Genomic DNA, 72,089 nt, shown 5'->3' with positions numbered 1-72,089 from the left:
TCTGAGTTGTTGGACACTCAGGGACACCGATAGTGAATCGAGTCTGAAATCTGATTCATTAACTCTTAATTAATTTTCGTTGCTTATGATTTTAATAATCCTTTATGTCATTCCTAGCCCGATCGGCTATACCATTATTGGGCTAATTTTCAACTGTGCTACCTGGTCCTTCTTCACGGAGCACAAATTTTGACAGTGAGCTAACCTTACGTCGATCTTCCTTGTCATAACAATTGTCCTTGAATGACAAGCTTGATTTCAAGTTTGTGTCGTACCTATGGATTCAATAACTTCTCGCTTCATCATTCCGTTAACTTGATGTCATCGCCGATCGATTACATCTTCTTGAAACATCTCGACAAGTGTCGTGATCATCATCATCATTTTGACCCCTTCCAAGATATCAATTGAATTCATGATGAGAAGTACCCTCCTTGCCCTCGATGATTTGTGTTATCATCGACCACTTTATTGCCTTCCGTTCAACACAAACTTGTTCGTGTTTCTAGCAACCCTATTGCTTTCAAGTTAATGGTCGATATTTCATTCTTAGACTATTGCTTGTTGAATCACCTTTCTAACTTTGATCATGCTACCTAAGACCATATTTTGGGTCCACTTTTCAACCAATGCTTAATTGTGCATGTTTTCCTCGAGCATACATCCTTATATCATTTGATCCGACAAATGGTATCTCCTTGTTCACATAAGTGTGGAAATCCATCTTTTGAAAATCTCAATGAATTGTCGCTGAGTTCATCAGCCACCTCTTCATCCTCTCGTTGGTTTTAATGATGAACTCTTGTTTTGGAACTCGCTTCCATAGTACATTTCTCGAGAATCTTACAATGTCATCTCGTCAATTGTGTTGCACCTTTTCTTCTCAGGTGTCCTGAGTCTGAGGCATCCTGGCACCAGTCAGATCTGAATCTCGGTCAGATATGATGGTTGGAATATATTTCCAAGAGTTATTACGTTGTTCCTTATATATCGGTAAGGTGATGTCATGCCTATCACGCCTGGCCGGAGGACTTGTTGTTATAGATTCCTTTTCAGCAAGGTTATCCCTTCTTGCATGAGGGAATTTTAAGGTCTATTCTACAAGTTATTCCTGATGGATCCTTTGTGTCTCCAGAGTCTGATCTTCACCTGTTGACCATGTCAATGCTATCTCGAAGCATGTCTATGGTATTCCGATTTTCAACAAGAACACTGAAACTAATGCTAAATGTTCCTGCTCAATTATCCAAACACCGTTGTATGGGTAATATCATGAGCTTCCTCCCCCTTAAGTGGTTTTCTACCTTCTATCCGGTCTTGGATATCATACTCTGCTTGTTCTTGGGAAGGATATACCCCTGAAATATGTGTTTAAACACATTTTCCTTTCCATTGTTCTGTTTAATCTAATAATCACATTTCCCTTTCCATTGTTCTGTTTAACCTTCTTGAGGTTTATATGGTCTAAGCAGTAATACGTCACTGCTTTTATAAGCACCTCAGTGTACAACTCTGTCATTAAGACCCTTTTACTATTGTTGTTGACATTCTGGTAACCACCGATGGACAAGAACTTTGCTTATTGGTCTGCCTCGTTTCAACGAGCAGGAAAGTGGTTCTCTTTGTCCCTTGCCCTTGGTACCGATGTTGTTGCCGGCATAACAGATAGGCTATCCTCTGACATGCCTTGCTTACATGATCGTGCAAGACGTCATCACCCTTCCTACTTTTAACCACATGGTGGGCCCATAACCCACAGTTCCACATGATCGAAACCTGACTCTCCTATACACCCCCTATTCTTAAGGTTGTTCCTCTCACCTGGCCTCGTATGTAATTCATGAGCCACCTTCCATGTGATCCTCAATTCTGGTATTAAACACAATACTTGTTTCCATTGCTTTGAACCCCTTTCACACTCTGTTTCAAGCAACGAACGATTGCCTACCCGCTTGAAACTTCTCATGGTACCTCCTTACTTTACTCTCGATATTTTCTGAAGTTTTAGTTCGAGAGTTACTTTCCGCCACCTTCTCGATGTTAGCTACCAGATAGTCAACCTTGCAGAGGTCCGTTATCCCGGAATATACCCACCCCTTTATTCTTTCGTAAGTACGATGGAGTTCCCGAAGAAAGGATGCCGACTTCATCATGATGACCTGGAGCAGAGAAATAAAGACATCATGGTGTCCTCTTCAAGAAGAGCAACCAACACCGAGAAGACCCATTAGAATTTCATAACCAAATCCCTTTCCCCTTACTCCCGCTCCTAAATCTCGGGACGAGATTTATTGTAGTGGAGGAGAATTGTGATGCCCGGATAATCAAGCTACAGTAACATCTGGTAATGATGCCACGTCATCATGATTACTATCGCTAATCTCGCGTCAGTTTGAAACCCAGTTCAAATTTTTAAAATTAAAGTCAAACAATAAAAATTTCCAAACATTAAAACTAGAATGCTCTAGATGTGCCAAATAATTCATAGGTAATTATGGTTAAGAAACCCCATTTTTATAAAATGTTTAAATACCCTTAGGTGAATAAAACAGTAGCAAAAACCAATATATAAATGCTTTTATAATTAACAAAATACTAAACTAAATCGCTTTGGGGTAAAAAAATTTATAGTAGTGGATTGTTCTGAAACATTATTTTAGGGGCTAGTCATATTTTACTAAACTGAAATTAATGTGTAACTAAAATAAAATAGAAAAGAAAAATAACAAAAAGTAAAACTAATAATAAAACAAAAAGGGGAAGAACCCTCCCTGCGCAGTTTGGCCCACGTGGCCACTAGCAGGCCGGCCCACCCACTCCCCGGCCTACGTATCCCAGTCCAACCACCCCGCAAACCCTAAACGCTCCCACTCCTCCCGATCCCCTCATTCCTCTCTCCCCCACGATCCCCTTCTCCCCTCCCCGCTGGATCTGGATCAGGCCACGACGCCTCGACCCCGTCACCGCCCGCCGGCGCCAAGCGCCGCCCTCCGGCCTCCTCCTCGTGGCTCCCTTCCGCCGCACCTTCGTCCTCCTCCACGGCCTCGCCTCGCTGGACGCCCACCGCCAACCTCCGTCGTTGACCGCTGACGTCACCCCTACGTCATGTTGACGTCACCAGGCACTGTTCCGGATAATGCTAATTTAAAATAATTAAATAAATTCTAAAAATGATTTAAATCTTTTAAAATTAATATAAAATAAACTGTAGTTCGGATGGAAAAACTTTTACATGAAAGTTGCTCAAAACAATGAGACGAATCCAGATACGCAGCCCGTTCATCCGCCACGCATCCCTAGCATAGCAAACACGCAACTTTCCCCCTCCGGTTCATCTGACCGAAAATGCAAAACACCGGGAATACTTTCCCAGATGTTTTCCCCCTTCACCGGTACCACCTCGTACCGCGTTAGGGCACACCTAGCATCACGCTTTGACATGTCATGCATCATCATGCATTTGTTTGCATTATATTTATTGTTTCTCCCCCCTCTTCTCTCGCTAGACACCGAGACCGAAGCCGCTGCTACCCAGTACGACTACGGTGTTGACGACCCCTCTCTCTTGCCAGAGCAACCAGGCAAGCCCCCCCCCGATCACCAAATATCGCCTATTCTTCTCTATACTGCTTGCATTAGAGTAGTGTAGCATGTTACCGCTTTCAGTTAATCCTATACTGTTGCATAGCCTGTCCTTGCTACTACTGTTGTTACCTTTACCTGCTATCCTACTGCTTAGTATAGGATGCTAGTGTTCCATCAGTGGCCCTAGACTCTTGTCCGTCTGCCATGCTATACTACTGGGCCGTGATCACTTCGGGAGGTGATCACGGGCATATACTATATACTTTACACTGTTACATTACCGGTGATACTGTTTGGAGATGGGGGCTGAAGGGGCAGGTGGCTCCATCCAGGTAGTGGTGGGCCTGAGTTCCCGACGGCCCCCGACTATTACTTTGAGGCGGAGCGACAGGGCAGGTTGAGACCACCTAGGAGAGAGGTGGGCCTGGCCCTAGTCGGTGTTCACGGTTACTTCAAAATAACACGCTTAACGAGATCTGGGTATTTGATCTGAGTCTAGCTACTGGCCTATACGCACTAACCATCTACGTGGGGACAGTTATCGGCACTCGACGTCGTGGTATCAGCCGAAGCCTTCGTGACGTCAGCGACTGAGCGGCGCGCGCCGGATTGGAACGTAAGCCTGCTCTTGTATTAAGGGGGTTAGTTCTGTTTCCGGCCGCCCACGCAACGTGCAGGTGTGCAATGGGCGATGGGCCCAGACCCCTGCGCCATAGGATTTAGACCGGCGTGCTGACCTCTCTGTTGTGCCTAGGTAGGGCTGCGACGTGTTGATCTTCCGAGGCCGGGCATGACCCAGAAAAGTGTGTCCGGACAAAGGGGATCGAGCGTGTTGGGAAATGTGGTGCACCCCTGCAGGGAAGTTGATCTATTCGACTAGCTGTGTCCCTCGGTAAAAGGACAACCCGGAGTTGTACCTTGACCTTATGACAACTAGAACCGGATACTTAATAAAACGCACCCTTCAAGTGCCAGATACAACCGATGATCGCTCTCTCATAGGGCGACGAAGGGACTATCATCGGTTAGGATTATGCTATGCGATGCTACTTGGTGAACTTACCATCTACTCTCTTCTCCTGCTGCAAGATGGAGGTTACCAGAAGCGTAGTCTTCGATAGGACTAGCTATCCCCCTCTCATTCCGGCATTCTGCAGTTCAGTCCACATATGATACCCCTTTTTCCATTTGATACCAATGCATACATATGTAGTGTAGCTCCTTGCTTGCGAGTACTTTGGATGAGTACTCATGGTTGCTTTGCTCCCCCTTTCCCCCTTTCTGTACTCGGTTGTTGCGACCAGATGATGGAGTCCAGGAGCCAGAGGATCCCGAGGATGATTCTACGTGGAGTTCGACTTCGAGGAGTAGTTAGGAGGTCCCAGGCAGGAGGCCTCGCCTTTTCAATCGTTCCTACTTTTATGCTAGCCTTATTAAGGCAAACTTGTTTAACTTATGTCTGTACTAAGATATTTTTGCTTCCGCTGACTCGTCTATGATCGAGCTCTTGTATTCGAGCCCTCGAGGCCCCTGGCTTGTAATATGATGCTTGTATGACTTACTTTATTTGTAGAGTTGTGTTGTGATATCTTCCCGTGAGTCCCTGATCTTGATCGTACACGTTTGCGTGTATGATTAGTGTACGATTGAATCGGGGGCGTCACAGCTGGGCACCGCGGTACTACCGTTGGGGCCAAAGACAGCCCAAACAGCAGAGAATCAAACCTCCAATGACGCGGGAAGGCCCAGAGGGTGTGAAACGAAAGTGTACGTGATGATTCCACCCTAGCCTTACCAAAGCGGACCCCCTCCTTATAGTACGGTGACTCCTACGAAACTAGACCACCAACAAGAAACGAAAGAGCTACACCGTCTTGAAAAACACTCCGAGGGGAAAGAAAACGTCTCGAGCCAAAGGATGAATCTCTGAAATGCTCAAAGCACAAGGTTAGTCCGCAAATATGTTGTCATCAATCACCAAAACTACATCGAGAGAGATATGCCTTAACAATGATGGCGACGGATTCCCCACTCCGGAGCCCTGAACGGACTCCAGATATGCCCTCCCGATGAAGAACATGGCTTGGTGGCGGCTCCGTATTGTAAAACGCGATGAATCCTTCTCTCTAATTTTTTTCTCCCCGAAAGAGAATATATATATAGTTGGAGTTGAGGTCTATGGAGGTCCAGGGGGCCCACAAGGTCAGGTGGCACGCCCCAGGGGGGTGGGCGCGCCCCTAGCCTTGTGGGCAGGGTGTGGGCCCCCTTCACTTGATTCTTTCGCCAGTATTTTTTTATTAATTCCAAAACTTATCTCCGTGAATTTTCAGGTCATTCCGAGAACTTTTTATTCTGCACAAAAATAACACCATGGCAATTCTGCTGAAAGCAGCGTCAGTCCGGGTTAGTTCCATGCAAATTAGAGTCCAAAACAAGGGCAAAAGAGTTTGGAAAAGTAGATACGACAGAGACATATCATCCCCCTCCACCAGAGTACTGGAAAAGGCCTCCGGGTGGGATCGCGGAAGAACAAAAGCTTGCGGTGGTGGAAAAAGTGTTTTGGGTGGCTCTCTGGTGTATTGGGAATATTTGGGAATTTATGCAGGCGGAATTAGGTAGAGGTGCCACGAGGGGCCCACAAGCTCAGGGGGCGCCCCCCTAGGGCGCGTCCTATCAGCTTGTCACTCCCTCGTGACTCTTCTGGTCTTCTCCCGAACCGTCATGGGTCCCTTCTGGTCTAGAAAAAATTAATACAAAGATTTTTCTCCGTTTGGACTTCATTTGATATTGATTTTCTGAAAAGCAAAAAAATAGCAACGGGCACTGGGCACTAGGTTAATAGGTTAGTCCCAAAAAATGATATAAAATAGCATATAAATGCATATAAAATGTCCAAGATTGATACTATAATAGCATGGAACAATCAAAAATTGTAGATACGTTGGAGACGTATTAGCATCCCCAAGCTTAATTCCTGCTCCTCCTTGAGTAGGTAAATGACAAAAACAGGATCTTTGATGTGGAATGCTACCTAACATGTTTATCATGTAATCTCTTTTTACGGTATGAATATTAAGATCCTAATGATTCAAAGCAATAGTCTATAATTTGATATAAAGACATCAAAACTCACGCATACCAACAAACAATCATGTCATTCAAAATAAAAATGCTAAAGAACGCTATCCGTACAAAATCATATAGTCTTGTCATGCTCGATCTTCCTAACATGAAGTATTAATCATGAACTACCCCGATGACAAGCCGAGCAATTGGTTAATACTTTTTAACGCTGCTACTTGTGAGCTGCATTGGGATTTCCTCGAAGAGGAGAGGATGATGTAGTACAGTAGAGATAAGTATTTCCCTCGGTTAAGAACCAAGGTTATCAATCCATTAGGAGAACCACGCAACACCTCGTTAGCAGTACCTACACACAAAATAACAAATACTTGCACCCAACGCAAACAAGGGGTTGTCAATTCCTCGACGGTTAATTGCAAGGATTAAATCTCGTAGTGATAGATAGATAAATAAAATAACATAAATAAAATTACAGCAAGGTATTTTTGGATTTTAATATATGATAAAATTAGACCTGAGGGCCATAGTTTTCACTAGATGCTTCTCTCTTGAAAATAGCATACGGTGGGTACACAAATTACTGTTGGGCAATTAACAGAAAAGCGAATAATTATGACGATATCCAAGGTAATGATCATGTATATTGGCATCAAGTCCGAGACAAGTAGACCGAATCCTACCTGCATCTACTACTATTATTCCACACATCGACCGCTACCCAACATGCATCTAGAGTATTAAGTTCATAAAGAACGGAGTAATGCCTTAAGGAAGATGACATGATGTAGACAAAGTAAACTCACTCATGAATAAACCCCATTGTTTTATCCTTAATAGCAACAATACAAATACGTGTCTTGTCCCTTTCTATCACTGGGATATAGATCACCGCAAGATTGAACCCATCACAAAGCACCTCTCCCATTGCAAGAAAAATCAATCTAGTTGGCCAAATCAAATCAATAGATCAGAGAGAAATACAAAGCCATAATAGTCATGCATAAAAGAGTTAAGAGAAGACTCAAATAATATTCATGGATAATCTGATCATAAACTCACAATTCATCAGATCCCAAGAAACACACCATGAAAAGTGGTTACATCGAATAGATCTCCAAGAACATCGAGGAGAACATTGTATTGAAGATCAGAGAGAGAGAGAGAGATAGAAGCCATCTAGCTACTATCTATGAACCCGCAGGCATGTGGTAACTACTCACACATCATCGAAAGGGCAGAAAGGTTGATGTAGAGCCCCTCCATGGTCGATTCCCCGTCCGACAGAGTATCGAAGAAGGCCTCCAGATGGGATCTCTCGAGAATAGAAACTTGCGGGAGTGGAAGAATTATTTCAGGTGACTCTTTGATGTCATGGGAATATTTGAGAACTTATAGAGGTGCCACGAGGAGCCCACAAGCCTGTGGCGCCCCCCTAGGGCGCCCCTCCCGACCTTGTCGCTCCCTGTGGCTCATCGGGTCTTCTCCCAAACCTTCCAGGGTCTCTTCTGGTCCAGAAAAAATTAATCAAAAGTTTTTTCTCTGTTTGGACTCTATTTGATATTGATTTCCTAAAAAGCCAAAAACAAGCAAAAATAGCAACTGGCAGTAGGCCCTAGGTTAATAGATTAGTCCCCAGAAATGATATATAATTGCATATAAAACATCCAAGATTGATACAATAATAACATGGAACATTAAAAAATTATAGATACGTTGGAGACGTATCAAACGTGTTTCAGCTTTTTTAACTCCCACGCAATACATGAGCGTGAGCCATGGATATAGCAATATGGGTGGAATATAATGCGGTAATAGAGATCAATAGGGTGAAGTCAAAAAAGGAAGATAGTCTCACATCGACATGGCTAATCAACGGGCTATGGAGATGCCCATCAATTGATATCAATGCGAGGAGTAGGGATTGCCATGCAATAGATGCACTAAGAGCTATAAGTGTATGAAATCAAAACATGAAAACTAAGTGGGTATGCATCCAACTTGCTTGCTCATGAAGACCTAGGGTATTTGAGGAAGCCCATCATCGGAATATACAAGCCAAGTTCTATAATGAAAAATTCCCACTAGTATATGAAAGTGACAACATATGAGACTCTCTATATGAAAAACATGGTGCTACTCTGAAGCTCAAGTGTGGAAAAAGGATAGTAACATTGCCCCTTCTCTCTTTTTCTCTCTTTTTCTCTTTTTTTGTTTGGCTCTTTTTGGCCTCTTTTTATCTTATTTTTATTTATTTATTGTCCGGTTCGTAATCCCGACTTGTGTGGGAATCATCGTCCCCATCATCCTTTTCTCACTGGTACAATGCTCTAATAATTATGATAATCACACTTTTAGTTACTTACAACTAAATATTAGAACTTGATACTAGAACAATATGACTCTATATGAATGCCTCTAGCAATGTACCAGGATCTGCAATGATGCTAGCATAACATGTATGATAATGATGAACGGTGACTGAGCCACAAATACTATATCAGCTATATGGTCATGCAAAGCAATATGACAATGAAGGTGTATGTCATAATAACGAAACGGACGGAATCGCTATGGAAATGCCATGATAGGTAGGTATGGTGGCTGTTTTCAGGAAGATATAAGGAGGCCTATGTGTGATGGAGCGTATCATATCACGGGGTTTGGATGCATCGGATAAGTTTGCACCAACTCTCGAGGTGAGAAAGGACAATGCATGGTATCGAAGAGTCTAGCAAATTGCGAAAAGTTAAGAGTGCGTATAATCCATGGACTCACGTTAGTCATAAAGAACTCACATATTTATTGCGGAAGTTTATTAGCCCTCAAAGCAAAGTACTACTATGCATGCCACTAGGGGGATATATTGGTAGGAAAAAGACCATCGCTCATCCCCGACCGCCACTCATAAGGTAGACACTCAATAATAAATCATGCTCCAACTTCATAGCATAATCGGAGACTATACATGCATGCTTCGGGAATCACAAACCTTAACACCAATATTCTTACTAAACCACAATCATTCACTAGTACATCCCACATATTACCATCTTAATATCGCAAAACTATTACAAGGAATCAAACTTATCATATTCAGTCATCTACATGATTTTTTTGTTATATCCCTCTTGAATACCTATCATATCATGACCAATTTCATAACATGTGCATATTGCCATTGCTATTTATTAGACTCATAGAAATATATAAGTGAAGCATGAGAGTGCAACTATTTCTTTAAAATATAACCACTGTCGTGCTCTAAAAGATATAAGTGAAGCACTAGAGCAACTGCCTAGCTCAAAAGATATAAGTGAAGCACATAGAGTATTCTAAAAAATTGTGAGTAAATGTGTGTCCCTCTCCAAAGGGGTGTGCAACAAACAATGATTGTGGAAAAATAAATAGATTAAAAAACAACTATAATACAAGATGCTCCAAGCAAAACTCATATCATGTGATGAATAAAAATATAGCTCCAAGCAGCATACCAATGGTTTGTAGATGAAAGAGGGGATGCCATCCGGGCCATCCCCAAGCTTAGACGATTGGGTATTCCTTAAATTTTACCTTGGGGTGCCTTGGTCATCCCCAAGCTTACGGTCTTGCCTCTCCTTATTCCTTCATCGATCGTGATCTCACCCAAAACTTGAAAACTTCGGCACACAAAACTCAACAGAAACCTCGTGAGATCCGTCAGTATAACAAGAAATCATAAACATTAGGTACTGTTATGAACCCATTCATATTTTATAATTTCATAATAACTACTTTATTATAACTTCTCCATGACTTATACCCCCCGATATAATCCATAGCATCATTAAAACAAGCAAAATATGCAAAAAAAATAGAATCTGTCTAAAACAGAACAATCTATAATGATCTGAGCAAACGCCATACTTCTATAACTCCAAAATATCTGAAAAATAGGACAACGTGGGAAATTTGTATATCAATCATCTGTACAAAATTCATACTTTTATCAGGTCCCGGTGAATTTCCAAAATTCCAGTACTGGGCGCAAAAGTTTCTGTTTTTTCACATAATCAAGTCAACTATCAACCAAATCATCCCAAAGGCTTTACTTGCACAAACACTAATTAAAACATAAAAAAATCATTAAAGTGGCATAATTGTGTGAACACTCAAGAAAAATATAAATTATAACTATTGGTTGTCTCCCAACAAGCTCTTCCTTTATAGCCATTAAGATATGCTTTGAGATTTCAATGATGCTCACATGAAAGACAAGAAATGAAGCACAAAGAGAGAATCATAATACATGTTACAAAAATATTTAAGTCTAACATACTTCCTATGCATAGGAATTTTATAAGTAAACAAATTATCAAGACAAGAAATATCTAGCATATGCAAGGAAGAAGAATAAATCATTGACAATCTCAACATGACGATAGGTAATTTAGTAACATGGAAATTTCTACAACCATATTTTCCTCTCTCATAATAATTGCATGTAGGATCATAATAAAATTCAACAATATAGCTATAATATAAAATTTTCTCTTCATGATCCACATGCATAAAAGTTTTATAATCATCCAAGATAGTGGGATTAACATCAACTAAAGTCATGACATCTCCAAACCCACTTTTATCAAAAAATTCATAATATTGAAAACTCTCTGAATATGTGGGATTCTTATTTCCTAAAGTTGACACTATTATAAACCCACCTTAAAAATTATTGCAAACATTATGATCAATATCATATTCATCAGGAGGCTTAAATATATTTTCAAGATCATAAGAAGCATCATAATTATCACCCCAATCATGATCATTGGCATAATTGACAATCATAGAATTTACACTAACACGATAGCGATCATGCTTTTCATTTAATAGATGTATCCCAATAGCATTTTATTTTATCAATTCTTCATTTTTAGCTATTGGTTTACAACATGTATCAAGTTTGAAAATATTAGCAAGTGGATTTGGATCCATATATCTTTGCTTTTACTTTCTGTTTTTGAGTGTTCACATGAAGGCAATTAAAAGTAATAAAACGAGCAAAGGATTTTTCTTGTGTTTTTGATTTTTATGAGAAGTGGGGAGATGAAAACGAGAGGCAAAGGCAAATAAAAGTAGAGCAAGTAGAAGATAGTTTGTGTATATGTACTTGATAGGTTTTGATGATGTCTTCCCGGCAACGGTGCCATAAATTCTTCCTACTACTTGTGAGTTGTGTTCGGATTTTCCCCGAAGAGGAGAGGAGATGCAACACAGTAGAGATACGTATTTACCTCAGTGAGAACCAAGGTATCAATCCACTACGAGAATCAGTCATAGCCTCGTGAATAGCACCTACACACAAAAAGGAAAATACTTGCACCCAACACAGGCAAGATGGTTGTCAATCCCCTTGAACTTGTTACTTGCAAGGATTAAATCTCATAGTAGTAGATAGATGAAGTAAATTACAAAACAAAATAAAAGAAATAAAATTGCAGCAAGGTATTTTGGGATTTTATATATGATAAAAGTGGACCCGGGGACATAGTTTTCACTAGAGGCTTCTCTCTCGAACACATAGAATACAGTGGGTGAACAAATTATTGTTGGGCAATTGATAGAAAAGCACATAGTTATGACGATATCCAAGGCAATGATCATGTATATAGGCATCATGTCCAAGACAAGTAGACTGACTCCTGCCTGCATCTACTACTATTACTCCACCCATCGACCGCTATCCAGCATGCATCTAGGGTATTAAGTTAATAAAAACAGAGTAATGCCTTAAGCAAGATGACATGATGTAGACAAAGTAAACTCAACTAATATGAATAGACCCCACCGTTTTACCCTTAATGACAGCAATACAAATATGTGTCTTGTCCCTTTCTGTCACTGCGATAGAGCACCGCAAGATTGAACCCATCACAAAGCACCTCTCTCACTGAAGATAAATCAATCTAGTTGGCCAAACCAAATGGATAGACCAAAGAGAAATACAAAGCTATAACAATCATGCATAATGAAGTTCGGAAAAGACTCAATTACGTCTCATGAATATTCATATCATAAACCACAATTCACCGGATCCCAACAAACACACCGCAAAAGAACATTACATCTAATAGAACTCCAAGAACATCGATGAGAACAATGTGTTGAAGATCAAAGAGAGAGAAAGGGCCATCTAGCTACTAGCTATGGACCCGTAGGTCTGTGGTGAACTACTCACGCATCATTGAAAGGCAACAAGGATGATGTAGAAGCCCTTCGTGGTCAATTCCCCCTCTGGCATAGTATGGGGAAAGGCGTCCAGATGGGATCGCAGAAGAACAGAAGCTTGCGGCAGCGAAAAAAGTGTTTCGGGTGGCTTGCTGGTATATTAGGAATATTTGGGAATTTATAGAGGCGGAATTAGGTCAAGAGGTGCCACGAGGGGCCCACAAGCTCAGCCCCCCCCCCCCGGGCGCTCCCTATGAGCTTGTCACTCCCTCGTGACTCTTCTGATCTTCTCCCGGACCATCGTGGGTCCCTTCTAGTCCAGAAAAATTAATCCAGAGATTTTTATCCGTTTGGCCTTCGTTTGATATTGATTTTCTGAAAAGCCAAAAACAAGCAAAAAGCAGCAACTAACACTGGACTAGGTTAATATGTTAGTCCCAAAAATGATATAAAATAGCATATAAATGCATATAAAACATCCAAGGTTGATACTATAATAGCATGGAACAATAAAAATTATAGATACATTGGAGACATGTCACCCAGGCAAGCTCATCTCCTATCCTTTCTCCTCTGAAGATCTCATATTCATCTCCTCCAGATGGCTCCTCCTGTTGAACCTTGTGATGTACCTACGAATCTAAGGGCACCATTGTGGAGTCATGTTGATGTAGGGTGGAACCCTAATGGTCGATATTTTCACACTTGGAGGGGGAAAAGAGGGCAAATCAAAGAAGAACACAAGAAGAACTCTTAGATAGACAAGATTCAATCACACCTATGCTAAATCCACATACACATAAGGAGATACAAAGATCCAAAATCAACACAATAGGGTACAAAGGGTAGCTTGTTCATCCCCATCCTTGAAGGAGAGAGGTCTTGAATCCTAGAAGGATCTTCCCATGAAGGGGTCTTGAATCCACTTGGGGGATCTTCTCGCATGGAGGTCTTGAACTCCATGGGAGTGGTAAGTGGATGAGCAAAGCTCTATCTCAAATGAGCTCTAACCTTTGCTAACCCTATCTCAAGGTGGGAGAAGATTATATATAGTCTAGGTGGGAGAGAGGGGTACATGGGCCTCGGCCTGAGTCTCTACGCGGAGGCAGGTATTGGACGCCCGATGGGTTATACTTATCCGGTGGATCAGGGGCGTCCGGACGTTCGGAAGTCATTAGACTTCCAACATTTTCTTGTTTGGACATGTGGCATCGGATATCAGGATGCTCCACATCATATCCCCTCCCCCTTGGGAAAGATCCGACTTGTCATTGGGCATCGTGTATGTCATGGCACAATGAAAGTACTCCAAGATGTTTCCGGAAAGGTATACATGCAAAAAGAGCAAACACAAGGGACACTTGGAAATACAATGGTTAGCGCACACAAGGTGTCCATCAAGGAAGCATGAGTCCATCCAACAAGATTGTTCGTGACAAGGCGCAGGAAGCTTAACAAAATGATATGTAAAGCATTCATGGGAGCAAATCCATTTGTTGTGCACACAAAGGTGTGGTATTGTCATGGTGCACAAAGCTACAAATTCTACCATTGTGCAAAATGATGTGATAGTGTGACGGTTTATCAAGAGCATGAACATGGCAATTGGTGCTCAATGTGATTATGTAATCATGCAGTTGATGGTGCGAAATGTGATCATTATGTATGAATATGCCATCAAGGTAGATCACAACAAATTTGCTAAGAAAGTGCACAAGCTCATATATCATGGATGACATGGAAATACAAGATGCAACAAGGCAATCATAATGTGAGTCAATACATCAATAAGGTGCAAATTTGTTATGGGTGGGATGTGTCCAACTAGCATGCTCATTAGCAAATATGGAGGTTTTGGTGCAGTATGGAAAAAGTTCCTTGGCATACCGTTGCGTGATATCGTGGCATGAGTGGTGATCCAGTGGTGCTTTGATAGTAGGCACATCTACTAAATTCAAGCGCTCCTCAACTTGAAGGTCTAGGTCCATCTCCAATGTCGGTCCTCCATCCAATAGATGTATCATGTATACAAGAAGGAGACAAAAATGAATGTTTGGACAATATGCCTATTTGAAGATGGCTCGAAGGGAAGGAGTTCACCTTATGAATGTTCCCGAAGATGCTGGTGTCGCACATCATGTACGCCTTCACATGACCAAGTTGTCTCATGACGGTACTGCCTTGTGAATCCTCCAAAACGGAAGAACATGACAAACACTCGGAAAAACAAATGAGGTTAGCAGAAATGCAAAACCTATCATTCGTGTGGTGAGATACCCAACAAGTGTCGTCGTCATTCTTATCATAAGAAGGGACAAGGGTGTATGGCATGGTATGTACGCACAAGATGCTAGCACAACGAAAGACGTTAGGCTCAATCAAACAAGCATGCGTCACAGGTAAGATGTCCAAGTCTCCAAGATCAATAAGTATAGCATGGTTGCACTCACTACAAGTGAATATGATAGAGGAAACTAATGGTGACAAGGTACAATGATCTAGACAAATCATGTGAGAGGCATGAACATATATGCCATCAACCTAATGAAACGAGCAAGAATGGATCATGGGTGTTGCAACAAAACAAGCAATCATAGTCATCAAGTCATGTAAGCTAGTAGTGCGAAGATGCAGCATACTAGAAGTATTCATGGCAATCATGTCATGGCAATTAATAGTGGGAATACATAATGCACATGACATATCAAAAGCATGAAAACAAGATATGAGCAAAGTATCGTCATTGTATTGGTTAGAGGTCCTATGTAGATGTTGGGGAACGTAGTAATTTCAAAAAAATTCCTACACACACGCAAGATCATGGTGATGCATAGCAACGAGAGGAGAGAGTGTGATCTACGTACCCTTGTAGATCGACAACGGAAGCATTAGCACAACGTGGTTGATGTAGTCGTACGTCTTCACGGTCCAACCGATCCAAGCACCGTTACTCTGGCACCTCCGAGTTCTTGGCACACGTTCAGCTCGATGACGCTCCCCGGGCTCCGATCCAGCAAAGCTTCGGGGAGGAGTTCCGTCAGCACGACGGTGTGGTGACGATCTTGATGTTCAACCGTCGCAGGGCTTCGCTTAAGCACCGCTACAATATGACCAAGGTGGAATATGGTGGAGGGGGGCACCGCACACGGCTAAGGAACGATCACGAAGATCAACTTGTGTGTCTATGGGGTGCCCCCTGCCCCCGTATATAAAGGAGTGGAGGAGGGGAGGGCCGGCCCTCTCTATGGCGCGCCCTAGGGGAGTCCTACTCCCACCGGGAGTAGGATTCCCCCTTTCCTAGTCCAACTAGGAGTCCTTCCATGTAGTAGGAGTAGGAGACAAGGAAGGGGAAGGGAGAAGGGAAGGAAGGAGGGGGCGTAGCCCCTCCCCCTAGTCCAATTCGGACTAGGCCCCAATAAGGCCCAATACTTCTCCCCCGTATTCCCGTAACTCCCCGGTACTCCGAAAAATACCCAAACCACTCGGAACCTTTCTGATGTCCGAATATAGTCGTCCAATATATCGATCTTTACGTTTCGACCATTTCGAGACTCCTCGTCATGTCCCCGATCTAATCCGGGTACATCAAAACTCATAAACTCATTATATAACTGTCATCGAAACCTTAAGCGTGCGGACCCTACGGTTCGAGAACAATGTAGACATGACCGAGACACGCCTCCGATCAATAACCAATAGCGGGACCTGGATGCCCATATTGGCTCCTACATATTCTACGAAGATCTTTATCGGTCAGACCGCATAACAACATACGTTGTTCCCTTTGTCATCGGTATGTTACTTGCCGAGATTCGATCGTCGGTATCTCAATACCTAGTTCAATCTCGTTACCGGCAAGTCTCTTTACTTGTTCCGTAATACATCATCTCACAACTAACTCATTAGTTGCAATGCTTGCAAGGCTTATGTGATGTGCATTACCGAGAGGGCCCAGAGATACCTCTCCGACAATCGGAGTGACAAATCCTAATCTCGAAATACACCAACCCAACATGTACCTTTGGAGACACCTATAGAGCACCTTTATAATCACCCAGTTACGTTGTGACGTTTGGTAGCACACAAAGTGTTCCTCCGGCAAACGGGAGTTGCATAATCTCATAGTCATAGGAACATGTATAAGTCATGAAGAAAGCAATAGCAACATACTAAATGATCGGGTGCTAAGCTAATGGAATGGGTCATGTCAATCAGATCATTCACCTAATGATGTGATCCAGTTAATCAAATAACAACTCTTTTGTTTATGGTTAGGAAACATAACCATCTTCGATTGACGAGCTAGTCAAGTAGAGGCATACTAGTGACACTCTGTTTGTCTATGTATTCACACATGTATTATGTTTCCGGTTAATACAATTCTAGCATGAATAATAAACATTTATCATGATATAAGGAAATAAATAATAACTTTATTATTGCCTCTAGGGCATATTTCCTTCAGTCTCCCACTTGCACTAGAGTCAATAATCTAGTTCACATCGCCATGTGATTCAACACTAAGAGTTCACATCACCATGTGATTAACACCCATAGTTCACATCGTCATGTGACCTATACCCAAAGGGTTTACTAGAGTCAATAATCTAGTTCACATCATTTATGTGATTAACACCCAAAGAATACTAAGGTGTGATCATGTTTTGCTTGTGAGATAATTTTAGTCAACGGGTCTGTCACATACAGATCCGTAAGTATTTTGCGAATTCTATGTCTACAATGCTCTGCACGGAGCTACTCTAGCTAATTGCTCCCACTTTCAATATATATCTAGATCGAGACTTAGAGTCATCCAGATCTGTGTCAAAACTTGCATCGACGTAACCTTTTACGACGAACCTTTTGTCACCTCCATAATCGAGAAATATTTCCTTATTCCACTAAGGATAATTTTGACCAATGTCCAGTGATCTACTCTTAGATCACTATTGTACTCCCTTGCTTAACACAGTGTAGGGTATACAATAGATCTGGTACACATCATAGCATACTTTATAGAACCTATGGCTGAGGCATAGGGAATGACTTTCATCCTCTTTCTATCTTCTGCCATGGTCGGGCTTTTGAGTCTTACTCAATTTCATACCTTGTAACACAGCCAATAACTCTTTCTTTGACTGTTCCATTTTTGAACTACTTCAAAATATTGTCAAGGTATGTACTCATTGAAAAAACTTGTCAAGCGTCTTGATCTATCTCTATAGATTTTGATGCTTAATATGTAAGCAGCTTCACCGAGGTCTTTCTTTGAAAAACTTCTTTAAAAACACTCCTTTATGCTTTGCAGAATAATTCTACATTATTTCCGATCAACAATATGTCATTCACATATACTTATCAGAAATGTTGTAGTGCTCCCACTCACTTTCTTGTAAATACAGGCTTCACCGCAAGTCTGTATAAAACTATATGCTTTGATCATACTATCAAAGCGTTTATTCCAACTCCGAGAGGCTTGCACCAGTCCATGAATGGATCGCTGGAGCTTGCACACTTTGTTAGCTCCTTTTGGATCGACAAAACCTTCCGGCTGCATCATATACAACTCTTCTTCCAGAAATCCATTCAGGAATGCAGTTTTGACATCCATTTGCTGGATTTCATAAAATGCGGCAATTGCTAACATGATTCGGACAGACTTAAGCATCGCTACGGGTGAGAAGGTCTCATCGTAGTCAATCCCTTGAACTTGCCGAAAACCTTTTGCGACAAGTCGAGCTTTGTAGATAGTAACACTACTATCAGCGTCCGTCTTCCTCTTGAAGATCCATTTATTTTCTATGGCTTGCCGATCATCGGGCAAATCCATCAAAATCCATCATATCTCAGATTTCATGGCTTCAAGCCATTTCATAGAATCTGGGCTCACCATCGCTTCTTCATAGTTCATAGGCTCATCATGATCTAGTAGCATGACTTCCAGAACAGGATTACCGTACCACTCTGGCGCGGATCTCACTCTGGTTGATCTACGAGGTTCAGTAGTATCTTGTTCTGAAGTTTCATGATCATTATCATTAGCTTCCTCACTAATTGGTGTAGGTGTCGCAGAAACAGGTTTCTGTGATGTACTACTTTCCAATAAGGGAGTAGGTACAGTTACCTCGTCAAGTTCTACTTTCCTCCCACTCACTTCTTTCGAGAGAAACTCCTTCTCTAGAAGGGATCCATACTCAGCAACGAATATCTTGCCTTCGGATCTGTGATAGAAGGTGTACCCAACATTTTCTTTTGGGTATCCTATGAAGACGCACTTCTCCGATTTGGGTTTGAGCTTATCAGGTTGAAACTTTTTCACATAAGCATTGCAACCTCAAACTTTAAGAAACGACAGCTTAGGTTTCTTGCCAAACCATAGTTCATACGGTGTCGTTTCAACGGATTTAGATGGTGCCCTATTTAACGTGAATCCAGTTGTCTCTAATGCATAATCCCAAAATGATAGTGGTAGATTGGTAAGAGACATCATAGTTCGCACCATATCTAATAAAGTACGATTATGACGTTCGGACACACCATTATGCTGTGGTGCTCCAGGTGGCGTGAGTAGTGAAACTATTTCACATTGTTTTTAACTGAAGGCCAAACTCGTAACTCAAATATTTGTCTCCGCGATCAGATCGTAGAAACTTTATTTTCTTGTCACGATGATTTCCACTTCACTCTGAAATTCTTTGAACTTTTCAAATGTTTCAGACTTATGTTCCATCAAGTAGATATACCCATATCTGCTCAAATCATCTGTGAAGTTCAGAAAATAACGATACTTGCCGTGAGCCTTAACACTCATCGGACCGCATACATCAGTATGTATTATTTCCAATAAGTCAGTTGCTCGCTCCGGAGAACGGAGTCTTAGTCATCTTGCCCATGAGGCATGGTACGCAAGCATCAAGTGATTCATAATCAAGTGATTCCAAAATCCCATCAGCATGGAGTTTCTTCATGCGCTTTACACCAATATGACCTAAACGGCAGTGCTACAAATAAGTTGCACTATCATTATTAACTTTGCATCTTTTGGCTTCAATATTATGAATATGTGTATCACTACAATCGACATCCAACAAACCATTTTCGTTGGTGTGTATGACCATAGAGGGTTTTATTCATGTAAACAGAACAACAATTGTTCTCTAACTTAAATGAATAACCTATTGCAATAAACATGATCAAATCATATTCATGCTCAACGCAAACACCAAATAACACTTATTTAGGTTCAACACTAATCTCGAAAGTACAGGGAGTCTGCGATGATGATCATATCAATCTTGGAACCACTTCCAACACACATCGTCACTTCACCCTTAACCAGTCTCTGTTTATTCTGCAACTCCGTTTCGAGTTACTAATCTTAGCAACTGAACTAGTATCAAATACTGAGGGGTTGCTATAAACACTAGTAAAGTACACATCAATAACATGTATATCAAATATACTTATGTTCACTTTGCCATCCTTCTTATCCGCCAATCACTTGGGGTAGTTCCGCTTCCAGTGACCAGTCCCTTTGCAGTAGAAGCACTTAGTCTCAGGCTTAGGACCAGACTTGGGTTTCTTCACTTGAGCAGCAACTTGCTTGCTGTTCTTCTTGAAGTTCCCCTTCTTCCCTCTGCCCTTTTCTTGAAACTAGTGGTCTTGTCTACCATCAACAGTTGATGTTTCTCTCGATTTCTACCTTCGTCAATTTCCGCATTACGAAGAGCTTGGGAATCGTTTCCGTTATCCCTTGCATATCATAGTTCATCACGAAGTTGTACTAACTTGATGATGGTGACTAGAGAATTCTGTCAATCACTATCTTATCTGGAAGATTAACTCCCACTTGATTCAAGCGATTGTAGTACTCAGACAATCTGAGCACATGCTCACTAGTTGAGCGATTCTCCTCCATCTTTCAGCTATAGAACTCGTTGGGTACTTCATATCTCTCAACTCGGGTATTTGCTTGAAATATTAACTTCAACTCCTGGAACATCTCATATGCTCCATGACGTTCAAAACGTCTTTGAAGTCCCGATTCTAAGCCATTAAGCATGGTGCACTAAACTATCAAGTAGTCATCATATTGAGCTAGCCAAACGTTCATAACGTCTGCATCTGCTCCTGCAATAGGTCCGTCACCTAGCGGTGCATCAAGGACATAATTATTCTGTGCAGCAATGAGGATAAACCTCAGATCACGGATCCAATCCGCATCATTGCTACTAACATCTTTCAACACAATTTTCTCTAGGAACATATCAAAATAAACACATGGAAGCAACAACGCGAGCTATTGATCTACAACATAATTTGCAAAATACTACCAGGACTAAGTTTCATGATAAATTTAAGTTCAATTAATCATATTACTTCAGAACTCCCACTTAGATAGACATCCCTCTAATCCTCTAAGTGATTACGTGATCCAAATCAACTAAACCATGTCCGATCATCACGTGAGATGGAGTAGTTTCATTGGTGAACATCACTATGTTGATCATATCTACTATATGATTCACGCTCGACCTTTCGGTCTCCGTGTTCCGAGGCCATATCTGTATATGCTTGGCTCGTCAAGTATAACATGAGTATTCCGCATGTGCAACTATTTTGCACCCGTTGTATTTGAACGTAGATCCTATCACACCTGATCATCATGTGGTGTCTCAGCATGAAGAACTTTCGCAACGGTGCATACTCAGGGAGAACACTTCTTGATAATTATTGAGAGATCATCTTAAAATGCTACCGTCAATCAAAGCAAGATAAGATGCATAAAAGATAAACATCACATGCAATCAATATAAGTGATATGATATGGCCATCATCATCTTGTGCTTATGATCTCCATCTTCGAAGCACTGTCGTGATCACCATCATCACCGGCGCGACACCTTGATCACCACCGTAGCATCGTTGTCGTCTCGCCAATCTTATGCTTCCACGACTATCGCTACCGCTTAGTGATAAAGTAAAGCATTACAGCGCAATTGCATTGCATACAATAAAGCGACAACCATATGGCTCCTGCCAGTTGCCGATAACTTGGTTACAAAACATGATCATCTCATACAATAAAATTTAGCATCATGTCTTGACCATATCACATAACAACATGCCCTGCAAAAACAAGTTAGACGTCCTCTACTTCGTTGTTGCAAGTTTTACGTGGCTGCTACGGGCTTAAGCAAGAACCAATCTTACCTACGCATCAAAACCACAACGATAGTTTGTCAAGTTGGTGCTGTTTTAACCTTCGCAAGGACCGGGCGTAGCCACACTCGGTTCAACTAAAGTTGGAGAAACTGTCATCCGCTAGCCACCTTTGTGCAAAGCACGTCGGGAGAACCGGTCTCGCGTAAGCGTACGCGTAATGTCGGTCCGGGCCGCTTCATCCAACAATACCGCCGAACCAAAGTATGACATGCTGGTAAGCAGTATGACTTATATCGCCCACAACTCACTTGTGTTCTACTCGTGCATATAACATCAACACATAAAACCTAGGCTCGGATGCCACTGTTGGGGAACGTAGTAATTTCAAAAAAATTCCTATGCACACGCAAGATCATGGTGATGCATAGCAACAAGAGGAGAGAGTGTGATCTACGTACCCTTGTAGATCGACAACGGAAGCGTTAGCACAACGTGGTTGATGTAGTCGTATGTCTTCACGGTCCAACCGATCCAAGCACCATTACTCCGGCACCTCCGAGTTCTTGGCACACGTTCAGCTCGATGACGCTCCCCGGGCTCCGATCCAGCAAAGCTTCGGGGAGGAGTTCCGTCAGCACGACGGCATGGTGACGATCTTGATGTTCAACCATCGCAGGGCTTCGCCTAAGCACCGCTACAATATGATTGAGGTGGAATATGGTGGAGGGGGCACCGCACACGGCTAAGGAACGATCACGAAGATCAACTTGTGTGTCTATGGGGTGCCCCTGCCCCCGTATATAAAGGAGTGGAGGAGGGGAGGGCCGGCCCTCTCTATGGCGCGCCCTAGGGGAGTCCTACTCCCACCGGGAGTAGGATTCCCCCTTTCCTAGTCCAACTAGGAGTCCTTCCATGTAGTAGGAGTAGGAGACAAGGAAGGGGAAGGGAGAAGGGAAGGAAGGAGGGGGCGCAGCCCCTCCCCCTAGTCCAATTCGGACTAGGCCTTGGGGGGGCGCGCGGCCTGCCCTAGGCAGCCCCTCTCTCTTTCCCGTATGGCCCAATAAGGCCCAATACTTCTCCCCCGTATTCCCGTAACTCCCCGGTACTCCGAAAAATACCCGAACCACTCGGAACCTTTCCGATGTCCGAATATTGTCGTCCAATATATCGATCTTTACGTCTCGACCATTTCGAGACTCCTCGTCATGTCCCCGATGTCATCCGGGACTCCGAACTCCTTCGGTACATTAAAACTCATAAACTCATTATATAACTGTCATTGAAACCTTAAGCGTGCAGACCCTACGGTTCGAGAACAATGTAGACATGACCGAGACACGTCTCCGGTCAATAACCAATAGCGGGACCTGGATGCCCATATTGGCTCCTACATATTCTACGAAGATCTTTATCGGTCAGACCGCATAACAACATACGTTGTTCCCTTTGTCATCAGTATGTTACTTGCCCGAGATTCGATCGTCGGTATCTCAATACCTAGTTCAATCTCGTTACCGGCAAGTCTCTTTACTCGTTCCGTAATACATCATCTCACAACTAACTCATTAGTTGCAATGCTTGCAAGGCTTGTGTGATGTGCATTACCGAGAGGGCCCAGAGATACCTCTCCGACAATCGGAGTGACAAATCCTAATCTCAAAATACGCCAACCCAACATGTACCTTTGGAGACACCTGTAGAGTACCTTTATAACCACCCAGTTACGTTGTGACGTTTGGTAGCACACAAAGTGTTCCTCCGGCAAACGGGAGTTGCATAATCTCATAGTCATAGGAACATGTATAAGTCATGAAGAAAGCAATAGCACATACTAAACGATCGGGTGCTAAGCTAATGGAATGGGTCATGTCAATCATATCATTCATCTAATGATGTGATCCCGTTAATCAAATAACAACTCTTTTGTTTATGGTTAGGAAACATAACCATCTTCGATTAACGAGCTAGTCAAGTAGAGGCATACTAGTGACACTCTGTTTGTCTATGTATTCACACATGTATTATGTTTCCGGTTAATACAATTCTAGCATGAATAATAAACATTTATCATGATATAAGGAAATAAATAATAACTTTATTATTGCCTCTAGGGCATATTTCCTTCAGTAGATAGCAATGGCACATCATGACTCTCCCAACACAATATTCAGCAATAGCATGCGGTACGAGGTAATCATGACAATAGCAACAAGGATCTCCACCAAGCGTGAAAATACACTAGTGGAGCATGGGTAAATGCAAATAAGGGTCACAATTGCATGGCAAAGGCATGAAAGAGGCATAACATGCAAAGTGAACATGGTAAAATGGGCATAAGGTGACAAGTGATATATAGCCCATAGATGTGTAAGAGCCAAGAAGAAGATACGAGCGTATTCCTTGCGCGAGGGAATCCCAAAGCATCATTGCTCTCAAGAGCTTGTTTCTTCAACTCATGGGATTGTGAAGTTGACGAGTATGCATAAGTACCTACACAAAACAAAGGCAAAGGAAAAATTACGTGTGTGTGTGTGGTATATGTACACATCATCCATTATGATGCATACGTGCACATGTTGGTTAGCACAAATTATGCAATGCTCAAATAAATGAGATGCATGACATAGAAACATGTCATCCATCACGAAAGGTTTGTTGCTATGTATAGCATAATGGATACTCAAAGTGTGTAATGCATCACTCGCAATATCTCGAGCATTGTCATGAATGGTATGCATATCGTGCACACAATGGATGCATTCATGCAATCTATAACCGATCTCATGGCATGGAATTTGGAATTTATCACCATATTCATGTGTAGCAATTTTATTCATTGGATGATGCACACAATGTATGGAATCATGCGATGCACAGTCATTTCTATGGCATAGCATACGGGATGAATTGCACAAATTTTGCAAAGGGAGTTTAGCAATATCATCGTAAGAGAAGAAAATACCAATAACCAGGATCTCGTCATCTATGACATAAGTGCAAATGAGATTTATTTTAATTGGTTATGCATAGTTACTATGTTGAGTTTGTAATGATGCAATAGGGGAAATCCCACTCATAGCATATGACAAATTTAGCAGGTTGTCGAACATGATGTGACCAATAGAATTTTCTCATGATATCCTATGGGACATAGCATCACAAGTAGGAAATTTGACATGCTCGTCATCATAATCATCATAAATGGGTGGCACATCTAAGCATGTAGAAGATATAGTATGTGGTGAATCCATAAGGTGATCAACATCATGCAATCAATCATTTTCAAGATAGTCCACTAGGGGGACAAGCGAAGTACCATCACTTATGTTACCTTTAGAGCTCCGCTCATGTGTTGTAGGTGAGGTTGCAAAAATTGACACTTGGTCAATATCTTCGCCGACTTCATGGAACCATGTGGGGGGGGTGCATCATCGTCCACCATGGCCATCATTTTGCCCATTGGAGGTATGGGCTCATCGAGGATTGGCGCTTCATGTTGTAGGAGATCTAGCACCAAAGAGAACACAGTTGGAGTAGAAGTTAAGTTGTTAAAAATCATAGTGACCTCATGTGCCCTCTCAACTACCTCACTCACTAAGTGTTGTGGCTCACTCACTCCCACTACGATGCACTCACTCGTATGGTTTCTCGAGTCACTTAAATGGTGGTGATGGCTCTCAACCTCACATAGGATGTGTGGCATGTTCTTGTGTGTGGGGCTCGTGGTGGTCACACTCATCCTCTCATAGGAAATGCACTCAATGTCACATATGGTGGAGTCAACATATCACTCATGGGGTGGTGGCTCTCCTCACATGGGAATTGGGGCATCTCGTCATATGTGGGTGTCAGATAGATGTATGTGCAAATGTCTCCATACTCAACTCCGTTCGTCGCCTTGGTTGAAGGGATAGTCCCATGCTCAACCTACACATTTGTAACGCCTCCAAAGATGAATGACGTAGGATGTGGCAAATCATCACTCTCCTCCGATACCAAACAGAGTGTCTCATGTGCGATCTCGTAGCTTGACTCCAAGTAGGAATCCCATGTGGGCGTCATCTTCATGTTATCGAAGAGGTTAGTGCTACTCGATGTGGTCGAAAGGATGACCCATGCTCAACCGTCTTGTCACTGTGTTGTTGTAGGAGGCCTGTATAACGTGGCACCTTGTAGCTCGCCGCTATGGCCGAAGGGAATTTCCCATGCTCGACTATCTCCCCTGAGGGGCTTCCGAAGATTGAAGTGTCGCCCTCGCTTGTAGTCGTTCGCCTTGGTGTTGGCGCCAAAGCTTCTTCTTGGTAGTGCTCGCCTCGTAGTCTTCCCTTGTGTTCATAAAGAACACAAGAAGAACTCTCAAGAAGACAAGATCCAATCACACATACGCTAAATCCACATACACATAAGGAGATACAAAGATTCAAAGTCAACACAAGAGGGTACAAAGGGTAGCTAGTTCATCCCAATCCATGAAGGAGAGAGGTCTTGAATCCTAGAAGGATCTTCCCATGAAAGGGGTCTTGAATCCACTTGGGGGATCTTCTCACATGAAGGTCTTAAACTCCATGGGAGTGGTAGGTGGATGAGCAAAACTCTTATCTTAAATGAGCTCTAAACTTTGCTAACCCTAACTCGAGGTGGGAGAAGAGTATATTAGTCTGGTGGGAGAGAGGGGTACATGGGCCTCGACCCGAGTCTCTGCGCGCAGGCAGGTACCGGACGTCTGGTGGGTTCCGGTTGTCCGGTGGCTCGCGGGCGCCCGGACGTCTGGAAGTCGTCAGATTTTCGACGTTTCTTCGATGGACATGTGGGACCGGATATTCGGACAGGGTCGGTGGTCTGGTGGCTGACGAGTGTCGGACATCCGATGTTCGCCGGTTGTCCGGGCGCTGTGGTGTGCCACAGCTGTGGTTCTTCTAGCTGGCGGGTCTGCATCGTGTCGGACGTCTGGTGCCTGTAGCATGCCGACACTTCTCTTGCTCCTCGTGTTCCGCCTTCTCGTCCAATGCTCCTAGCTGTTCCATGGTTTTTCTCTTGGTTCCTGATCATGCATAGCATATACATTTGAGGTAGTAGACATATCTCACATGCGGAAAGTGAAGGTCCAAAGAGGAGCGAGTTAACCTTGGATTCGATTGCTCTTGCACGAGCTCTTGTCATCGGTCCACTCGTGCCTCGGATGACGATGACATGTCCATGGGGATGACCCTAGGATGCTTCACATCACATGTGTTATAGAGAAATCACATGGAGGGGAGAACACTAAATGAAAATGTAACTAATGTGATCATGTTGCTTTGAGTAGTTACTTTAGAGGTTCTACTGATTTGCTGAAGGAGGTAGGGAGCCATGGAATCCACACATGTACAAAGATGACAATTGACATTCTGAATTCAACTCTATACTCTATGTTTTGCAAGTTAGGAGGAGAGGGACTGTGTCCATCGATAATTTCCATTGATCGTGCACTAGGCACATATATAGATCAGTTTTGTTAAAGCACATCTAGATGTGTCATAAGTATTGCACATCTAAGTCATATGTCATTGATTTTACATTGAGATTCGTGTGAATATCTTCTTTTTTTTCTTTTTCTCTTTATGCTTGATTCACTCACTTAGAGGGTGCGTTTAGTGTCTTGTCTCCCAAGATACAACAAGTTACAGAGGAGAAAGAGACATGACAGGTGCAATGTACATAACCCAGACCTATATATGATTATTATTTTTGCGAGAAGACCTATATACGTATATGCAAAGAGTGCATGTTCAACATGTTGATTGAATTAAAAAATAGTAAAACGTATCACCGTGTCGACACTTTTTCAAAATGGCAAATTTACATATCCGTATCGCCCTATACCGATACTCGTATCGGTGGGATTTATGTGTTCGCGTTACTGAGCGACAAGCCACGGTGTTGCGACCACGGGTGGTGCTGTTGCGATGACAAATCATGGGCAACGTAACAATTGATGGAGGAGCACCGTCGAAAATGTCAAAGAAGCAAGCGCGGAGCTCTGCTGAGAGCGGCAAGCCTTGCGACTGCGGATGGTGCTGCTGCGATGGGCGACATAACAGCTGGAGGTTTTTTTTTTCGCGGCGACGGGCGGGACCTACGATCCTGAGCATACACGCAGCTGCCATCGACGGCTGGGGAGACCGATCGATCAACCGACGCCAAGCGTCCTCCGTTTGCTCGGCACCATGTCTACTCTTTCTTCATCATGCAAAAGCAAAAGCGAAAAATAGCCAGATAGTCATTTTGCCCAGTACAGAATATTCAGTTTTCTACAGGGATTAGAGCCATCGCAAGGGATAGGTTCGGAGCAGCTACTGCAACTATTTAGTTCAACGCGGTAGATATCCAGCAACACACTCTGGGTGGAGTATCGAACTGACAAGTTAGTAAGAAGCAGTCTCATCATCTCGGATAGTCTCATCATCTCGGATAGGAGGTCGGTGAGTCAGGTACTATTACCTCCGCCCAAACTCAGTGAGACGATATAGATGCGTTAGGCCATTCCCAGAGAACTTCATAAGGTTGATGCGAATCATCCTCGTTCAGGGAAGATTCACCTTGATCTCTCGCCAATCTTCTGAAAACAGCAATCTGGGAAGCATAGCCAGGTTCGTCGCTCGAGCCGCCAACGCCACTGAACTCCACACAGTAGTTGTGGCTTGCAGCGAGGCCAGTAGCCCAGTGCTGGAACTGGGACCTCGTCCATTCAAACTTGTGGTCATGGTTGCGGAACTTGCAAGACCCAGCGTCTTGTTCCCGTTTCTCTTCCTTGTTTGGCAAAGCTGACCTCTGGAGGATAGGGTTGTATTCGTAGTTGGGTGTGGAAACAATGAGCACCGCCGGACAGAATGAACTCAATACAATGTTGCCAAATAAACTTGCTTGGTCCTCCTCCACATGCTCAATCACCTGCAGTTTACTTCGGTTAGTCGAAAAAAGTCCCTAAACAAAACCAACATACAAGATATGTAGAAGCATTTCCGGGTACATTTTATGTAGCATGGGTACTGGTTACAAACGTCCTTCAGGTATGTTGTCTTACACATAAAGGAACTAACTCCCGCGTTCACTCCTACAGTAATTCTAGATCAAATCCACATCAGGAACTAACAACCCATATGCCCAGATCAATTCTAGAACAAAACCAAGCATACCATTTTATATAACAAAACCAAACCAGAAGATACAAACAGTTCAAAAGGAGTACTCAGCTACCTCAAGACAGGTGCCAATATCAAACCCATATAAGCGAGAATCAAAATCTGTTACTGATCCATGATAGAGCACAGCTGTTGGAACACTACTTTGTAACAAGAGTTTCTTGCTAAGCTTCTGATGAAGGCTCTGCAATGTCAGATAGAGGTGAAACAAATCCAAATATAAATCATTGAAAAGGAAAAAAAATGGTTCAAAGAGTAAACAATTATTAGAACATGACTTTGAACCTTTGCCGCTCTCGTAAGACCCTTTCGAGAAATATCAACACCAACAATTTTTTCAAGGGTTGTTGGATGCTCTAACAGTGAGTCAAGAAGGCTACCAGATCCACAACCAAAATCAACCTGAAAAATTCAGCTTTAACAGTGACAAGCCAATACTTGTAAATAAGGAACTAGGATGAAAGTAACATTCACCAATGTTGTAGCATGCAGCTGGTTGATGTGCCGAACAGCAAATTCAACCCTCTGTTTAGATAAAGGGGGATTGAACAAGGCCTTCTCCATTCTATCTTCTAAAGGTTCAGTTACTTGTAACACCTTTACGGAGAACTCCAAGACGCAGCTGTCTGCAAAGATGTTCAAAATGTAGAAAGGATGTTGAAGCCCGATTCCAACAATCGTAGATAACTGTCAGATTGAGCTATTGATATAGGTAGCTCACCTCTACATATCTTGGAAAGGTCCAGTGACAACTCACAAGCTGCAGCCAGGCTCAAATCCCTATCAGACAGTTGATCTACAAAGCATGCACTTTGATTAACTGAGAGTTGAGTTGCACATGATTCAAGCTGATTCCTAACAGCTCCAGCCCCTATCTCAAACTCAAACTCATTATTGACTTCTAGGAGGTATCTCTTTCTGCTGTCCTTCATAAACAGGTGAGCACTGTAGCTTATGCAAGCCAACGATCCATGGGATGGAAAAACGCCAGAATCTTGACCATCAATGTCTGTTAAAAATGCACTGCTTTCAAGCTGCTGATATGATGTATCCATAGAAAAATATCCAACTGCGCTGCATGTTCTTGAATCACCACCACTTGTCTTGCCATAGACAGATAAGCACATTGCAAATTCTTGTAAAAATATATTCGGATATATCGTGAAGCCATCAGTGCTCTTAGGAAGATATAGCTTCTCCACAGGCGTGTTCAGCTGCTTAAAATAACGATTGAACCAAATCAAGACCTTCAACGCAGAATTCTGAATAGCATCAGTTTCCTTGCTCCAGCTATAATCTGTAGAATACTCTAGTAAAAGGTCCCTCTTCTTTGAATATATTTTGACAGAGCACTTGAACATGTCTGGGTTTTCCTTGGCAATCCTTCCATCATTTGCGCACTGATTTCCTGCGGTTGCTTTTAGTGACCCCATCTCTTCAGAGCCCACAGCTGATCCTAGGACATTACAGGATGCACTTACCCTATTGGCAGCGAAATAGGGTTCTGATAGCCTCTGGAGGCGACAGAAAGAACAAAGGAGATCTCGTGGAGAGGGGCCTTTCCAACTGGTACGAGTATAAACACACGGAAGCTCTGCCACAAGAATCGAGTCCTTGGAGATCTTGTAAATTCCATCAGGTAATTTTCTCAGAAGAATCCTGAGGATCCAAAAGCATGTTACCTAAACAAAATATAAAATAGAGCGAGAAAGGGTAGTTCCTAAAAGATAGAGAAAAGCAGTCTCAAAATGAAGATAAGTAGAACACAATGGAGAGAAACTGATGAATGACCGGCATCTACAGCTAGATTACGATTCCCTATAGATTGTTAGCTGGTGTATCACTTATTCATAACAGATTGCAGTCTTGCTGCAAACATATAGCATACAAGTGAAACCGTCAACAAGCTTGTACCTGTAATAGGTACATAGATTGACATGATCAGTTTGAAGTTCTGTATCTCTCCTTGTGTATCCCACATTTGCCAAAACTGCATCTCCATAAATTGTTTGGCCAGAAATATAGGAAGCTCGCTTATTTATTACACAGTTCATATTGCGATCTCCACGATCATCCACCAATTGTTTTGATAAATCAGAAACAAATTGTACATCCGGAGCTGGGAAATAAAACCTCATCTCAGAGGATGCTTTGTCAACTGTTCTGTAGTAAGAAAAATACTTTAAACTGTCAGCACAACCAATTCTCTGTAAAGGTTAAGAAGTCAAGACTTCACGAATCACTGACTCTGTACTGACCTTGAGACAAGGACATGAGATGAGTCGGTTGCAGAGAGCTTCAATGCTATATCACCCATGTAATGTTCATTCTCTGATATATTAAGGCTTACCATCTTAGGTTCATCCTCCATCGCACAAGGAATAAGAACTGCTTCTACTCTTATGGGATCTGAAATACCAGACCAGCACTGAAGTGCCAAATCAACAGCCTCAGAGGAATAAGGCCTTTGACTCTGAATCCAGAAGTTTCTGTTACTAACAGATACACCAGGAGATTGTTTGGCGGCATTATAGATCATCGAAAGAACCAAGAGAGGATCAAATTCTGCCTTAGGGTCAATAATTTTACACAATGTCTGGACCTTAACATCACAAGCAACAATAGCTGAAATAGGTATCTTTCCAAGGAAATCCCCAGTTCTTCTGAGTGTCACACTCAAGTGCCCAACAAGAGGATGAGATGATGTGGGGAAGTTCTGAAATGAAGCATAGAAGTATAGCCTTGTTAGGATAGGTATTGAATAATCAGAACTCAGAAGGATATCGTAGACAAATAAATGTGTGCTTCAATTAACATCGATAATTCATAGGGAAAATGATTGAGACTTCAAGACCTATATTTAGATAAACCATATAGAAACATGTGCTCGGACATGATAGAGAATTGTCAGAGAGTGTAAAAACATGAACACAAAAGTGCCCAAAGAAAAAATTGGCAGTATGTTCTATCAGTCTGTCGTTTACGGCAGATAACCATAAACAAGATATATCGCTTCAATAAAGATCCTCATTATCAAACTCTTATAAAAATATTAACAATAGTTATTAATTATGCACTACAAAAACAAGCTAGCCATCAAATGCAAGGATCCCAGTGCCAGGAGAGGAGAACATAGAGTTCCCCTGAAATGGGCAACACCAAGAAAATGCCAATCTACTCCCTCCGTAAAGAAATATAAGAGCGTTTAGATCACTACTTTAGTGATCTAAACGCTCTTATATTTCTTTACGGAGGGAGTACTTTTCTTCCTATGAACTTACATTTGTACATAACTTAAATCTTAAATTTGAAGATACAATACCAAGATCAGGCAAAAATACAGACCTCATCTGTAAAAAAGTAAGATATCCGACTAATAAGTTCCTCCCAAGCTTCTTCGGGTGTATTAGGGATATTTGATGTGGGCTGAATACCAAGCTACAATAGAAAAAACAAATGGTTATCAGAACTTGTCCATAGTATGAAGAACATTGTACATCATGGAACTATGTTATACATGCCAAATAGCTAGCTAGCTAACCTATCGCACAAAGGAACTAGGTAATTGCACACCTTCTTACTGAAGTACCTGATCATTGTTTATGAGAATTGTCAGTAGAAAGGGCGACGAAAGATGGGCTACAGTACACAACTCATTCACCAAGGATGGATTCTCCAAACTGGGTTACTGACCTCAGAAGCCAAATGTTCGTATCTAAGATACAAGATAACATTGCTGCCTAAACATAATGGGGCACTGCATGCCAGAAAGAAACAACTGAATCTAGAGAATTGCAACTAGTCCTTGTCCCCCTTTTCAGGTAAGCTGCAGGAGGGAGAGACGCAGTGCCCGGATCATACACTACAGACTGTTTATATTTATACAGTATAGAATCACAGCTTAATAATGTTACAAACACACCCTAAAGCCCCAGCCATAGAAAACTTGGCAACCTACATGCATAGGGAGGAAGCAGAATCCCACGCCGCCACCAGCCCTAACCGGTTTACCTTTTCGATGGCGATCTGCGCGGCGGCCTGCTCGGCGTCCTTCTTCCTGACGAAGGTCCCCGGGGTGGAGACGCTGAGCACCCCGGGGATGTCGAGCTGGCAGCGGTAGACGCACCTGGTGCTCTGCGGCAGCGCGAGGCCGGGGCAGACGCCGTCAACGGCCTCCCGCACCTCATCCACCCTGTAGACGGCCTTGGCGCCGTACCGCTGGTGGATCACCGCCTTGGGCGTCGCCGTCGCCGTCGCCGTCGGCATTGCGACTCGTCTCGGCTTCGATCGACCCCCGCCGCCTCACCACCGCCACAGGCAGCCGCGCCCAAATCCTCCAAATCCTCCACAGCCAGAATCGATCGATGGATGAGAGCGGAAAAGAATGAATTTGCGGCCGAGGGGTGGGAATGGAATCGGAGGGGAAAGGACGGGTCACGAATTAGTGGAGGAGTTAAACCCCAACCGTGAAGAGGAGTCGAGGCCTCGAGGGGGCGCTTCCGTCCGGTGGGGTTTTGGGCATGTCTAGCCGCGCCCCAAGAAGGCCTTTCCAGGCGATTTTTTCACGCCGGCGTTAAAAAAACGGTCCAGTCGCGCCTTTAGGAGTCCGATTTTTGCCGGCCTGGGCCGAAAACAGCGTCGGCGGACCCAGGCCGAACCCGGCGCGCTGGGGGCGCCCGGGGGCGCCGGGGCGAACTGTTTTGGAACGAAACAGCCGCGGGTCCGCCGCGTCAGCGACACGACGCCTCGTTTTCCCCCAACGGCCTCTTCCCGCGGGGAATCAATGCCAAGGCTGCCGCCGGTCAGCCTTGCCATTGATTCCTCACGGGCGGCGCGTCACGGGACGGTGCGCCGACGCCTCCCCTCCCTCGCACGCGTACACACGGGTGCGGCGCGGCTATATAGCCGGTGGCCTGCACTCGCCTGTGCCCACACCAGCCCCGCCCCTCGCCGCCGCCCAGCTCCTCCCTCTCCCTACCTCTCCCGAGCGCCGCCGCCCAGCCCCTCCCTCTATCTTTCTACCTCTCCCGAGCCCGTCGCCATGGCGGAACGCTACCCTGGAGACGAGGCGGCGGCCAACGGCTTCGACCGCTGTTCGCTCCGCGAACAGGAGTCCTGACTCCTGTTCCACGCGAACATCCCGGCGCCGCCGGACATGCGCGCCGGGCCGACGGGGTGGAGGCTCAGCGCCGGGGGAGTGCCCATTCTCCCGTTGCCCGACGCCGTGACGAAGCCGCAGTACTTCATCGAGGAAGTCGAGGTCGTGCGCGCCTCCCTCACCGACACCCAACTCTCCCTCCCCCAGTACGCCGCTGACAACCACGTGGCTTGGGCGGCGTATTTCGAGCGCCGCCAGCAGCAGCGCTTGGCGTCCATCAACGGCGCACCGATGGTTGGCGGCCGGCAGAACAGCGAGGGGGCCACCTGTGGTGGGGTGTCCCCGGCCGCACACTCGAGGGCGTGCTGACGTACCTCGAGGGCGGCAACGATCCGCCGTTGGCGTACCCGGCGAGGGCGGCCGCCCCGGCGCAGCACCGATGCGTCGGGCCATGGGCGCCAAGGAGGTTCGGGTCCTCCTCTTCTTCCTCCTCCCGATCTTCATCGCACTCCTCCGGCACTCCGGCCCTGCTCGGCGTCAAGGCCGAGCCTGCGACGGAGACGCCGCTCGGCCGGCGCACTCGCAGCGCCGGCATCGTCATCAACGAGGGCGGCCGGCGCGCCTGCTCGTCGGCTCCTCCTCCGCGCTTCGTCAAGCCAAAGACAAAGCCGGGGCTCGCGCCGGTGAAGAAGGAGCCGGCCGCGCCGGTGACGACGGAGCTCGACGACGACGACGTGGCCCTGGAATGGGCGCGCAGGGACTCCATAGCTATGGAGAAGGAGCGCCCGGAGAAGGCGAAGGAGCGCCAGCGCGCCGCCCTGCTTCGCTTCGCGGAGCGTTGACACGGCCGCGACGAAGGCGGAGTCGTCGTCATCTGCGACAGCGACGACGACGGCGACGATGCGCCGCCACCAGTCCGCCATGGCGACGCCGGGCAGGGGTCCAGCAGGGGTGCCCGCGTGAAGGAGGAGAAGGCCGACGACGACGATGGCGGCGACGGCGGCGACGACTTCAGCCCCTTTCTTTTTTAGATTAGGTTAATGTAATGAAAATGCGCGAATTTCGCCGAAATTTGCCATGTTTGACCGAAATTTAACTAGTTTTTATCATAACTTTGCCGAACGGTTCTTTTTTTTATTTTAATACGCGCCTGGGGATGGCCTGGGGGCCGACGGCTGGGGACCGACTCGCCCCCAGGGTCATTTTTTGCGCCGGCTCACCCCAGGCAGCGCTTTTAGACGCCCCCTGAGAGGCCAACGGCTGGAGATGCCCTTATGGCAGAGAAGATCACTAGTACTCCGTTCCTAGTGTGTTGAACACCTGAAGAATTTGTAAATTCCAAAATATTAGTCACATTTATAATTTATTTTGCTATAGCTAAGCTTTATTAATCATAGTTCACATGAAGTGGTATAAAAAGAATCATGGGAATGGATGGACCATAGATGTCGCCTCTTATCAAGAATGTTTGAAAACTTAGCTAACCTATTTGTACCAGTGTTTGATGTCCGACCTTCAAAAGTAAACTTACAATTAACTAAACTAGCTCGCTGCTTAATCTCGTCAATGATACAACCATAACTGTCGCTAGTCCCTCTTTTAGTGTCGTTTCACCACCTGCTTTGAGTCAGAGGCAATTATAATTTTTTGAATCATCAAGTCTTCTGCAAGATCCAAAACTTTTCTGCATGCCATTGCCTCGAGTGTAGCTACATCAATGATTCCCCGGACAACCAGAGAGGAGCTAGCCAAATATCGCCCAACATCATCTCGACACACTGCGGATGCTGCTCCTCTCAACTCGGACTTTGCCACGCTTGCATCAACATGGATTTTCGCATAACCCCGGGGTGGTGCTCTAGGCCTCGCCATTGTTCTTCTGATCTCAGTTGGCGCCCTTGTCTCCTTCTCTATTTTCATCTCCAATTTTGATATAAATCTTTTAATGAACTCATGAGTGGCAGGAGAGCTTTAAAAGACCACTTCGTGTATGACTTTCCTCCGTGCCCACCATAAGGTGACTGACGGCTTAATAAATGCCTCATGTGATAATGAATCAATCATCGCGAATAACCACTGCTTGGCACTTAGGTTCAGTTGTCTCGCATAAATGCTCCACCAACTCCCCATCAACAAGTGTCAGCACGCACCTTGCCATGTTGCACTCGAGCAACGAGTGTCTCCAGGAGTCAACCGCGCCACAAAGAGCGCAAGTACTGATGGTGGACATTTTCCTATGATCCCGTACATCCTTGGTTGGCAATGAATGCCTTGCTAGTTTCTAGAGAAACATATGTACTTTACCTGATATTCACAATAGTTTACATGAGGTTGCATCTCTTGATGAAGCCAAAGTAATTACACCACTCCTGAAAGGTGATGTTGAAATCTTCGTCCAGGAGACGGAAAGTGATCCTGATGTGGAGTGGAACTCCTAGGGCCAATCTTTCACGAATTGGAGGGGATCCCGAGAAGAACACAAAGAACACGAGAGGGAAATCACTCAATCAACAAGATCCAAATCATACATGTGATAAATCCACATACACAAGAGGAGATACAAAGATCTAAAGTCAACACAAGAGGATACATAAGGTAGCTAGTTCATCCCAATCCATGGAAGAGAGAGGTCTTGAATCCTAGGAGGATCTTCCCATGAAGGGGTCTTGAATCCACTTGGGGGATCTTCTCACATGGAGGCCTTGATCTCCACGGGAGTATGGGTAAGTGGATGAGAAAATCTCTATCTCTATCTTGAGCTATCACAATGCTAATCCTAAAACGTAGGTGGAGGAGGAGTATATATAGTCCAGGGGTAGATAAAGGTACATGGGCCTCGGCCCAAGTCATGCATGCAGGCACGGTCCGGATAATCTGGGAGGTGGTCCGGATGATCCGGGAGGTGGTTCAGATGATCCGGCGTTGGAGGTATGGATGATCTCGGCGTCGTCTGGATCGTCCGGCTGTGTCGTAGCAGCTGTCGTGGGTCCGGATGATCCGGGTTTTGGTCCGAATAATTCGGCTTTGCTCGGTGGGGTGTTGTGGCTTCGGGTGATGGGGAACATTGCATGAAAATTGAAAAAAAAATCTACGAAACACCCAAGATATAATCTAGGATATGTATAACAACGAGAGACAAGTGTGTCTACATACCCTTGTAGACCGAAAGTGTTAGCGTCATAACATGGTTGATGTAGTCGTACTCTTGACGATCCAATCACGATCCAATCCAATCTAATGCCGAACGAACAGCACATCCGAGTTTGGCACACGTATGGCTTGTCAACATCCTTTCCTTGATCCAGCAAATGAGCAAGAGGAGGTAGATGAGATCTGAACCAACACGACGGTGTGGTGGTGGAGGTGGTGGCGGCAACGAAATTCCGACAGGGCTTCACCAAGCGCTGACGGAACATGGGGGATGAGTAACATAAAGGAGACGGGGCAAGCCCGGAAGGGTTCGCTGCCCGCTGCGCCTCCCCACTATATATAGGGGTGAGGGAGGGTCGTGCCAGCACTAGCCCCCCTCCCACGGCAGGGGGCGACGCCCGGGGGGGAGGGGTGCCCTCCAAGCCAAGTGGAGGCCCCCCTTAGGGTTTCCCTTCCCCGGGCGCATGGGCCTTGTAGGGGTTGGTGCGCCTGACCCAATAAGGCCAGGGCGCCCCCTACAGCCCATTCTACCGTATGGGACATGGTGGAACCCTTTATAGACTTTTGGACCCCTCCAGAATCCATCGGAACCTTCTGGAAGCTTCCCGGTACAATAGCCAAAAAAACAAACTTTTTCCGAAACCCCGATAACAACTTTCCATATATGAATCTTTACCTTCGAACTATTTCGGAGCTCCTAGTGACGTCACAGGTCCCATCCTGGACTTTGAACAACCTTCGGACTTTCCACTATTTATATCTCAATACTACCCTAGCGCTATTGAACGTTAAGCGTGCGACCCTACGGGTTCAAGAATCATGTAGACATGATCTAGACTCCTCTCTGGTCAATAACCAATAGCAGGACCTAGATGCCCATATTAGTTCCCACATATTCCACGAAGATTTTTTATCGCTTGAACCACGATGTCAATGATTCAATTAATCATGTATACAATTCCCTTTGTCCGGCGATATGTTACTTGCCCGAGATTCGGTCGTCGGTATCTCCATACCTAGTTCAATCTCGTTGCCGGCAAGTCTCTTTACTCGTTCTGTAATACAAGATCCCATGACTAACTCATTAGCCACATTGCTTGCAAGCTCTTTATGATGTTGTATTACCAAGAGGGCCCAGGGATATCTCTCCGTTAAATGGAGTGACAAATCTCAGTCTCGATCCATGTGAACCCAACAAACACCTTCGGAGATACCTATAGAGCATCTTTATGATCACCCAGTTATGAAGTGAAGTTTGATAGCACACAAGGTATTCCTCCAGTATCCGGGACTTGCATGATCTCATGGTCTTAGGAATAGATACTTGACATGAAGAAAGTTGTAGCAAATAACTAAGTGATACGACCTATTGCTAAGCTTACGGTTGGGTTGGTCCATCACATCATTCTCCTAATGATGTGATCCTGTTATCAAATGACAACTCATGTCTATGGTTGGGAAACCTTAACCATCTTTGATCAACGAGCTAGTCTAGTAGAGGCTTACTAGGGACATGGTGTAGTTTATGTATTCACACATGTATTTAAGTTTCTGGTCAATACAATTCTAGCATGAATAATAAACATTTATCATGAACGGGAAATATGATAATAACCAATTTATTATTGCCTCTAGGGAATATTTCCAATAGTCTCCCACTTGCACTAGAGTCAATAATCTAGTTCACATCGCCATGTGATTAACACCTAATGAGTTTTGGGGTTTGATCATGTTTTGCTTGTGAGAGAGGTTTTAGGCAACGGGTGTGCAACATTCAGATCCATGTGTACTTTGCAAATATCTATGTCATGCTATAGATGCTGCTACCACGCTCCACTCGGAGCTATTCCAAATGACTGCTCCACTATACGTATGCGGTTCAAGACTCCGAGTCATCTGGATCAGTGTCTACCTTTGAAAAACTCCTTTCAAGCAACCTTTATGCTTTCCAGAAATTCTACACCATTTCCAATCAACAATATGTCATCCACATATACTATCAGAAATGCTATAGAGCTCCCATTCACTTTGTTGTAAATACAAGTTTCTGTAAGTTTGTATAAAACCAAAAACTTTGATCACCTCATCAAATAGTATATTCCAACTCCAGGATGCTTGCACCAGTCCATAGATGGATCGTTGGATCTTGCATACCTTTTGAGCACCCTTAAGATCCACAAAACCTTTGGGTTGCATAATATACAACTCTTCCTTAAGGAAAGCGGTTTTACATCCATCTGCCAGATTTCATAATCAAAAAATGTAATAATTGCTAACATAATTCTAATAGACTTAAGCATCACTACGGGTGAGAAAGTCTCATCGTAGTCAACTCCTTGAACTTGTCGAAAAACCTTTGCAACAAGTCGAGCTTTATAGACAGTGACATTACCATCAACATTTGTCTTCTTCTTAAAGATCCATTTGTTCTCAATGGCCTTATGATCACCAGGTAAGTCTACCAAAGTCCATACTTGGTTCTCATACATGGATCCTATCTCGGATTTCATGGCCTCTAGCCATTTGTTGGAATCCGGGCTCACCATTGCTTCTTCATAGTTCTTAGGTTCGCTGTTATCCAACAACATGGCTTCCATGACAGGATTACCATACCACTCTGGTGCGAAACGTGTCCTGGTCGACCTACGAAGTTCAGTTGTAACTTGATCTGAAATTTTATGATCATCATCATTAGTTTCCTCTTCGGTTGGTGTAGGCATTACGGGAACTACTTTTTGTGATATGCTACCTTCCAATTCAAGTAAAGGTTCGATAACCTCATCAAGTTCTACCTTTCTACAACTCACTTCTTTCGAGAGAAAACTCCTTCTTTGGAAAGAATCTGTTCTTGATAACAAAGACTTGCCTTTGGATCTGTGATAGAAGGAAGGTATTCTATGAAGACACACTTCTGTGCTTTAGGTTCGAGCTTATCAGGCGTAAGTGTCGCATCCCCAAACTATAAGAAGCAACAACATAGGTTTCTTGCCAAACCATAGTTCATACGGCGTTGTCTCAATGGATTTAGATGGTGCCCTATTTAAAGTGAATGTTATTGTCTCTAATGCGTAGACCCAAAACTATAGTGGCAAAATGGTAAGAGACATCACAGAAAGCACCATATCCAATAGAGTACAACTATGACGTTCAGACGCACCATTACACTATGGTGTTCCAGGTGGCGTGAGTTGTGAAACAATTTCGCATTGTCTTAAATACATACCAAACATGTAACTTACATATTCATCTCCATGATCATATCGTAGACATTTTATCTTCTTGTCACAGTGATCTTTAACTTCATTCTAAAATTGCTTGAACTTTTCAAAAATTTAGACATGTTTTCATCAAGTAAATATACCTGTATCTACTCAAATCATCTTTGAAGGTAAGATAATAACAATATCCACCGCGTGCTTCAACACTCATCAAACCACATACATCAGTATGTATTATTTGCAACAAGTCACTTGCCCGCTCCATTGTTCCAGAAAACGGGGTTTTAGTCGTCTTGCCCATGAGGCATGGTTCACATGTCTCAAATGATTCATAATCGAGTGATTCCAAAAGTCCATCAACATGGAGTTTCTCCATTCGCTTTTCACCAGTATGACCTAAGCAGCAGTGCCACAAATATGTGGAACTATCATCATTAACTTTGTATCTTTTGGCATCAATATTATGAATATGTGTATTACTATGATCGAGATTCAATAAGAATAAACCATTCACAAAGGGCACATGATCATAAAAGATATTATCTATATAAATAGAACAATCATTATTCTCAGACTTAAATGAGTAATCTTCTTGCAATAAACAAGATCTTGATATATTGTTCATGCTTAACACATGCACCAAATAACATTTATTTAGGTTTAAAACTAATCCCGAAGATAGAGGGAGCATGCCGATGGCGATCACATCAACCTTGGAGACACTTCCAACACGCATTGTACCTCATCCTCAGCTAGTCTCCATTTACTCTGTAGCTTCTATTTCGAGTTGCAAATAAGAGCAACCGAACCAGTATCAAATCCCCAGGTGCTACTACGAGCACTAGTAAGGTACACATCATTAACATATATATAAAATATACCTTTGTTGACGTTGCCAGCCTTCTTATCTTCCAAGTACTTGGGTCAGTTCCGCTTCCAGTGACCATTCTCCTTGCAATAGAAGCACTTAGTCTCGGGTTTGGGTCCAACCTTGGGTTTCTTCATGAGAGTGGCAACTGCCTTACCATTCTTCTTGAAGTTCCATTTCTTTCCCTTGCCTTCCTTGAAACTAGTGGTCTTATTGACCATCAACACTTGATGCTCTTTCTTGATTTCTACCTCTGCGGCCTTAAGCATCGCGAAGAGCTCAAAGGATCGTTTTCTTCATCCCTTGCACATTATAGTTCATCACGAAGCCCTTGTAGCTTGGTGGCAGTGATTGGAGAACTCTATCCGGAAGATTTACTGCCAATTGATTTAAGCGGTTGTAGTACCCAGACATCTTGAGTACGTGCTAGCTAACGGAGTTGTTCTCCTCCATATTGCAGCTAAAGAACTTGTCGGAGGTTTCATACCTCTCAACCCAGGCATGAGCCTGAACTACCAATTTTAGCTCATGGAACATCTCATATGCTCTGTGGTGCTCAAAACGTCTTTGGAGCTCCGGTTCTAAGCCGTAAAGCATGACGCGCTGAACTATCGTGTAGTCATCACTTCTAGTCTGCTAGACGTTCATAGCGTCCAAAATTTTGGGAGCGGGTGGTTCACCTAGCGGTGCATTAAGGACACAAGCCTTCTGTGCAGCAGCGAGGATAATTCTCAAATTATGGACCCAGTCCGCTTAGTTGCTTCCATTATCTTTCAACTTTTATTTCTCTAGGAACACATTAAAATTCAAGGGAGCTACAACGCGAGCCATTGATCTACAACATAATTTGTGAAGACAATTAGACTATTCATGATAACTGGTTCAGTTAATCATATTACTAATGAACTCCCACTTAAATCAACAACCCTCAAGTTGTCTAAGGGTGCGTTTGGTTGTTGGGCCATCCCACCCTGGGACAGGGATAGCCATTTTTTTCCTGGATACCCGTCGTTTGGTTCATGGGGAGCAGGGATAAGGCTAGCAAGATGCTGGGAATATTCCTTCAAAAAGAGGCTCCGTCTGTCCGCGAAAATCTCACGGACCTGGGTATCCCGCACGCCAGATGTGAAGGCAACTGCGAACCATATTTTGTGACCCCTTTTTTCGTTCACCTCTCCCCCAACCCTATCCCCTCCCCCTTCATCTTTGTTCATTTCTATGGCAGCGGCAACGGTAGAAATCGAAGCATGGCTACATAGGTGATTGCGCGGTGGAATGGGTCTCCTCTTCCGTATCTTCTAATTTTTGTGCCCTCTCACCTTCGTCTGCCATTTCTTCCTGTAGATGGAAGCGGATCTCTCAGGCTGGGTGTGTTGCGCCCACCGCACGCTGGCCGGGCATGTGGGATGTGCGCTGGGTGGGTGTGATGGTCGGGCTTGTGGGATGTGCGCTGGCCGGGTGTGCCGGCCGGGCGTGTGAGCTGCGCTGGGCGTGCTTCCGACATGCATGTTGCGTGATATGTCTCTGTCGTATCTACTTTTCCAAACACTTTTCCCCTTGTTTTGGACTCTAACTTGCATGATTTGAATGGAACTAACCCGGACTGACGCTGTTTTCAGCAAAATTGCCATGGTGTTATTTTTGTGCAGAAATAAAAGTTCTCGGAATGACCTAAAATCAACGGAGATTATTTTTGGAATATATAAAAAATACTGGAAGAAGAATCCACGTCAGGGGGCCCACACCCTATCCACGAGGGTGGGGCGCGCCTACCCCCCTGGGCGCGCCCCCCTGCCTCGTGGGCCCCCTAACGCTCCACCGACCTCAACTCCAACTCCATATATTCGTGTTCGGGGAGAAAACAATTAGGGAGAAAGATTCATCATGTTTTACGATACGGAGCCGCCGCCAAGCCCTAAACTCTCTTGGGAGGGCTGATCTGGAGTCCGTTCGGGGCTCCGGAGAGGGGAATCCATTGCCATCGTCATCATCAACCTTCCTCCATCACCAATTTCATGATGCTCACTGCCGTGTGTGAGTAATTCCATCGTAGGCTTGCTGGACGGTGATGGGTTGGATGAGACTTATCATGTAATCGAGTTAGTTTTGTTAGGGTTTGATCCCTAGTATCCACTATGTTCTGAGATTGATGTTGCTATGACTTTGCCATGCTTAATTCTTGTCACTAGGGCCCGAGTGCCATGATTTCAGATCTGAACCTATTATGTTTTCATGAATATATATATGAGTTCTTGATCCTATATTGCAAGTCTATAGTCACCCATTATGTGTTATGATCCGTTAACCCTGAAGTGACAATAACCGGGACCATTATCGGTGATGACCGTAGTTTGAGGAGTTCATGTATTCACTATGTGTTAATGCTTTGGTCTGGTACTTTATTAAAAGGAGGCCTTAATATCCCTTAGTTTCCAATAGGACCCCACTGCCACGGGAGAGTAGGACAAAAGATGGCATGCAAGTTCTTTTCCATAAGCACGTATGACTATATTCGGAATACATGCCTACATTACATTGATGAACTGGAGCTAGTTCTGTGTCACCCTATGTTATAACTGTTGCATGATTGATCGTATCCGACATAATTCTCCATCACCGATCCAATGCCTATGAGCTTTTCATATATTTTTCTTCGCTTATTTACTTTTCTGTTGCTACTGTTATAATCACTATAAAACCAAAAATATTACTTGTGCTACCGTTACCACTGCTATCATAATACTTTGCTACTAAATACCTTACTGCAGATATTAAGTTTCCAAGTGTGGTTGAATTGACAACTCAGCTGCTAATACTTGAGAATATTCTTTGGCTCCCCTTGTGTTGAATCAATAAATTTGGGTTGAATACTCAACCCTCGAAAACGGTTGCGATCCCCTATACTTGTGGGTTATCAAGACTATTTTCTGGCACCGTTGCTGGGGAGCATAGCTCCATTCTCTGAGTCACTTGGGATTTATATCTGCTTATCACTATGAAGAACTTGAAAGATTGAAGAACCAAGATTTTTCCCTCAACTGCGAGGGGAGGTAAGGAACTGCCATCTAGCTCTGCACTTGATTCATCTTCTGTTTTGAGTAAATTTGAGACACCTACACATGCTATTGATTCTGATAGGTCGCATGTTATTGATGATGCCACTTCTTCTATGCGTGATATTTATGATGAAACTACTTCTATGCTTGATACTACTGTGCCACTAGGTGAATTTCTTGATGAACAACTTGCTAGGGCTAGAGAGAATGAAATTATTGAAACTGATAATATTGATGAAAGCGATGATGAAGATTCTCCCCCTAGATATGAATTGCTTGTTGTGCCTGAGGGTTATGTTATGGATGAAGAAACTGCTAGAGACTTTCTTGCTTGCAATGACAGATCTGATCTTAAGAAATTATGAGCTAAGCTTAAAGAAAAGTCTTTGAATGCTAGAATGAAATATGACCCTGCTTTTGCTACTTCACCTATCTTTATTACTGATAAGGATTATGATTTCTCTGTCGATCCTGAGATAATTACTTTGGTTGAATCTGATCCTTTATATGGCTACGAATCTGAAACCGTTGTGGCACATCTTACTAAATTGAATGATATAGCCACCCTATTCACTAATGATGAGAAAACTCGCTACTATTATATCCTTAAGTTATTTCCGTTCTCATTAAAGGGTGATGCCAAAACATGGTTTAATTCTCTCGATCCTTGTTGTGTGCGTAGTCCCCAGGATATGATTTATTACTTCTCTGCTAAATATTTCCCCGCTCATAAAAAACAAGCTGCTTTAAGGGAAATATATAATTTTGTGCAAATTGAAGAAGAGAGTCTCCCACAAGCTTGGGGGAGGCTTCTCCGATTACTTAATGCTTTGCCTGATCATCCTCTCAAGAAAAATGAAATACTTGATATCGTTTATAATGGACTAACTGATGCTTCCAGAGACTACCTGGTAGTTGTGCTGGTTGTGTTTTCAGGGAAAGAACTGTTGATCAAGCTGAATTGCTATTGAATAATATGTTGACTAATGAAAATAAGTAGACACTTCCTGAACCAACTCCTAAGCCAACTCCGAAGAAAAGGGGTATTCTATTTCTCAGTCCTGAAGATATGCAAGAGGCAAAGAAATCTATGAAAGAAACAGGTATTAAAGCTGAAGATGTTAAGAATTTACCACCTATTGAAGAAATACATGGTCTTGATAACCCGACACGGGTAGTAAACGTAAATTCTCTCTATAGATTTGATAAATGTGAAATTCCATTTACTAAGTTTGCTAGCCAATGCTTGGATGAGTTTGATGACTTTATGGTTAAGCAAGAAAACTTCAATGCTTATGTTGGTAGACAATTGAAATGCAACACTGATATGCTTGAACACTTGAGTGATTATATGGCTAGTGTTAAAGGTGAACTTAAACTTATTAGTAAACATGCTTCTATGGTTACCACTCAAGTAGAACAAGTACTTAAAGCTCAGAATGATTTGCTCAATGAATTAAACAATAAGAAAAATGATAATGTTGTTAGAGTTATGACTAGAGGTGGTAAAATGACCCAGGAACCTTTGTATCATGAGGGCCACCCTAAGAGAATTGAGCAAGATTCTAAGAGAACTAATATAGATGCACCTAGTCCTTCTAAGAGGAAGAAAAAGAAAAATGATAGGACTCTACATGCTTCTAGTGAACCTGTTGTTGACACACCTAAGAATCCTAATGATATTTCTATTTCTGATGATGAAACACAATCTGGTAATGAACATGAACCTAGTGATAATGTTAATGATGATGTTCATGTTGATGCTCAACCTAGCAATGATAATGATGTAGAGATTGAACCTGCTGTTGATCTTGATAACCCATGTAGGATCGGAAGTATGTCTAGAGGGGGGTGATTAGACTACTCTACCAAATAAAAACTTAATCTTTTCCCAATTTTAGTTCTTGGCAGATTTTAGCTATTTTAGGACAAGTCAAGCAATCATCACACAATTCAAGCAAGCATGCAAAGAGTATATTGGCAGCGGAAAGTAAAGCATGCAACTTGCAAGAATGTAAAGGGAAGGGTTTGGAGAATTCAAACGCAATTGGAGACACAGATGTTTTTCCCGTGGTTCGGATAGGTGGTGCTATCCTACATCCACGTTGATGGAGACTTCAACCCACAAAGGGTAACAGTTGCGAGAGTCCACACAGGGCTCCACCCACAAAGGGTAATGGTTGCGCGAGTCCACACAGGGCAACACCCACGAAGGGTCCACGAATAAGCAACCACCCACAAAGGGTCCACAAAGAAGCAACCTTGTCTATCCCACCATGGCCATCGCCCACACAGGACTTGCCTCACTAGCGGTAGATCTTCATGAAGTAGGCGATCTCCTTGCCCTTACAAACTCCTTGGTTCAACTCCACAATCTTGTCGGAGGCTCCCAAGTGACACCTAGCCAATCTAGGAGACACCACTCTCCAAGAAGTAACAAATGGTGTGTAGGTAATGAACTCCTTGCTCCTGTGCTTCAAATGATAGTCTCCCCAACACTCAACTCTCTCTCATAGGATTTGGATTTGGTGGAAAGAAGATTTGAGTGGAAAGCAACTTGGGGAAGGCTAGAGATCAAGATTCATATGGTAGGAATGGAATATCTTGGTCTCAACACATGAGTAGGTGGTTCTCTCTCAGAACATATGAGTTGGAATGGTGTATGCGTTCTGATGGCTCTCTCTTCGAATGAAGAGGAGGTGGAGGGGTATATATAGCCTCCACACAAAATCCAACCATTACACACAGTTTTCCAATCTCGGTGGGACCGAATCAACAAACTCGGTCGGACCGAAAATGTAAACCTAGTGACTGTTAGAGATTTTCGGTGGGACTGACATGCAACTCGGTAGGACCGATATGGTTAGGGTTTGGGCATAACATAATCTCGGTGAGACCGATTACACAAACTCGGTGAGACCGAATTTGGTAATTAGCTAACCAGAGAGTTGGTCAGGCAAACTCGGTGGGACCGATTTGCTCTTTCGGTGAGACCGAAAAGTTACAAAGGGGAAACACTGAATTTACATTGCAATCTCGGTGGGACCGATTCGCTCTTTCGGTGAGACTGAAAAGTTACGAAAGGGAAATAGAGAGTTTGCAATCCCATCTCGGTGAGACCGAGATCCCTATCGGTAGAACCGAATTGCTAGGGTTTGGCAGTGGCTTATGACAAGTGAAACTCGGTGGCGCCGGATAGGAAGAATCGATGGGACCGAGTTTGGCTTAGGGTTTAGGTCATATGTGGAAGTGGGAAAGTAGTTGAGGGTTTTGGAGCATATCACTAAGCACGCGAAGCAAGAGGCTCATTAAGCAACACCTCATCCCTCCTTGATAGTATTGGCTTTTCCTAAAGACTCAATGTGATCTTGGATCACTAAAATATAAAATGAAGAGTCTTGAGCTTTTGAGCTTGAGCCAATCCTTTGTCCTTAGCATTTTGAGGGTTCCACTTTCACATCCATGCCATGCCAATCATTGAGCTTTCCTGAAATAATCATCTTGGAATAGCATTAGCTCAGTGAGCTATATGTTGTTATGAATTACCAAAACCACCTAGGATAGTTGCACTTTCAATCTCCCCCTTTTTGGTAATTGATGACAACATATAGATCAAAGCTTCGACAAATGATAATAAGCATGAAATATATCGTCGCTTTGAGAAGTATGTGATAAGTAAGAGCTCCCCCTAAATTTGTGCATATTTAAAATTTGCTTTGGACTGCAAATGCACAAGGAGTTAGAGTCATGGGTTACTCTTCCATGTCACATACATCTTGGTGGAGTGCTTAAAATGATAAGAATGAAATACATGCACTCATCACCAAGAATAGTGAATGATCACATAAGATAGATAAGATAATAACATTAATCAAACATTAAGTGTAGCTTATGATCAAACACATGATCATCAATGTCTCATGAGCATAGTATCTCAAGCACTCAAAAGCAAACAAGTTCGAAAAACCACCAAATAAAGCAAGAGAGAAAAGCAACACTCTCTCTTTCGAAGCCTATGATCTATACATTTTTCTCCCCCTTTGGCAACAATTTACCAAAAAGTTCCTAGAAAATGCATAGTGCTAGATCGACGCTCAGGCTTGATCTTCAGGTGGTGGTGGAGTCCGGATCACTCCAAGGACGAAGGCTTCTGTAGATGCTGAAGTAGACGCTGGAGTTGGAGCTGAAGTAGATGCTGGAGCAGGTTGGGCTGGTGCTACGGCTGGAGCTGAGGCAGTTGCTCTTGTGTCAGGAACTGGCACTGCAGACGACCTCGGACCTCGTGGCACTCTGGCAAAGGCATCAGTGGTTGTCTTCCCTTTCCTCTCCTGCATATCGTCTTGAAGCTGCTCCACTGCAGTCTGAATTTCTGTCACCTTGACATCCAAGTCATAGAAATTTTGTTCCATGATTCTCTCTAGGCTTGCCTGGTTTTGAGTTAGGGTGGCTAGTCCTTTCTCAATCCGCAGGGTGGATGCAATCAGGTAACCAAGCTGCTCTTGTTTGGTTTTCAAGAAATACTCAGATGCCTCCTCTTGAGTTGGCATCTTGGCAGCTTTCTCCTTCCTTGCCTTCTCCTTCTTTGCTTGTGCTTGAACTGATGATGGCTCATTCTCAGTCATTACAACTTGATTGTCCTCAAAATCTGGACGGATGGGCAGGTGTTCCTTGTCCAATAAATATATGCCCGTGCCCATCTTAGAGTTGATGAGCTCCTGAATTTGAGGGGCATAACCACAGCTCCTCTTCTGATCTGCTGCAGTCCTCTTGATAGTCTCTACTATGAGGCTCATGACCTTGAATTTTTGTGGCACATCAAATACATGTAGCAAGTTGATTGCATGGCCTCTGATCATCTTGTGATCTCCAGACTTGGGCAATAAGGTGTGCCTCAATATCCAATTGATGGTTGGCAGCCCTGACAGAAGATAATGCACTGAGCCAAATTTGAAAGTGTCAAGAGCTTCATTGGGGATTTCCTTGTACATGTTGGACATTGAGTTATGATCCATTTTCTTCTTGGCATAGATATCCAAATCATCTGCTTGCTCCTCTGGGGCATTGATCAACTTTGCCCATTCCTCAACAGTTGATTGGTACCTCGTACCCTCAGACATCCATGTGATCCTCCCATCTGGATAAAAGTGTGCCGTGGAGTAGAATTGCATGATGAGCTCCTCGTTCCACTTTGTGAGCTTCTGCCCAACAAAGTCAGCAACTCCACAAGCACTAAAGCTTTCATACACTCCAGGGTAGTGTTCCTCATTTTCCTTCATGTAGTCCCAATCGACCCATCTCATGTCACAGACTATTGGCTTCTTGTCTAGCAGCACTGTCTCATAAAAATCTTGCTGCTCCTTGGTGTGAAACCTGTAATCCACAGTAGTCCTTCTCCTTGAAGCATACGGATCTGCTTCTCTCCACTTCCTCAGCCCTGAATCTCTCCTGAGCTTCATATCCTCAGCCACAGGATGAGCATCGTTGTGGTCTGGGATCTTGGGCTTGAGCTTTCTCAGAATTTGCTCTTCATCCTCTTCTTCAGCAATAGTCTCAGGCACTGGGGCCTTGTTCTTCTCAGCTGCAGGAATGCTCCTTGTATTCCTCTTTGGTGTAGACTTGGGCTTGGAGGCAGCTTTGGGTGCTTCTTTGGGCTTAGATGCAGCAGCCCCTGTCCTGATAGCATCACCCATAAGCTTAGGTGCTTTAGGTGCTGGTGCAGCAACCTCTTCTTCCTCTTCCTCTTCCATAATGGAAGCCTTTCCAAGCACTCTGGCTACGGTCTTCTTGACCCTTTCCTTCCTCTTCTTGCCTTCTGCAGCAACTGGCTCTTTGGGTGCAGGCTTTTCAGTTGAAGCTCTAGCCTTTGACATAGGCTGCCTGCCTACTGGCCTTTTGATCTTTAGACCTGGCTTTGTGCCTTGAGCTGGCTCAACTCTCTTTGATGTGGCCTCTTCTTCTTCCACATAATCTTCATCTTCAGAATCAGAAGTTCTCTTCTTCCTTTGTCTAGTGGCAGCTTTTGGCAGATTGCTTGGGGTACTTCTGCTGCCATCATCTGAAGAGTTGGAGGGGCTAGTGCCCTCACTCATCTGCACTTGCTCTTCTGACATGTTTTGGCTATCACTCTGATCAGACATGCTGCAAACTCCGATTGCTGACCCTGTGAATAGTTTATAGATGAGGTAGAGTGGATGAGCATCACAAAATGCAGAGATTTTTGCAAAAAGAATGATCCAAAAACTTAGTTTTAGTTTCCCACTGAAATCATCTCGGATCTACCGATTTTCAAACTCGGTGATACCGAAGCAGTTGTGGAACCTAAACTAGTGAACTCGGTTGGACCGAGTCACATTTCGGTGGCACCGAGACTGCTAGGGTTTCACAGAATTCCAAAATTGGTCACACCAATAAGTAATTCTCGGTCAGACCGAGTCTCACTTGTGCAATGGCATAAGCCAAATCGGTGGGACCGAGTTTTTCAACTCGGTGGGTCCGAGATGGTTTCGGCGGAAATCTAACCCTAAAATTTTCGAATTAAACCTAATCTACGAGCGTATTGACTGGATAGGAGTGTTTCAATCGTGGCAAGAATCATGATGATCAGAATGTGCTAAGAATCGGATTGGGGAATAGCACAAAGATCAAGTCCATACCCTAGTTCGGTGGAGACTCGCTACGGCGGCAACGACGGGGCCGAATTCCCGTTGACGGCGACGGAGACCAGCGACTGGAGGTGGCTGGCGGCGAGGAGACGATCCGGAGACCACGTTGGCAGAGCAGGCTATTGCGCGGGCGAAGGGGTTCGAAGAAATTTCCAAATTTTGCTCGTGACTATATATAGCCCGACCCTGTCGGTGTGACCGAGTGGAACAACTCGGTGGCACCGAGATTCATAACTGCAAGCAGTTACTGAAACTCGGTGTGACCGAAATGTTCAAATCGGTTGCACCAAGATCGAAAACCTAGATCAACTTAGTGATCTCGGTAGGACCGAAAGTGGGGTATCGGTCAGACCGAGAATCATAAAGAGGTTTTGGAAGTTTAAGTCTATGACGAATCGGGGACTCCGAGCGCTCCTCACACAGAGTGGTTCGAATCTGACTTGATCAAATTTTGTGATGCAGCATGAATAGAGTTTGAGACGAGAAAAGCATAGATAGCTAGAGGAGGTTCTTAGGCATTCTTGTCCATCCACTTGGCAAAAGAAAATAAAACCAAACAATCAAAACAACAAGTGGATGTCCCCGAATGAGTAAAATATGCAACCAGCATGCTCACACAATAAGATGGCAAATGAAATATGTGACAAGTCATGCACAACCAATTCTAGCAACTATCAAGCAATTTGCGATGACTAGGTCATCTTTATATGAGTATATTGACTTAGGAGTCAAGTGAGAACACTTGATCATAGGTCATACTCATCGTTTAAGCTCAAGTGGGGTTACCACTTTTACATAAAGCATTGTTGTGTTCACATCTTTAGAGTTGCTTTAGCTCAAGTCTTAGAGTAAAGCTCCCCCTATATGTGATACCCCCCCTAAGAGGGATGAACTAACCTTGGGTTTTGTCGATGATGACTTCATGTAGATGTTGAAGATGTGGATGCTCAATGTTGATGTAGATCACTTGGAGCTATGCATTTGAGTGAATTGCACTTTGAATACCTACATGGGTTAGTCCCACAAGGAACAAACAAGGATATCCATAGACATAGAGTGATGCACACACAAGATGATGTCCATGAAAACTTTTAGGTTACCTTGTCCCTTGTCTTACCAACAAGAGGGTTTGTGACTCCTTGAACTAGTGCAAGATGTGGAAGTTGATTGCACTTGTTCTTGCCAAAATGATAAGAGTGAAGTATGTTGGCGGAGTCACCCTCAAGAACTCTCTAGTTCTTCTTCTTTTGGATCCACACCATCTTGATGGGAATCCTTGAAGTTGTAGTCGTACTTGGTGAAATGGAACTTGAAGTAGTCTTGGGAATCCACTTGACTAAGGTCTTAGGAGCTTCTTCAAATGCGTTAATTTCCTCTTGAAGCTTGTCCTTGCCTTTTTGCTTGTAGTCTTGTGGTGGAAGATCATCTTGAGCTTGTGTCCCCTTGAAATAAGTATCATACTTCTCTTGTTGAGGAACAAACTTTGTCTTGGGGTATTGATCTTCTTCCCACTCAACTCCATTGGCATTGAACTTTCGTTCAAAACCAACACCTTGATTCTTCCGGTGCATTCCTTGCTTGCGCACAATTTCCTCGAATTGCTTACTCCCGGCAAGGCTTTTGTACACTCCTTTCTCTATAATTCCCTTCAGTAAGCTATTTTCTTGCTCAAGTGTAACTTGGCTAAGAGAGTCATTAGTGGAATCAAGAGAACTACTAGAAGCAACAATATTGGATTTAGCATGATCATTGTTACTGCTAGAGGAAGAATCTTTCTTGTTCTTGTTACTAGACTTGACTTGAGGCATGTAAGTGGATAAGAGTAAACGCTTGGTAATGTAAGAAGAACTTTTCTTGTGGAGATCATCATTGATTGCTTTTAAGAACTCATGCTCTTGCTCAAGATTGAGCTTTTCAAAGCGTAATTTCTCATGAGCTCTTAAAAGTTCTCGATGGTCTTCGAAGATAGTTTCATGAGCTAACTTAAGAGTGTTTAGTTCTTTAGTTAGAGCCTCAATCTTCTCCTTATCATTGTCATTCGTTTTTATCTTGATTAGCATGATTAATTGACGTTTCATCATAGTATTCATCACTAGAGTTGTCAACAAGAAAATCATCACCTAACAAGTCATCTTCATCACTATTGAAATCAACATACTCGAGGTGTGTTACCTTAGGACCTTTGGCCATGAAGCATCTTCCAATTCCTTCATTTGGTGAGTCAAATATGTCGTAGGAGTTGGTTGACACAAGTGCTAGACCGACAACACCTTAATCTTGAGTATCTTTGGAGTCGGAGTGATAACTTCTCTCGGAGTGGCTGTCGGAGTCAGAGCCGGATACCCATTCACCAACATGAGCTTGATGTCTTCGTCTTGTGTAGCTCCTTGATGATTTTTCCTTTCTTTCCGAATCCTTGCTTCTCCGTGAGTATCTTCGTTCATAATGATCATCTCTACTCCTTCTCTCTCTTGGTGGTGATTCTTTGCTTCTTCTTTTTGGAGAATCTTCTCTTCTCTTGTAGGGAGCCGTACACTCATTGGAATAGTGTCTGGGTCTTCCACAACTGTAGCAGTTTCGCTCTCGACTAGAAGATCTTTTGTCATTGTAGGACCTTGACTTGAAGCTTCTATCTTTGCTTCTACTCTTGTAGAACTTGTTGAAGTTCTTCACCATTAAGCTCAATTCTTCATTGAAGTCTTGTTCCTCACTTGATGATGTAGGGGCTTCACAAGAGGCTTTATAGGCACCACTTGATTTGTTGTGAAGTTCCTCTTTATCCTTAAGTGACATCTCATGAGCAACAATTCTTCCAATCACCTCCGTTGGCTTGAGATCTTTGTAATTTGGCATCATTTGGATCAATGTGCACACGGTATCATATTTTCCATCCAAGGCTCTTAGAATCTTCTTGATGATGAATCTATCGGTCATCTCTTCACTTCCTAAGCCGGCAATCTCATTTGTGATGAGAGCAAGCCTAGAGTACATTTCAGCGACACCTTCACCATCCTTCATCTTGAACTTGTCAAGTTGGCTTTGAAGCACATCCAACTTGGATTCCTTGATGGAGTCGGTACCTTCGTGCATATCAATCAAAGTGTCCCAAATTTTCTTCGCATTCTCAAGACGGCTGATTTTGTTGAATTCTTCGGGGCACAATCCGTTGAAGAGAATATCACAAGCTTGAGCATTGTATTGCAACATCTTCAACTCATCCGCGGTAGCTTCACGGTTTGGTTCTCTCCCATCAAAGAAGTCACCTTGCAAACCAACACACACAACAGCCCAAACGGCGGGGTTATGTCCAAGAATATGCATTTTCATTTTATGCTTCCAACTAGCAAAATTAGTACCATCAAAGTAGGGACCTCTACGGTGATAATTTCCCTCGCTAGACGCCATACTCTCCTAGGTTGTGAAACCAAGGCTATGACCACCAAAAGCTATGGAGATCAAAGCAAATGGAGACCAAAGCTCTGATACCACTTGTAGTATCGAAAGTATGTCCAGAGGGGGGGGGTGATTAGACTACTTGACCAAATAAAAACTTAACCTTTTCCCAATTTTAGTTCTTGGCAGATTTTAGCTATTTTAGGACAAGTCAAGCAATCATCACACAATTCAAGCAAGCATGCAAAGAGTATATTGGCAGCGGAAAGTAAAGCATGCAACTTGCAAGAATGTAAAGGGAAGGGTTTGGAGAATTCAAACGCAATTGGAGACATGGATGTTTTTCCCGTGGTTCGGATAGGTGGTGCTATCCTACATCCACGTTGATGGAGACTTCAACCCACAAAGGGTAATGGTTGCGAGAGTCCACACAGGGCTCCACCCATAAAGGGTAACGGTTGCGCGAGTCCACACAGGGCTCCACCCACGAAGGGTCCATGAAGAAGCAACCACCCACAAAGGGTCCACAAAGAAGCAACCTTGTCTATCCCACCATGGCCATCGCCCACACAGGACTTGCCTCACTAGCGGTAGATCTTCATGAAGTAGGCGATCTCCTTGCCCTTACAAACTCCTTGGTTCAACTCCACAATCTTGTCGGAGGCTCCCAAGTGACACCTAGCCAATCTAGGAGACACCACTCTCCAAGAAGTAACAAATGGTGTGTAGGTAATGAACTCCTTGCTCTTGTGCTTCAAATGATAGTCTCCCCAACGCTCAACTCTCTCTCATAGGATTTGGATTTGGTGGAAAGAAGATTTGAGTGGAAAGCAACTTGGGGAAGGCTAGAGATCAAGATTCATATGGTAGGAATGGAATATCTTGGTCTCAACACATGAGTAGGTGGTTCTCTCTCAGAACATATGAGTTGGAATGGTGTATGCGTTCTGATGGCTCTCTCTTCGAATGAATAGGAGGTGGAGGGGTATATATAGCCTCCACACAAAATCCAACCGTTACACATAGTTTTTCAATCTCGATGGGACCGAATCAACAAACTCGGTCGGACCAAAAATGTAAACCTAGTGACCGTTAGAGATTTTCGGTGGGACTGACATGCAACTCGGTAGGACCGATATGGTTAGGGTTTGGGCATAACGTAATCTCGGTGAGACTGATTACACAAACTCGGTGAGACCGAATTTGGTAATTAGCTAACCAGAGAGTTGGTCAGGCAAACTCGGTGGGACCGATTTGCTCTTTCGGTGAGACCGAAAAGTTACAAAGGGGAAACACTGAATTTACATTGCAATCTCGGTGGGACCGATTCGCTCTTTCGGTGAGACCGAAAAGTTACGAAAGGGAAACAGAGAGTTTGCAATCCCATCTCGGTGAGACCGAGATCCCTATCGGTAGAACCAAATTGCTAGGGTTTGGCAGTGGCTTATGACAAGTGAAACTCGGTGGCGCCGGATAGGAAGAATTGGTAGGACCGAGTTTGGCTTAGGGTTTAGGTCATATGTGGAAGTGGGAAAGTAGTTGAGGGTTTTGGAGCATATCACTAAGCACGCGAAGCAAGAGGCTCATTAAGCAACACCTCATCCCTCCTTGATAGTATTGGCTTTTCCTAAAGACTCAATGTGATCTTGGATCACTAAAATATAAAATGAAGAGTCTTGAGCTTTTGAGCTTGAGCCAATCCTTTGTCCTTAGCATTTTGAGGGTTCCACTTTCACATCCATGCCATGCCAATCATTGAGCTTTCCTGAAATAATCATCTTGGAATAGCATTAGCTCAATGAGCTATATGTTGTTATGAATTACCAAAACCACCTAGGGATAGTTGCACTTTCAACCCACAATCAAAGAATCAACGTCATGATAAGAGAGACTTTGTTGCTAGGAAGCACGGTAAAGAAAGAGAACCATGGGTTCAGAAACCCATGCCTTTTCCTCCTAAACCATCCAAGAAAAAGGATGATGAGGATTTTGAGTGCTTTGCTGAAATGATTAGACCTATCTTTTTGCGTGTGCTTTTGACTGATATGCTTAAAATGAATCCTTATGCTAAGTACATGAAAGACATTGTTACTAATAAAAGAAAGATACCGGAAGCTGGAATTTCCACCATGCTTGCTAATTATACTTTTAAGGGTGGAATACCAAAGAAACTTGGAGATCCAGGAGTACCAACTATACCATGCTTCATTAAAAGAAACTATGTTATGCATCTCTCTTTATATCGTAGAGTTGATTGGAATAAGTTGACACCTACTGAAATATCTTTGCAAATGGCTGACAAATCAACTGCTATACCTGTCGGTATTTGTGAGGATGTGCCTGTTGTGGTTGCAAATGTTACTCTTCTAACGGACTTATTTATTCTTGATATTCCTGAGGACGATAGTATGTCTATTATTCTTGGAAAACCCTTTTTGAATACTGCAGTGGATGTTATTGATTGCAACAAAGGCAAATGTGACTTTTCATGTTAATGGTAATGAGTATACGGTACACTTTCCGAGGAAACAACCTCAAGTCCACAGTATAAATTCTATTGGAAAAATTTCAATAATCACTATTGGAGATTTTGAATTTCCTCTTCCTACTGTCAAAAGAAATATGATATTCTTATTGTTGGGGATGTGCATATCCCCATAGAGGTAACCTAGTGTTATTCTAAATTTCTCCGGTTTCATGTTATTCGAAATGAGTTTGTTAACAAGACCTGATCAACCTTGTTAGTGGATTCCTTTTGACGAGCATGAGATGGATGAAGTTAGAAAGCACAACTCTCTGTAACCTCTTTTTACTTTCTGTTATTTATGTCAAATAAAGCAAAAATAGTATTTTCTGTCTGTTTTTTTGAATTATCCATGCAATAAAAATACCCCGAAAATAAAAGTTCTCCAAATGCCCCGAAAATTAAATATGATTTTTTTCTAGAATATTTGAGAATATCTGGCACTGAGAACACATCAGGGGAAGCCAGCACCTGGCCACGAGGGTCCAGGGCGCGCCCACCCCCCTGGGCGCGCCCCTGCCTCGTGGGCCCCTGGTGGCCCCCTCCACTTATTCCAGCCACCACACACTCCTTCCTCCCAAAAAAATCACTAGCCAACTCAAACCTGAGTTCTTGCTCATCTTGCGCCCATTTTCGATCTCCTTGCTCAAAGCTCCATTCACAAAACTGCTTTGGGGGATTGTTCTTTGGTATGTGACTTCTTCAATAGTCCAATTAGTTTTTGTTCTAGTGCTTTATTTATTGCAATTTTTTGCTACTTAGGTGACCCTATTCTTGAGCTTGCATGCCAAATTTATGTGGTCAAAAGTAGTTTTAATGCATGATATTGCCTCTAGGCACTTGTAGGAGTAGTTGCTATCAATCTTGTTGAGTTTGGTTCACTTTTATTTTAAGTTACTAAAAAATTTTAGAATATTTTTTCAGAGGAAGAAATATGTTTAGGAAAATATACCAAGGTAGTTCCTCAAGGAAGCAAGGACCCAGGCCCGCAATACGCGAGCCGGACAATGAACTACCAAGGGATGCTCAAGTGCGGCCTTGAATAGCCGTCAGAGGACTTCATGGTTTGAGCATGAATCAAGGAGGAATTTGACGCATATGTGCATAACGCTTATCTTGAGAGCTTCGAGGCAAATAAGTGCCGTCAGTACTACTACCTCACTGATTCCTTTGTGAGAAGGTTTGAATTTACATCATCACGCAATTCTCAAACTGTCCTGTTTGATCTTTATGATAAATCTTATACCATGGACTTAGAAGATTTTAATACTTCCTGTAAACTCCCACAGTGGGGTAATGTTAGTGAACCTCGTAAATCTGAATATAAAGATTTTCTTGCTAGTATCACTGTGGGGGAATCTAGGGAAATCACACAAGCTACCATAGGGAGCATTCATTTTCCTGCTATACATTATTTTGCTCTCTTTATAGGTAGATGCATAAATGGTAAGGATGAGGTATGTCACATGTGTGTGCTAGATCTTAGTGTTCTTAAGAGTGCTGTATTAGGAGATAGACAATATAACTTGGGGGCCATTGTTGCACGTAGGTTGCATAATGACAATATTAATGGAGATTTCTTCGGTGGAATTTATGCAACCCGTTTAACTGATTTTCTTGAGATACCCATTCGTGGATATGATGTTGAGTTGCCTCCTGCTTATTTAGGTTATGATGCTATGGTTCGTCATCAGTTTGTTGAGAGGAACAATCAGTCCCTCCAGTACCGACTAATCTTTGACAGACGACACACCTATCACGTCGCTCTCCCTGCTCCTGCGTGCTTTGACTTTCAGGAAAAAGGGAGATATGTTATAACCAGGGAGGAGGCAGACGAGTACGAGAGGAGGACGGAGGCAACTCGCCTCCAAGCTGTAGCTCTTCAGGCAGTAGCTGATGCATCTCAGTACGACCCCAGCTTCAACTTCGGATACCCACCAGGCCATCCATGGGCATAGACCAGCTTAGGCCAAAACCCTAAGCTTGGGGGAGTACGTATTTCTCACCGACATTACATTCATGTTCACACACTCACGCCAATTGTTGGTGTTCATACTTTTTCATTGTATCATCCATGCTAATTTATTTTCTTTTTAAGCTTTCTTCTTGTGTGTTTGAAAAAACTTAAGAAAAAACAAAAAATTAGTTGTAGCTTTTAGCTAGTTTACTTTTCATGCCTGTAGTAGTAGTAATTAAAAAGAAAACCCAAAAAGATTTCTCGTTCTTCTTTTGCTTGTTGGGAGCTTTCCCGTGTAAATAGTTTTGTTTTATTTCTTTCCTTTGGGGGTCGAGAAGAGAAGACCATAATGAAAATGTTGAGTGGCTCTTATATGCATTATTGTTAATCTAACAAAGAGCCCATATTACCTTGTCTTCTCTCTTGAATTGAATGCTTGCAGATTCCAGCTTAGTCCAATGCACGTGCACTATTATTATTATCCACACTATTCAGTCCTGCAAGTGAAAGGCAATAATGATGATATATGATGAACTGGTTGAGATGAGAAAAGATGGTATGAACTCGATCGCTCTTGTTTTTGTAAATATGATTAGTTCATCATTCCTGATTTAGCCTATTATGAAAGAAACATGTTTGCAGTGACAATTAGAGATTATGGTTGCTTATTGCATGCTTAATTAGCTAAGAGTTTATAATGGTTTACCTTGTGTGCCAACATGCTATTAAAATGGTTGTGATGTGGTATGATGGGGTGGTATCCTCCTTTGAATGATTTGAGTGGCTTGACTTGGCACATATTCATGCATGTAGTTGAAACAAAATCAACATAGCCTCCATGATATTTATGTTCATGGTGCATTATATCCTACTCATGCTTGCATTCGGTGTTGATTAATTTTAATGCATGTTCATGACTGTTGTCGCTCTCTAGCTGGTCGCTTCCCAGTCTTTTTCTAGACTTCACTTGTACTAAGCGGGAATACTGCTTGCGCATCCAACTCCATAAACCCCAAAAGTTGTTCCATATGAGTCCACCATACCTACCTATATACGGTATCTACCTGCCGTTCCAAGTAAATTTGTATGTGCCAAACTCTAAACCTTAAAAAACATTATGTTTTGTATGCTCGAATAGCTCATGTATCAACTAGGGCTGTCTGTATCCTCCATGCTAGGCGGGTTATTCTCAAGAGGAGTGGACTCCGCTCCTCATTCACGAGAAAATGGCTGGTCACCGGGATGCCCAGTCCCATGCTCAAACCAAATCAAAATAATTGCAAATAGTACTCCCCCAGGATTGTTGTTAGTTGGAGGCCCCCATTGTTTCAGGCAAGCCATGGATTGATGCTTGTTGGTGGTGGGGGAGTATAAACTTTACCATTCTGCTTGGGAACCGTCTGTAATGTGTGTAGCACGGAAGATATCGAGATCTCTCGGTTGTTATGTTGACAATGAAAGTATACTGCTCAAAATATTATTCATATCTATTTCAAAACCGAGCTCTGGCACCTCTACAAATCTTTGCTTCCCTCTGCGAAAGGCTTATCCATTTACTTTTATGTTGAGTCATCATCCTCTTATTAAAAAGCACCAGTTGGAGAGCACCGCTGCCATTTGCATCCATTACTGTTAGTTTACATTGAGTATAACTTGACTGGATCTCTTTTACCATGAATTACAATGTCTAGTCAGTCCTTGATCTTTAAAGGTGCTCTGCGTTTATGTTTTGTGATCTCAGAAAGGGCTAGCGAGATACCATCTTGTTATATCATATTATGATTGTTTTGAGAAAGTGTTATCATCTGAGATTTGCTATTATTGCTCGCTAGTTGATTATGCCATTGATATGAGTAAACATGAGACCTAAGTGTTATTGTGAATATGGTTAGTTCATAATCTTTGCTGAAAAACTGAATGCTGGCTTTAAGTATTTACAACAACAAGATCAAACCGAGTTTGTAAAAGTTTTTCTTTATTACTTTCAGTTTATCAACTGAATTGCTTGAGGACAAGCAAAGGTTTAAGCTTGGGGGAGTTGATACGTCTCCGTCGTATCTACTTTTCCAAACACTTTTGACCTTGTTTTGGACTCTAACTTGCATGATTTGAATGGAACTAACCCGGACTGACGGTGTTTTCAGCAGAATTGCCATGGTGTTATTTTTGTGCAGAAATAAAAGTTCTCGGAATGACCTGAAAACCAACGGAGACTATTTTTGGGATATATAAAAAATACTGGAAGAAGAATTCACGTCAGGGGGCCCACACCCTGTCCACGAGGGTGGGGGGCACGCCTACCCCCTGGGCACGCCCCCTGCCTCGTGGGCTCCCTGACGCTCCACCGACCTCAACTCCAACTCCATATATTCGTGTTCGGGGAGAAAAAATCAGAGAGAAGGATTCATCGCGTTTTACGATACGGAGCCGCCGCCAAGCCCTAAACTCTCTCGGGAGGGCTGATCCAGAGTCCGTTCGGGGCTCCAGAGAGGGGAATCCATCGCCATCGTCATCATCAACCTTCCTCCATCACCAATTTCGTGATGCTCACCGCCGCGTGTGAGTAATTCCATCGTAGGCTTGCTGGACAGTGATGGGTTGGATGAGATTTATCATGTAATCGAGTTAGTTTTGTTAGGGTTTGATCCCTAGTATCCACTATGTTCTGAGATTGATGTTGCTATGACTTTGCTATGCTTAATGCTTGTCACTAGGGCCCGAGTGCCATGATTTCAGATCTGAACCTATTATGTTTTCATGAATATATATGAGTTCTTGATCCTATCTTGCAAGTCTAGTCACCTATTATGTGTTATGATCCGTTAACCCCGAAGTGACAATAATCGGACCATTACCGGTGATGACCGTAGTTTGAGGAGTTCATGTATTCATCATGTGTTAATGCTTTGGTTCGGTACTCTATTAAAAGGAGGCCTTAATATCCCTTAGTTTCCAATATGACCCTGCTGCCATGGGAGGGTAGGACAAAAGATGTCATGCAAGTTTATTTCCATAAGCACGTATGACTATATTCGGAATACATGCCTACATTACATTGATGAACTGGAGCTAGTTTTGTGTCACCCTATGTTATAACTGTTGCATGATTGATCGCATCCGACATAATTCTCCATCACCGATCCAATGCCTATGAGCTTTTCATATATTGTTCTTCGCTTATTTATTTTTCTGTTGCTACTGTTACAATCACTATAAAACCAAAAATATTACTTGTGCTACCGTTACCACTGCTATCATATTACTTTGCTACTAAATACCTTACTGCAGATATTAAGTTTCCAGGTGTGGTTGAATTGACAACTCAGCTGCTAATACTTGAGAATATTCTTTGGCTCCCCTTGTGTCGAATCAATAAATTTGGGTTGAATACTCTACCCTCGAAAACTGTTGCGATCCCCTATACTTGTGGGTTATCACTGCGCTTGTTGTATGCTCGGCGTGCTTGCCGGCCGGGCGTGTGTGCTGCCTTTGCCGTTCTTGCATGTGTGTGTGCGCGCGTGTGGTGTACTGATGTGTGTGTGTGTGATGTACTGTGGTTCTTCCCTTGATTATCTCCCATACAGATCCTTAATTCCTGTAGTAGCTAAAAGGGGAAAATGACAAGAACTCGGAGGCTATATTCATCCTTCAAACCAAATAAAATATGGGATAACCTCACCCATTAACCAAACAGAAAAATGGATATCCCTAGCCAGCTGGATAGGGATACCCATAACCACCCTAGTATCTCCCTCTAACCAAACACATCCTAAGTGTTACATTATCCAAATCAACCACCCATGTCCGATCATCACGTGAGATGGGGTCAACACCAACGGTGAACATCTCCATGTTGACCATATCTACTATATGACTCATGTTCAACCTTTCGGTCCTCCGTGTTCTGAGGCCATGTCTGTACATGCTAGGCTTGTGAAGTTTAATCCAAGTATTCCGAATGTGTAAAACTGGTTTACACTTGTTGTATGCGAACGTAGAGTCTATCACACCCGATCATTGTGAGGTGCTTTGAAACGATGAACTTTCGCAATGGTGCATACTTAGGGAGAACACTTTTATCTTGAAATTAAGTGAAGGGATCATCTTATAACGCCGCCATCATCCTAAGCAAAATAAAGATGCATAAAAAGATAAACATCAGATGCAATCAATATGTGATATGATATGGCCATTATCATCTTGTGCTTTTGATGTCCATCTCCAAGGCACCAACAGGATCTCCATCGTCACCGACATGACACAATGATATCCATCATCATGATCTCCATCATCATGCTGTCATGTGGTTGTCTCCGCCAACTATTGCTTCCATGACTCTCATAGCGATAAAGTAAAGAAATTACATGGTGGTAAATATTGTTGGAAATATGCCCTAGAGGCAATAATAAATTGGTTATTATCATATTTCCCTATTCATTATAAAGGTTTATTATTCATGCTAGACTTGTATTGACCGGAAACTCAAATACATGTGTGAATACGTAAACAAATACTATGTCCCTATTGAGCCTCTACTAGACTAGCTCGTTGATCAAAGATGGTTAAGGTTTCCTAACCATAGACACGAGTTGTCATTTGATAACGGGATCACATCATTAGGAGAATGATGTGATGGACAAGATCCAACTGTAAGCTTAGTAGTTGATTGTATCAGTTTATTGGTATAGCTTTCTTCATGTCAAGTATCTATTCCTAAGACCATGAGATCATGCAAATCCCTGACACCAGATAATACTTAGTGTGTATCCAAACGCCACTTCGTAACTGGGTGATCATAAAAGTGCTCTACAGGTAGCACCGAAGGTGTTTGTTGGGTTGGCACATATCGAGACTGGGATTTGTCTCCCTGTGTGATGGAGAGATATCTCTAAGCCCTCTCGGCAATACAACATCATAAAGAGCTTGCAAGCAATGTGCCTAATGAGTTACTCACAAGATCTTGTATTCTGGAACTAGTAAAGAGACTTGCTGGTAATGATATTGAACTAGGTATGGAGATACCGACGATCGAATCACGGACAAGTAACATATCACCCGACAAAGGGAATTGCGTACGGGATTAACCGAATCCTTGATATCGTGGTTTAACCGATAAAATATCTTCATGGAATATGTAGGAAGGAATATGGGCATCCTGGTCTCACTATTGGTTATTGACCTGAGAGGTGTCTCGGTCATGACTACATGATTCCCGAACCCGCAGGGTCGCACGCATAACGTTCGTTTGACGCTAGAGTAGTATTGGGATATTTGATGATTGGTAACCGAATGTTGTTCGGAGTCCCACATGAGATCCCAGACATCACGAGGAGTCTTAGAACGGTCGAAGGGTAAAGATCTATATATGGGAAGTCATATTTTGGGTTCCAGAAAAAGGTGCAGTTTTTTCAGTATTGTACCAGGTAGCTTCTAGAAGGTTCTGGAGGATTTCAGAGGGGTCCGGAAGTCCACAAGTGGGTCCACCACGTCCCAAGGTATGGAATGGACTAAGGGGAGGTGCCCTGGCCTTATTGGGCTAGGCGCACCAAGTCCTCAAAAGCCCATGGGCTAGGTGCCTAGGGAAGGAGAAAAGGGGAGTCCTACTAGGAATAGGATTGGACTTGGAGTCCAAGTCCTCTCCCCCTTTGGCACTAACTCCTATTAGGAGTAGGGCTGGACTCCCGGCCCTCCCACACATATAAATATAGGGGAGGGGGCGTAGCAAGGGACCCCAAGACATTGGCCTTGGCTGCTGCCCCGTCTCTCCCTCTCGGCATAGTTCTCATCCACGGTTTTTTGCTTAGCGAAGCCCTGCCGGTATTCCGACTCCACCACCATCATCACCACCACGCTGTCATGCTGGCTGTGATCCCATCTACTTATCCACCGTCTCTTGCTAGATCAAGGAGGAGGAGACATCATCGAGCCGCACGTGTGCTAAACTAGGAGGTGCCGTCCGTTTGGCACTAGATCGGTTGGGTAGCGATCGGATCGCGAAGAGTACAACTACATCAACCGTGTTATATACGCTTCTGCTTTCGGTCTATGAGGGTACGTAGACACAGTCTCCCCTCTTGTTGATATGCTTCTCCTAGATAGATCTTGGGTGTTCGTAGGAATGTTCTTTATTTTCATGCTTCATTCCCCAACAAATATTGACATGCAGGTCATACAATGTGCTACTTCTTGAGCTTGCATTGATTTTTCCTTGAAGAGGAAAGGGTGATGCAACAAAGTAGAGTAAGTATTTCCCTCAGTTATGAACCAAGGTATCAATCCAGTAGGAGGTACAAGCAAGTCCCCAATAGATGCACCTACACAAACTAACAAACACTTGCAGTCAACGCGAAAAAGGGCTTGTAAATCCCTTCACGGTCACTAGCAAGAGTGGGATCTAATAGAGATAGATATAAAAGATAAGTAAAAGGTAAAATAAAGTAAACATAAATATATTGCAGCAAGGTATTTTTGGGTTTTGGGTTTTATAGATCTAAAAATATATGATGAGAAATAGACCCGGGGGCCATAGTTTTCACTAGAGGCTTCTCTCTTGAAAGAACACATACAGTGGGTGAACAAATTACTGTTGAGCAATTGATAGAAAAGAGCAAAGTTATGAAGATATCTAAGGCAATGATTATGAATATAGGCACGATACGTTTCCGTCGTATCTATAATTTTTGATTGTTCCATGCCAATATTCTACAACTTTCATATACTTTTGGCAACTTTTTATACTATTTTTGGGACTAACATATTGATCCAGTGCCCAGTGCCAGTTCCTGTTTGTTGCATGTTTTTTGTTTTGCAGAAAATCCATATCAAGCGCAGTCCAAATGGGATAAAAACTGACAAAGATTTTTTTGGAATATATGTGATTTTGGGGAAGAAGAATCAGCGCGAGACGATGCCCGAGGGGGCCACGAGGCAGGGGGGCGCGCCCCAGGGGGTCAGGCGCGCCCTGGGCCCTCGTGGCCACCCTGTAAGGCGGTTAGTGCCCTTCTTTCGCTGCAAGAAAGCCAATATCCGGATAAAAATTGTGTCCAAAATTCAGCCCAATCGGAGTTACGGATCTCTGGGAATTTAAGAAATGGTGAAGGGGCAGAATCTGGGAACGCAGAAACACAAAGAGACGGATCCAATCTCGGAGGGGCTCTCACCCCTCCAATGCCATGGATGCCATGGACCAGAGGGAAACCCTTCTCCCATCTAGGGAGAAGGTCAAGGAATAAGAAGAAGGAGGGGGATCTCTCCCCCTCTCTTCCGGTGGCGCCGGAACGCCGCCGGGGCCATCATCATCATCGCAATCCACAACAACAACTTCACCGCCATCATCACCAACAATTCCCCCCTCTATGCAGCGGTGCAACCCCTCTTTTACCCGCTGTAATCTCTACTTAAACATGGTGCTCAACGCTATATATTGTTTCCCAATGATGTATGGCTATCCTATGATGTTTGAGCAGATCCGTTTTGTCCTATGGGTTAATTGATGATCGTGATTGGTTTTAGTTGCATGTTTTATTATTGGTGCTGTCCTATGGTGCTCTCCGTGTCGCGCAAGTGTGAGGAATCCCCGCTGTAGAGTTTGCAATATGTTCATGATTTTCTTATGGTGGGTGGCGTGAGTGATAGAAACATAGACCCGAGTAAGTAGGTTGTTTGCGTATGGAAATAAAAAGGACTTGATGCCTTATAATGCTATGGTTGGGTTTTACCTTAATGATCTTTAGTAGTTATGGATGCTTTCTAGAGTTCCAATCATTAGTGCATATGATCCAAGAAGATAAAGTATGCTAGATTTTGCCTCTCCCTCAAATAAAAATTGCAATAATGATTACCGGTCTAGTTATCGATTGCCTAGGGACAAATAACTTTCTTGTGTGACAACAAGCTCTCTACTAAAACTAACTTAGTTGTGTCTTCATCTAAACAACCCCTACTTTTTATTTACGCGCTCTTTATTATTTTGCAAACCTATCCAAAAACACCTACAAGTACTTCTAGTTTCATACTTGTTCTAGGTAAAGCGAACATTAAGCGTGTGTAGAGTTGTATTAGTGGCCGATAAAAACTTGAGGGAATATTTGTTCTACCTTTAGCTCCTCGTTGGGTTCGACACTCTTACTTATCGAAAGAGGCTACAATTGATCCCCTATACTTGTGGGTTACCGAGACCTTTTTCTGGCGCCGTTGCCGGGGAGCAATAGCGTGGGGTGAATATTCTCGTGTGTGCTTGTTTGCTTTATCACTAAGTAATTTTTATTTTTTGTTCTAAGTTGTTCTCTATCTTTAGTTATGGATATGGAACACAAATTACCAAAAAATAGGTTTACTTGCTACTCATGGAGATGGGGAACCTCCTAATACCCTCGATGCTCATTATGTGAAAGATATTATGTACTACTTTGATAATCCTGAGAAAACCCCATTCCACTTTATAATGGGAGTAACGTTGGATCAACGTGAATACTTTAGGGATTATCGCTTGACTCAAAAAGGGAAACTATTATGGGATCAAATTTATATGTTGCATCGGTATGCTCGGCAACTATGCTTGATATATGATTATACTTGTTGCTCTAGGATGAAGGCTCCACACCTTCCCTTTTCATGTGAATTTAATGATGATGAAACCTTGGCTTCTTATGCTAATGGTTGGTACCTCTTGAGCATGCGCTGGTTTTCCCTTGAAGAGAAAAGGGTGATGCAGCAAAGCAACGTAAGTATTTCCCTCAGTTTTTGAGAACCAAGGTATCAATCCAGTAGGAGACCACGCGCGAGTCACCTCGTACCTACACACACAAATAAGAACCTCACAACCAATGCGATAAAGGGGTTGTCAATCCCTTCGCGGCCACTTGCAAGAGTGAGATCTGATAGAGATAATAATAAGAAGAAAAATATTTTTAGTATTTTTATGATATAAATTGAAAGTAAAGATTACAAAATAAAATATATTGGAAACTTGTATGATAGAAAATAGACCCGGGGGCCATAGGTTTTGACTAGTGGCTTCTCTCAAGACAGCATAAGTATTACAGTGGGTGAACAAATTACTGTCGAGCAATTGATAGAATTGAGCATAGTTATGAGAATATCTAGGTATGATCATATATATAGGCATCATGTCCGTGACTGATATGTCTCCGTTGTATCTACTTTTCCAAGCACTTTTTCCCTTGTTTTGGACTCTAAGTTGCATGATTTGAATGGAACTAACCCGGACTGACGTTGTTTTCAGCAGAATAGCCATGGTGTTATTTTTGTGCAGAAATAAAAGTTCTCGTAATGACCTGAAAATCAACAGAAAATTATTTTGGAATATATAAAAAATACTAGAAGGAAGATCCACGTCAGGGGGGCCTCCACTTGTCCACGAGGGTGGGGGCGCGCCCTACCCCCTGGGCGCGCCCCCCTACCTCGTGGGCCCCCTAACACTCCACCGACCTCAACCCTGACTCCATGTATTCACTTTGGAGGAGAAAAAAAATCAGGGAGAAGGATTCATCGCATTTTACGATACGGAGCCGCCGCCAAGCCCTAAAATCTCCCGGGAGGGCTGATCTGGAGTCCGTTGGGGCTCCAGAGAGGGGAATCCGTTGCCATCATCATCATCATCAACCTTCCTCCATCACCAATTTCATGATGCTCACCGCCGTGCGTGAGTAATTCCATCGTAGGCTTGCTGGATGGTGATGGGTTGGATGAGATTTATCATGTAATCGAGTTAGTTTTGTTAGGGTTTGATCCCTAGTATCCACTATGTTCTGAGATTGATATTGCTATGACTTTGCTATGCTTAATGCTTGTCACTAGGGCCCAAGTGCCATGATTACAGATCTGAACCTATTATGTTTTCATCAATATATGAGAGTTCTTGATCCTATCTTGCAAGTCAATAGTCACCTACTATGTGTTATGATCCGACAACCCCGAAGTGACAATAATCGGGACCACTCCCGGTGATGACCGTAGTTTGAGGAGTTCATGTATTCACTATGTGTTAATGCTTTGGTCCGGTACTCTATTAAAAGGAGGCCTTAATATCCCTTAGTTTCCATTAGGACCCCGCTGCCACGGGAGGGTAGGACAAAAGATGTCATGCAAGTTATTTTCCATAAGCATGTATGACTATATTCGGAATACATGCCTACATTACATTGATGAATTGGAGCTAGTTCTGTGTCACCCTAGGTTATGACTGTTACATGATCGGTCGCATCCGGCATAATTCTCCATCACCGATCCATTGCCTACGAGCTTTCCATATATTGTTCTTCGCTTATTTACTTTTCCGTTGCTACTGTTATCATCACTATAAAACACCAAAAATATTACTTTTGCTACCATTGCCTTTTACCACGGTTATCACTACTATCATATTACTTTGCTACTAAATACCTTGCTATAGATATAAAGTTTCTAGGTGAGGTTGAATTGACAACTCAGCTGCTAATACTTGAGAATATTCTTTGGCTCCCCTTGTGTCGAATCAATAAATTTGGGTTGAATACTCTACCCTCGAAAATTGTTGTGATCCCCTATACTTGTGGGTTATCAATACTATTTTCTGGCACCGTTGCCGGGGAGCATAGCTCTATTCTTTGAGTCACTTGGGATTTATATCTGCTTATCATTATGAAGAACTTGAAAGATCCAAGAACCAAGATCTATCCCTCAACTACGAGGGGAGGTAAGGAACTGCCATCTAGCTCTGCGCTTGATTCACCTTCTGTTTTGAGTAAGGTTGCGACACCTAATTCTACTTCTACTATTAATTCTGATATGTTGCATTTTATTGATGATGCCACTTCTGCTATGCATGATACTTATGATGAAACTACTTCTATGCTTGATAATACTGTGCCACTTGGTGAATTTCTTGATGAACAACTTGCTAGGGCTAGAGAGAATGAAATTATTGAAACTGATAATTTTGATGAAAGTGATGATGAAGATTCCCCCTAGATATGAATTGCCTGTTGTTCCTGAGGGTTATGTTATGGATGAAGAAACTGCTAGAGACTTTCTTGCTTGCAATGATAGAAGTGATCTTAAGAAACTATTAGCTAAGCTGAAACAAAAAACTCTGAATGCTAGAATGAAATATGATCCTGCTTATGCTACTTCACCTATCTTTGTTACTGATAAGGATTATGAATTCTCTGTCGACCCTGATATAATTACTTTGGTTGAATCTGATCCCTTCTATGGCTATGAATCTGAAACTGTTGTGGCACATCTTACTAAATTAAATGATATAGCCACCGTGTTCACTAATGATGAGAAAACTCGCTACTATTATATCCTTAAGATATTTCCGTTCTCATTAAAGGGTGATGCTAAGATATGGTTTAATTCTCTTGATCCTGGTTGTGTGCGTAGTTCCCAGGATATGATTTATTACTTCTCTGCTAAATATTTCCCTGCTCATAAGAAACAAGCTGCTTTAAGGGAAATATATAATTTTGTGCAAATTGAAGAAGAGAGTCTCCCACAAGCTTGGGGGAGGCTTCTCCAATTACTTAATGCTTTGCGTGATCATCCTCTTAAGAAAAATTAAATACTTGATATCTTTTATAATGGACTGACCGATGCTTCCAGAGTCCACCTGGATAGTTGTGCTACTTGTGTTTTTAGGGAAAGAACACCAGATGAAGCTGAAATTTTATTGAATAATATGTTGACCAATGAAAATAATTGGACACATCCCGAGCCACCCCTAAGCCAACTCCGAAGAAAAGGGGTGTTCTATTTCTCAGTCCTGAAGATATGCAAGGGGCAAAGAAATCTATGAAGGAAAAAGGTATAAAAGCTGAAGATGTTAAGAATTTACCTCCTGTTGAAGAAATACATGGTCTTAATTTACCGCCTGTTGAAGAAACACATGGTCTTGATAACCCGACACATGTAGTAAAGGTAAATTATCTCTATAGATACGATAAAGCTGAAATCCCTCCTACTAAGTTTGCTAGCCAATGTTTGGATGAGTTTGATAAATTTATGGTTAAGCAAGAAGACTTCAATGCTTATTTTGGTAGAGAATTAAAACGCAATGCTTATATGATTGAACACTTGAGTGATTATATGGCTAATGTTAAAGGTGAACTAAAACTTATTAGTAAACATGCTTCTATGGTTACCACTCAAGTAGAACAAGTACTTAAAGCTCATAATGATTTGCTCAATGAATTAAATAATAAGAAGAATGATAATGCTGTTAGAATTATGACCAGAGGTGGTAAAATGACTCAGGAACCTTTGTATCCTGAGGGCCATCCTAAGAGAATTGAGCAATATTCTTAGAGAAATAATGTAGATGCACCTAGTCCTTCTAAGAAGAAGAAAAAGAAAAATGATAGGACTTTGCATGCTTCTAGTGAACCTGTTGTAGACACACGTGAGAATCCCAATGATATTTCTATTTCTGATGCTCAAACACAATCTGGTAATGAACATGAACCTAGTGATAATGTTAATAATGATGTTCATGTCGATGCTCAAACTAGTAATGACAATGAAGTAGAGATTGAACCCGCTGTTGATCTTGATAACCCACAATCAAAGAATCAACATTATGATAAGAGAGACTTTGTTGCTAGGAAACACGGTAAGGAAAGAGAACCATGGGTTCAGAAACCCATGCCTTTTCCTCCCAAACCATCCAAGAAAAAGGATGATGAGGATTTTGAGCGCTTTGCTGAAATGATTGGACCTATCTTTTTGCGTATGCGATTAACTGATATGCTCAAAATGAATCCTTATGCTATGTATATGAAAGAAATTGTTACAAATAAAAGAAAGACACCGGAAGCTGAAATCTCCACCATGCTTGCTAATTATACTTTTAAGGGTGGAATACCTAAGAAACTAGGAGATCCCGGAGTACCAACTATACCATGCTCCATTAAAAGAAACTATGTTAAAACTGCTTTATG

General features: G+C 43.0%; 1 protein-coding gene across 1 annotated transcript; it reads right to left on the bottom strand.

Moving 5' to 3' along the window:
- Positions 1 to 28,268: 28,268 nt before the first annotated feature.
- LOC119354545 (small RNA 2'-O-methyltransferase-like) lies at positions 28,269 to 33,723 on the bottom strand. Its single transcript, XM_037621263.1, has 9 exons — positions 33,234 to 33,723; positions 32,568 to 32,660; positions 31,481 to 31,938; positions 31,137 to 31,385; positions 29,944 to 30,881; positions 29,697 to 29,848; positions 29,508 to 29,624; positions 29,278 to 29,406; positions 28,269 to 28,971 (listed from the first exon to the last, which is right to left on the bottom strand). The coding sequence occupies exons 1-9, from the start codon at positions 33,486 to 33,488 to the stop codon at positions 28,534 to 28,536; spliced, it is 2,829 nt and encodes a 942-aa protein (XP_037477160.1). The 5' UTR covers positions 33,489 to 33,723; the 3' UTR covers positions 28,269 to 28,533.
- Positions 33,724 to 72,089: the final 38,366 nt, after the last annotated feature.

The sequence above is a fragment of the Triticum dicoccoides genome, chromosome 2A, assembly GCF_002162155.2.
Source record: "Triticum dicoccoides isolate Atlit2015 ecotype Zavitan chromosome 2A, WEW_v2.0, whole genome shotgun sequence".
Taxonomy (NCBI): domain Eukaryota; kingdom Viridiplantae; phylum Streptophyta; class Magnoliopsida; order Poales; family Poaceae; genus Triticum; species Triticum dicoccoides.
This window is presented reverse-complemented; position numbering and strand designations above follow the sequence as displayed.

What these genes read in the sequence shown, in the direction of transcription:
- LOC119354545 (XM_037621263.1), bottom strand. Translation starts at nt 33,488, where the DNA reads ATGCCGACGGCGACGGCGACGGCGACGCCCAAGGCGGTGATCCACCAG. An exon ending in CGCAGATCGCCATCGAAAAG is followed by an intron (nt 32,661 to 33,233) that starts GTAAACCGGTTA and finishes TTTCTATTGTAG; the next exon opens with CTTGGTATTCAGCCCACATC. An exon ending in ATATTGGCACCTGTCTTGAG is followed by an intron (nt 28,972 to 29,277) that starts GTAGCTGAGTAC and finishes AGTAAACTGCAG; the next exon opens with GTGATTGAGCATGTGGAGGA.